This window comes from Oryza sativa, chromosome 4, assembly GCF_034140825.1.
Source record: "Oryza sativa Japonica Group chromosome 4, ASM3414082v1".
NCBI classification, from domain to species: domain Eukaryota; kingdom Viridiplantae; phylum Streptophyta; class Magnoliopsida; order Poales; family Poaceae; genus Oryza; species Oryza sativa.
In genome coordinates this window covers 11,133,482-11,205,570 of record NC_089038.1, presented here as the reverse complement: position 1 = coordinate 11,205,570, position 72,089 = coordinate 11,133,482, and the positions used below count along the sequence as shown (strand labels likewise).

The 72,089-nt window shown below is 44.0% G+C and overlaps 3 protein-coding genes and 2 long non-coding RNA genes across 5 annotated transcripts; 3 read left to right on the top strand and 2 right to left on the bottom strand.

Moving 5' to 3' along the window:
• The first annotated feature begins 5,465 nt into the window (after window positions 1-5,465).
• On the top strand, window positions 5,466-5,774 carry LOC107275795 (E3 ubiquitin-protein ligase WAV3). The gene has a single exon (XM_015779269.1). The coding sequence runs from the start codon at window positions 5,466-5,468 to the stop codon at window positions 5,772-5,774; it is 309 nt and encodes a 102-aa protein (XP_015634755.1).
• A 48-nt stretch (window positions 5,775-5,822) lies between these two features.
• Window positions 5,823-18,253, top strand: LOC4335329 (uncharacterized). Its single transcript, XM_066309754.1, has 11 exons — window positions 5,823-6,003; window positions 6,624-7,035; window positions 8,130-8,352; window positions 8,469-8,594; window positions 8,679-8,756; window positions 10,165-10,290; window positions 10,371-10,469; window positions 10,570-10,703; window positions 11,581-11,689; window positions 14,423-14,623; window positions 17,579-18,253. Exons 1-9 carry the CDS (start codon window positions 5,823-5,825, stop codon window positions 11,594-11,596), a joined length of 1,395 nt encoding a protein of 464 aa, XP_066165851.1. The 3' UTR covers window positions 11,597-11,689; window positions 14,423-14,623; window positions 17,579-18,253.
• Window positions 18,254-22,400: 4,147 nt separating this feature from the next.
• LOC136355943 (uncharacterized) lies at window positions 22,401-27,268 on the bottom strand. The gene is made up of 3 exons (XR_010740531.1): window positions 26,832-27,268; window positions 25,770-25,860; window positions 22,401-24,817 (listed from the first exon to the last, which is right to left on the bottom strand). It is a non-coding gene; the product is annotated as an uncharacterized lncRNA (long non-coding RNA).
• Window positions 27,269-55,754: 28,486 nt separating this feature from the next.
• On the bottom strand, window positions 55,755-56,692 carry LOC107280611 (uncharacterized). The gene is made up of 3 exons (XM_015779268.3): window positions 56,507-56,692; window positions 56,233-56,355; window positions 55,755-56,151 (listed from the first exon to the last, which is right to left on the bottom strand). The coding sequence occupies exons 1-3, from the start codon at window positions 56,678-56,680 to the stop codon at window positions 55,990-55,992; spliced, it is 459 nt and encodes a 152-aa protein (XP_015634754.1). The 5' UTR covers window positions 56,681-56,692; the 3' UTR covers window positions 55,755-55,989.
• A 340-nt stretch (window positions 56,693-57,032) lies between these two features.
• Window positions 57,033-58,210, top strand: LOC136356292 (uncharacterized). Its single transcript, XR_010741006.1, has 3 exons — window positions 57,033-57,240; window positions 57,356-57,457; window positions 57,599-58,210. It is a non-coding gene; the product is annotated as an uncharacterized lncRNA (long non-coding RNA).
• The last annotated feature ends 13,879 nt before the right edge of the window (window positions 58,211-72,089 follow it).

The window sequence follows — 72,089 nt, the reverse complement described above, 5'->3', positions numbered from 1 at the left end:
CGAAGATAATAAAGATGAAGTCGCTCCACCATGATGACAAAGTTGCATCGCCGTGATGAAGTGAACACGAGTCGGCGGCAACAGAAGCAAACTGGTAGCGAAGACGCGCAGTTGTGAAGATAAAAGCACTAGTCGGCGGCGGCATAACCAGTCGGCAACGGAAGACGATGATGTCCATCAGTAGTGGTAGCTGTATAAACCAGACGTAGAGGTGAGGGCACTAGTCAGCAGCAGACGAGACGACCGGCGGTGAAGAAGATAAGGCCAATCAACACTGGCAGAATCATGCAGCCATGGAAGTGAAGAAACCAGTCGGCAGCCATGGCAAACGTAGGCAGCTTGTGTTGACGATACTGATGCCTATTAGTAGTGACAGCGATGTAGCCAGCCGTGAAGAAGGTAGCATCAGTTGGCGTTATAACAGGCCAGCCGTGCAGGCGGTGACACCAGTCAGCGGCGGATGCGGCGGCCGGTCGGTGAAGACGTAGACGCCCAACAACGGCAGCATAATAAGTCTGCCGTGCAGGCGGAAGCACCAATCGGTAGCGGCGAAGGCAAGCCGGTCGGTGAAGACGTAGACGCCCAACAACGGCGGCATAAAGGCCAGCCGTGCAGGCGGAAACACCAGTCGGCGGCGGCGAAGGCAAGCCGGTCGGTGAAGACGTAGGCGCCCAACAACGGCGGCATAATAGGCCAGCCGTGCAGGCGAGGACACCAGTCGGCGGCAGCGAAGGCAAGCCGGTCGGTGAAGACGTAGGCGCACAACAACGGCGGCATAATAGGCCAGCCGTGCAGGCGAGGACACCAGTCGGCGGCGGCGAAGGCAAGCCGGTCGGTGAAGACGTAGGCGCCCAACAACGGCGGCATAATAGGCCAGCCGTGCAGGCGAGGACACCAGTCGGCGGCGGCGAAGGCGAGCCGGTCGGTGAAGACGTAGGCGCCCAACAACGGCGGCATAATAGGCCAGCCGTGCAGGCGAGGACACCAGTCGGCGGCGACGAAGGCGAGCCGGTCGGTGAAGACGTAGGCGCCCAACAACGGCGGCATAATAGGCCAGCCGTGCAGGCGAGGACACCAGTCGGCGGCGGCGAAGGCAAGCCGGTCGGTGAAGACGTAGGCGCCCAACAACGGCGGCATAATAGGCCAGCCGTGCAGGCGAGGACACCAGTCGGCGGCGGCGAAGGCGAGCCGGTCGGTGAAGACGTAGGCGCCCAACAACGGCGGCATAAAGGCCAGCCGTGCAGGCGGAAACACCAGTCGGCGGCGGCGAAGGCGAGCCGGTCGGTGAAGACGTAGGCGCCCAACAGCGGCGGCATAATAGGCCAGCCGTGCAGGCGTGGACACCAGTCGGCGGCGACGAAGGCGAGCCGGTCGGTGAAGACGTAGGCGCCCAACAACGGCGGCATAATAGGCCAGCCGTGCAGGCGAGGACACCAGTCGGCGGCGACGAAGGCGAGCCGGTCGGTGAAGACGTAGGCGCCCAACAACGGCGGCATAATAGGCCAGCCGTGCAGGCGAGGACACCAGTCGGCGGCGGCGAAGGCGAGCCGGTCGGTGAAGACGTAGGCGCCCAACAACGGCGGCATAATAGGCCAGCCGTGCAGGCGAGGACACCAGTCGGCGGCGGCGAAGGCGAGCCGGTCGGTGAAGACGTAGGCGCCCAACAACGGCGGCATAATAGGCCAGCCGTGCAGGCGAGGACACCAGTCGGCGGCGACGAAGGCGAGCCGGTCGGTGAAGACGTAGGCGCCCAACAACGGCGGCATAATAGGCCAGCCGTGCAGGCGAGGACACCAGTCGGCGGCGGCGAAGGCCAGCCGGTCGGTGAAGACGTAGGCGCCCAACAACGGCGGCATAATAGGCCAGCCGTGCAGGCGAGGACACCAGTCGGCGGCGGCGAAGGCGAGCCGGTCGGTGAAGACGTAGGCGCCCAACAACGGCGGCATAATAGGCCAGCCGTGCAGGCGAGGACACCAGTCGGCGGCGGCGAAGGCGAGCCGGTCGGTGAAGACGTAGGCGCCCAACAGCGGCGGCATAATAGGCCAGCCGTGCAGGCGTGGACACCAGTCGGCGGCGACGAAGGCGAGCCGGTCGGTGAAGACGTAGGCGCCCAACAACGGCGGCATAATAGGCCAGCCGTGCAGGCGAGGACACCAGTCGGCGGCGACGAAGGCGAGCCGGTCGGTGAAGACGTAGGCGCCCAACAACGGCGCCATAATAGGCCAGCCGTACAGGCGAGGACACCAGTCGGCGGCGACGAAGGCGAGCCAGTCGGTGAAGACGTAGGCGCCCAACAACGGCGGCATAATAGGCCAGCCGTGCAGGCGAGGACACCAGTCGGCGGCGGACGAGGCGGCCGGTCGGTGAAGACGTAGACGCCCAACAACGGCGGCATAAAGGCCAGCCGTGCAGGCGGAAACACCAGTCGGCAGCGGCGAAGGCAAGCCGGTCGGTGAAGACGTAGACGCCCAACAACGGCGGCATAAAGGCCAGCCGTGCAGGCGGAAACACCAGTCGGCGGCGGCGAAGGCAAGCCGGTCGGTGAAGACGTAGACGCCCAACAACGGCAGCATAATAGGCCAGCCGTGCAGGCGGAAACACCAGTCGGCGGCGGTCGAGGCGAGCCGGTGGTGATGTTCTGACTGATCCATTCCTGGAGCGTAAGAGATAAGCTTAAAGCCATGAATCCCTTTTATGCATATCTGGATCTGGATCCTGCAGAACAAACATATAGGATGAGTAGTATCTGATATAAATATAATACTCGAGAAAAGTTCAAGCAGTTTATAAATACGTATTTCTTCTCTTGTTAATTTTGATTTCCCCGAGCAGATGACTCATTACGTTTAAACACTCTGCCCGACTAGTCATAGCCACCAAGCACTGGGAGTCGGCCTAAGCACTTCCCAAACATGCATATGAGTGACATGAGTTCGTCATTAATGGAACAAAGTTTCACGGATCGGAGTTTACTACTCGGGTACTTTTGCAATTATTAAGAGCAGAAAATAAATTTATCTCATCTCTATGCTTTTGATTTATTCCGAATAATACTTAGCACCTTGCGTTACTCGGTCCATCCAACGAGCCCCCGGGTGCTAGGAATCGGCCCAAAGGCAACCATCCATTGGCAAACCAAACGGAAAGCATAGGAAGATAGAACTCCATAACTCGATAGGTACTTTTGTACTCAGATTATGTCGCAAGCAATCAAGATAAATATTATGAAAAATATGATATAACATCTGTAGCCCCCGACTCACTACTCAATGGAAGACCAATTGGTGTAGTGAGGCAGAGGAAAAGGAAAAATATCATATAAAGAATAAAATAAATGATGACTTAGCTTTGTAATATTCCCCTTGGTGATGGCAGAAGTGGCCAATGTGGGAACAAAGTCGTCCATCAATAACAATGAAGACACCAGTCGGCGGCGACGAAGGCGGTCGACGGTGAAAGCGAAGATGCCCACTAATGGCGGCATGATAGGTCAGCCGTGTAAGCGGAAACACCAGTCGACGGCAACGAAGGTGAGCCAACGGTGAGGATGTAGACATCCAACAACGGCGGCATAATAGGCCAGCCGTGTAGGCGGAGGCACCACTCGGCGGCGACGGAGGCAGGCCGGCGGTGAAGTCGTAGACGCCCAACAGCGGCGGCATAATAGGCCAGCCGTGTAGACGGAGGCACCAATCGGCGGCGACGGAGGCAGGCCGGTGGTGAAGACGTAGACGCCCAACAACGGTGGTGTGACCAACCAACCATATAGGCGAAGACACCAGTCGGCGGCGACGGAGGCAGGCCGGCGGTGAAGATGTAGACGCCCAACAACGGCGGCATAATAGGCCTGCCGTGTAGACGGAGGCACCAATCGGCGGCGACGGAGGCAGGCCGGCGGTGAAGATGTAGACGCCCAACAACGGTGGCATAATAGGCCAGCCGTGTAGGCGGAGGCACCAATCGGCGGCGACGGAGGCAGGCCGGCGGTGAAGATGTAGACGCCCAACAACGGTGGTGTGACCAACCAACCATATAGGCGAAGACACCAGTCGGCGGCGACGGAGGCAGGCCGGCGGTGAAGATGTAGACGCCCAACAACGGCGGCATAATAGGCCAGCCGTGTAGACGGAGGCACCAATCGGCGGCGACGGAGGCAGGCCGGCGGTGAAGATGTAGACGCCCAACAACGGTAGCATAATAGGCCAGCCGTGTAGGCGGAGGCACCAATCGGCGGCGACGGAGGCAGGCCGGCGGTGAAGATGTAGACGCCCAACAACGGTGGTGTGACCAACCAACCATATAGGCGAAGACACCAGTCGGCGGCGACGGAGGCAGGCCGGCGGTGAAGATGTAGACGCCCAACAACGGCGGCATAATAGGCCAGCCGTGTAGACGGAGGCACCAATCGGCGGCGACGGAGGCAGGCCGGCGGTGAAGATGTAGACGCCCAACAACGGTGGCATAATAGGCCAGCCGTGTAGGCGGAGGCACCAATCGGCGGCGACGGAGGCAGGCCGGCGGTGAAGATGTAGACGCCCAACAACGGTGGTGTGACCAACCAACCATATAGGCGAAGACACCAGTCGGCGGCGACGGAGGCAGGCCGGCGGTGAAGTCGTTGTTGTTATCAGCAGTGGCGGTGGCGAAGACAAGCCGGCAGAGTGGACTCGCGGCCGATTGACCGGAAAGCTGAGACGCCTCGAGTCCATGACCAGCATCAATCGCCTCAATAGTGCCGCGTAATTATATGCGAACAACAACAAAAAATAGCAAGAGATTAATCTGAGATTAAAAATCAATATGATAAATAATGATAAAAATCAGATTGAGTTTCCCCCTGACTGATTTGGATCAAGTCAGAGAAGAGGAGCTTGAAGAAGTGGTCGACGGAAAGGAAGTGAAAACTCCCAAAGCGAAAACGAAGTCGGCGACTCATGAAATTGATTCCATCGCGCTCGTTGATAGGAAACTCGACGCAACCCCTACCTGGCGCGCCAACTGTCGAAACATGATTTCGGCAATAATAAAAGGGGGTAGCGTACGAGACCTAAAGTGGATGGATGCAGAGACAAAGGATTTAGACAGGTTCAGGCCCTCTCAATGAGAGGTAATACCCTACTCCTGTTTGGGGATTTGAATCCGCCGAGTGTGTATTGATCTGACGATCAGGTTGTCTCATGCCCCTAGAGGGGCTCCCTGCCCTCCTTATATAGGTTGGGGGGCAGGGTTACAAGATAGAAACCATAACCAATACGGTATCGGTTTCCTAAATCTACTTTACAATCTTATCAAACCAGGACTTTAGGCCGTTCCATAATATACAGGGAAACGTAATACCCAAGTCATGATCTGTTACATATTTCATATATATAAGTTATCCCCTATAACTAGTCGGATAACCATGCCGTGTGGGTATGGGGTACCCATAATCTCCACACTTCGGCACCGACCACGACGCGGCGGCGATGCACACCATCGCGGAGGAAACCGGCGGCACGCTCTCCTTCATCGAGAACCAGGCCGTCGTCCAGGACGCGTTCTCCTGCATCGGCGGGCTCCTCTCGGTCACCGTGCAGGAGGCGCGCCTCGTCATCACCTGCCCTCACCACGGCGTGCGCGTCAGGTCTGTCAACTCCGGCCGCTACGACAGCGTCATTGACGGGGACGGCAGGGCAGCGTCGGTGGACGTCGGCGAGCTCTACGCCGACGAGGAGAGGCGTTTCTTGGTGTTCGTGGACGTGCCAGCAGCCGGCACCGTAGAAGACGCCACATAACTGATCAAGGTCAGCTGCACTTACCGCGACACGGCGAGTCGGCAGTCGATGGTCGTCGACGGTGAGGACGCCGTTGTGCAAAGGCCAGTGGAGGTGAGCACCAGCACGGAGCCGTCCATGGAGGTGGAGCGGGAGCGTTTCCGTGTGGAGGCAACCGAAGACATCGCGGCGGCGCGAGAAGCAGCCGAGCGCGGCGCGTACGCGGCGGAGCGTTTCCGCCGCTTGACCTGTGCCCGCCCACCTCAATTCTCTGCCACGGCCCCGCCTCGCCTGCCTCTCCCGCCCGCCATGCGCGCAAGAGAGAGAAGAGAGAGAGAGGAAGATGGGAATAGGAGTACGACATGTGGTCCCACATTTATTTTAATAAATAAAATACTAACTAGATTATCACGCGTACGTAACGTAGAACAAAACCGTTTTAGATTGGGTTGATGGGGTAATTCGTCCGGTAAAAAAATTTCAGGATGAACAATGTCCGGTTTTTAAGTTAGAGGTACATCGATCGACCACAATAGTTTAAGGGTAATTCGTACTTTTTCATATTTATAACCTTAAAACTAACCGTTGGACCTTTTGTTTTTCTACTATAAAATACAATGGATTTAAGATAACACATAGGTATAATAACATTAAAAATATGTGCACAATTTTTAAATTTTTTTTTATGACATTTGTTAATTGATATTCACGGAATACATACGTGAAGTTTCTTTGCACAGGATATGTGCCCCCCAACAACGGCCCTGGCCCCGTGGCTTATTTATTTATTTTCGTCTGTCTAGGTTTGGTCGACACCTCCTTGACCGGAGTAACTGAGTGAGAGTGATGCCGGGCTCCTTTGCTGTACAGGGTGGACTGCACCATACGAGCGCCGTCCGATGCCAGCTTCGCTCTCCTCATATCAATTCAAGCCGACGGATCGCACTGCCAGCTCTCCAGTACAGGAATCTCGAGAGTCGAGGGCTCCTCCATGTCGTTGTGGTGGGCCCCACCACCAGCGTCCGAGAATTGAGACGCGCACCGATTCCTTCCTGCCTCACACGCTGCTCTCGCTGCCAGTCCGCCACCCACCGCCGCCCACCGCCGAGCGGCCTCCCCGCGCGGCGAGGCCAAACCCTCCCATGTCCACCCCGGCCGGCGTGGCGCCCCGCCGCTCCTCCAGGCTCGCCTCCAGCGCTCCTCCGCTCGGAGCCGGCCAGCCTTCCTCCTCCCCACTTCCTCGGCGCCGCCGCCGCCGCGCTTCGCCGTCTGGCTGCGCCAGGTTCGTCCCTCTTCTCTCCCAGAGAGTGATGCTCTCTGGGTGAACTTGTGATTCTAGTTTGCTATGCGTGAGCTTGACTGATAATCACATGAGCAGTTGTGAAAAGTGGGGAGTCAAACTAGACAGACCCTGTTCTTATGTACTCTATTGGGCGATTCGTGTGAACCATACTCCTATTTTGGTTCTAGGAGCCGATTTCTGGCATTAATATTGATTCTTCTGGTGTAGTGCAACTAGCTCTCTGTCCTGAATGAATTGATTGTGTATTTTGGGATGGATACACGGGAACGAATCTTATGCACACAAGTTTTTTCGTGTACACACCATGGACACCAACTAAAACATATCACCAAAAAAATCTATAAAAAAATATACATATACTTTTAGTAGTATTACATCTATATGTAAAGTCTCATATTCAAATTCATTATATATAGGGAGCAACGAAAAAAACAAATTTCTAACAGTGTCATACTCTTAAAACTGTTAGAATTTTTATCTTTTTTTGTTACAGCTCAAATATAATGAATTTGAGGTTAAGACTTTACACATAAGTGTAATACTATTGAAAGTACTTGTACAATTCTTTCTAGATTGTTTGGTGCAATTTGTTAGTTGGTGTACACGGTGTGCAAACGATAATGCCTGTGTGCACAGGATATGTTCCCTAGATACACTCATATGGTGATTGCAAACAGTTGATTTATACCCAGTAGAGGTAGATTTTTGTAGCTATTTCGGGTTTTTCGTATCTGAGCAGTGTATGATTAGAGGTAATTAGGGTGAAGCCAGCCGAAAATATTGTCAGGGTCAGCTCCATTGCATAGCACAGTAAACGATGATCGAAACAACATTTTACTAAAGGATTTCGAATTTCTTCAGGGTTGGCTAACCCTCATGAACAGGGCTAGCTTCGCCCCTGAGAGGTATACTCCCTGTATTCGATGCGATTTCTCAGTTTCCATTTTCCTACAACTGTGTTTTTGGTCACATTTGGTCAGCATTTCTTTCCTTACTAAGGATGGCGGTTACTGGTTAGTCTCAACATTTCAAAGAAAAGTCATTGCACTAAGGATTTGCTTCTTCTGCTACAGAGAGGTTGACAACTCGCCTCCTCCGGTGGTCATCTTAGATGACAACGAAATGGAGCAGCATGTTGAGGCAGAAGAAATGAAGAAGCAAGGGGAAGAGAGTGTGGAGGCAAATGAAGCAGAGGAGAAGGACAAGGATGCGGAGGTCTTAGAGGAACTACCTGATTGGCTTCCTGATGGTTGGATCATGGAGGTACGTTGTGGCGACAACGGCAACATCTACCGGGTATTCACTCTAACATATGCCCATACCTATATATCTCTGTGTGATATTTGATATTTGTAAGATCATTTGGGTCGAGACGTTACAGGTTTGGTCGCTTCCTGATCATTTATGTGCAGTATTACACTTCCCCGGTGTCAGGATACACATTCTCTACAAAGATGGAGACACTACATTATCTTTTTTCGGAGATGGATGAGCGTGTGCTGGAGTCTCAGGCGTGCGCCGATGACAATGAGCTTCATGTAAGTTGTACTCATGATGATGTGATTTTTTTTGTACTACTGTTGATTCCATTTGTGTTGTGCTTTCCTGCTTTTCACATGCAGAGAATGCACACATGGCTTCCAGATGGGTGGGCAATTGAAGTCAGAGCTGGGGGTAAGAAGATGGAAAAAATGTACAAGGTAATTTTGGACCTTGTCCTTCAATTAACATCAGGTGTATTCTGCTAAAAAAATCGGTTGTGGAAGCTACTGCCCAATTATTTAAGAGTGATGGAAAATCCTACTCCGTGTTACATTAAGAAAAACAGATAACAAAGTTCTCACAAGTACACCACATGCATCTTTCATAGAGTTCAAAGCAAAGTGCTGCATTCGAGAACCGATCTCATCTGGCCACAAACCATAAGATGAAGAAGACATCATGCAATCAAGGTCATACAGACTTTTATTACGTAAACATGATCGATACACCATGCCAACTTTCTTTAACAGGAGGATCATCCAAACAAAGAACATTGTCCACAGTCTTGAGTGACAACACTAATTCCTGCAGTTGTGCTGCTCCAGCCCTCATCTTCTCCTTGCAGTCATCCCTTCAGCGAATCTGTCCAAAATATTCAAAATAATTCTTGAGCCGACAGACATTTTCTTCTTAAAGCAGACTATATCCGGACTTTCATGCAGACCAGCAAAAAGCAGCTAAACCAAAAGAATGTAAATGTCAAGCAACTGGCTATGCCACCTGAATCCATTTAGAATACCGAGTCCTGTTCTTTTGTTTGTCTGAACTATCCAGTTTTAGATGAGAACAAACAACTTATACAAAAATTGTCAAAATTCGAATCAAGCGTTATTACTCATAACACCGCCAATGACTCTCACATGAAACCGAGGGGAGACGCAGAATAACAGTTGTGAAAACAAACCGTAGAAAACACCGAAAAAGTTTGGAGTGAAGAACATCCTGAACAACACCGTTGTGTTCTAGGATAGAAAAAGAATCCCCGAGATCACAGGGGGGTTCGAACAGAACCGTGATCATTTCAGGCACAACGATTCGCGACCTATTTTACATAATGATACAATATTAGCCAGTTGCACTCCACAATTCTACATAGGTCAGGTGAGAGGGCAGCCAAATAGAAGGTGTGTTAAAAAATCCATCAGTTTGAATAGACAAGGCAGGGTTTATCATCCTACCAGTTTATGTGGCCTATTTTGTTTTGCGTAAGAATAGAAATATTGTAAAGTAGCCACAAAAAACATTTGATTGTGACTTGTAAGGAAATCCTTGCCTTCCACAATGATACAATATTAGCCACATTGGAGCAAAAAACAAATTTCCTGTAATAGGTTTTAACTGTAAATAAGAGTCTTTATATCTCCACGATACAATATTAGCCACATTGGAACTTTTCATGATCGTTTGCACCATGCTTTAGATAAAATACATGTGGTGCAACATAGGATGGAATTGCTGGTAGTGCCCTTCAGGGTGGAGGCTGAGAGTTTGACAAATGATTTTTATCTGATATGATTATTTTTCAATTACATGTGACTAAAAATCCATGGAAATATGTTGTTGCAGTTCTATGTTCATCTGCCTACTGGAATGCGGTTCTTGTCGAAAGAAAATGTACTGCTCTATTCTAATGAGGGGAAGATTTCCAGATGTGATGTAAAGGGTTTGTGTGATACAAGCTCTGAAGATAATGTATGGTATTTGCTGTAAATATTTATGTTATTAGGCAAGTAATGCTTTTTTTTAGAGCTAATTGTTACACTTATTTACAGATTCTTGCAATGGTAGAATTTAATCCAGATGGGCTTCCAGAAGGATGGGTGAAGGAAATAATATTTAGAAAGTGCAATGATGGAATTAGGAAAGACCCGGTACATTACAATATAGCATGCGATTCTTTTGATATAATATGCTGGCATATGGGAACACATTGATTAATGTTTTCTGAAGAAACATTATCTTCTTGTGCAGTATTATACTGATCCTGTTAGTCGTCATGTATTCCGCACACTCAAGTCTGTAATCAACTACCTTGAAACTGGACAAATCACTAAACATGCCTATATTCCGAGGAGAAGCGTTACTGATATGTACTCTTTTGACAGGTGCACAGATCTGGTAATTACTTTTTTGTATTGTTTTTTCCTTATCAAAATTATGTTATTATCCTTCAAAACCTCTAACTCTCAAAGAAAAATCTGCATTACTTGCTTTTTAATGTTCTTAGTTCTTACACAGTTGAGCATGCAATTTTGATAAATATACGCAGTTTACTATCTGGTCCAGTTATTTCTCATTTAATTCAAGAGACCATAGAAGCTTTTGAAATGAGCAATACAGTGCTCTTCATGATACTGAAAATTGTTTTTTTGAGGGAAGATGCTGGAAATTCTTGTCAGCTTTCCCAAAGAGTCCACAATAAATCAAGTTAATATTGAGAATTGCTTGTGTCTTAGAGCCTTTGGCCATGCATAACCAATGTTTTGACAGTTTCTCTTTCACTGCCCTTGTACGACTCTTTGTTTTATCCTATGCCATTCTTTTGGATTGTCCATGTATCAGCTATTCCGCTTCAGCCTTCGAGCATAAAAAAGGGTAAAGTTGGGTCTATAAGTTTTGTTGACCTTATCGGCTCATTGTCCATCGAGTTGTAACTCGATTCTACTTCCTATTTTCATGCTTTCTGGCACAAACCAAATGGTTTTCTTTGAGCCTAAGTTTTAGAACTGAAATGTCAATTGATTTCTCATGACATTCCTGCAAATTTACATACATGGAATTTACTACAGAATTGGTTGAAAATATTATTTTAATACTTTACATGCCATTTCCAATCTAACAGTAGTTATCAATAACATTGACTGTAGTGTGAGTTGCTCTTAAATGTTTTTCTTTCATGGCTATTTGTGCTACCTTTATGGCCATTTCTGAGAAGTGTCAGGGCTTCTTTGAATAGAATTTGGTAATTGTTTTCAATTGCAGCCTCAAAGTATGCTGAAAAGACTGAAAATACAAGGAAAAGCAAAGAAAAAGTCTGTAGGAGCATCGGTCAAAGGCAAGAAACTATCTAATGGCCTGGCATCAAATAACTGTAAGTTCATGTAGCTGTTAGTTATGTGTGGTAATCACATTAGTACATTTCCTACAGTTATTGACTTTGCCTTTGGCAGTTATGTTACTTTCTGTTGAACACTAATTTGTAATACAACCTATTTCATAGAATCTGTACTCTGTCAGCGTCAAGTTACACATGCGACAAATGAAATACTTGGTATTAGTAAAAGGGTATTTTAGGTTATAGGTATTAAGTTTTTGTAGATGTGGATAATTATAACTACCACAGAAATTGGCACAAGATCATGGACAAGGGAGCATCATCTATGACAAATAAGTTGTCTAGAGATAATCATAAGCAGAAATAATAAAAAAAAACAACAAACAAGCAAACAATAAAACAGGGGAAATTTGCAGTGTCGAGATCGAAGGTGCTGCTGTGCTGGACATGGCCGCAGATGTGGAGTCCTAAACTTTTGTTTCAGTCATATGTCGAATCAGGTGACATGAGTCCTTGGGTTTGGTTTTAAACTAATAAGGAATTCAAATAATATGCGAGCTGCTTGATGTGCTTATCACAAGTAACATATCCTATATATTTATATAGTTCATTCCCACTAAGTGTAGTTAATGCTATTTCTCTCTTCTCTCATGAAGCCACATCATCCCAATTATTTTTAGCCTTTGGATGATAGATCTATGGTACAAATAGTTTCTTCTTTCTTCTCTCTTAAAACCATACAATCTCAATTGTTTTTTAGTTCAAAATTCATAAGTATCAATTACATAAAATATGTTCACCTTGCATTATATTTGCAATCATGTGTTAATTATATAAAACATAGGAAGCCATTTTATTTTGGTTTACAAAATATAATATAGCTTATTTTTACATACTATACAACTTAATTTACCGCAGCAACGGGGCGGAGTATTCATCTAGTATATAATGTTGTCACGGAAACCATCCACAATTGTCATGGCTTCACAAATAGCACTGCCCGTCATCCAATGTTTCTGTATTCGAATGAGATTACAATTTCCTGCAGTTGTTTTTGTGTGTAGCTTTTCTCTATATTTTCAAAATTGATATCTGAATTATCTTTAGTTTCCGAATGTCAGATTATCACCAGTAAACAGTTCACATAACCTGGAAATGTAGGCGAAAAATCTAGGCTGTAATATGCACACCACATTTTGGTTATGCCTATACCACTAAACATTCTTTAGGCTTATTTTATTTCTAATGGCCAAGGCATTGCTCCTGCCAGCTGATTTATAAATATATACATATATTGTTTTTATTTCCCTTGGAAACTGATATAATGACACTCAACACTTGATGCTGTAGTTATTGTTTTTTTCTGTTCTCAGTGAACTGGCTACTATACTAATCGATATGTTCTGGGCAAAATTCCTGGTTGTAAATGTTTAATAATTTGGGTGAAAGTTTGACTGCGATAGTTCCATACTTCTAGAGCACTTTACAACCATTAAATGAAGGAAATATTTGCTTTTGTACCAATAAAATTCACCTCGTTTTGTTTTATACCACCAAAGTCTTGCTGTTAAATGTATACCTCCAAATTTTTATTCTGTTTAGTTCTATACGACTTCAGCCAGTATGGGCCTTTATATTTTTGAATTTTTATATCTTTTTGGCAAGAAAAACATGTGGAATACCAGATCTAGCCTGTCGTGGCTCTGTCTGGATCAACGTGATGCGTGCAGAATACACCATTGTGGACAACTCGACTCCCTGGCACATCACCCTATGTGTGCTCAGCAAACTATGTTGCGTCCTCTGCCTCGTTACGCTTCACCACCTTTCCTGCTAGTCGGTTAAGGCATATGAACACCGTTCATCCACAAGATCTAAAGCTCTGCCTGGTTCATGCTGTGCTCAATTCATTCATTAGAGATGGGAGGAAAAGGAGAGATCCTGGACGAGCTCACTGTAGAAGTGCTGACTGGACCGTTTCGTGATGCGGTGCTGCTTGGCTGCCTGAGTCAGATAGCAATGACACACAGGTTCTGTTATGAAAATAGATGCACAACGGAGACACGAATTTTACGTGGAAAACTCTTGCGGGAAAAAACCACAGGCACCGACCGGCAATGATCACTATTGAGAAGTTGATTACAAACGTAGGGGAATAACAATGGGAACGTCACCACCCCTTCCAGTACGGCTTAGAAGAGTATATATAGGAGATAAAAGAAAGACACCTAATAGGAAAATACATGGAGTCCTACTAGGAAACTAATCCGAATATATTGTAGGTCTAAAATTCGGATCACATATTTAACAGGTTCTGAGTGGCATCACTTGTAGCAATGGGCCAATGGCTGAGGTATGGCCATACGGGGGAGTGTAGAGAAGAGGAGAAGAGGGTGGGGGTGGACAGCACCGGTGGTGGGCTTGCCAATGGTTCACCGGCGAGAGGTAGGCGTGATGGCATACCACAACTCAGCATAAGGACAAGGATGAATGAGTAGGATGAGGAAGGTAAAGGTGTCAGGGCTATCTGTAGAATACACAATGTGGATGGCAGTGGTATAAAAATTAATGGAGAACAATTTTGATGGTATAAAAAGTAAAAGAGATATTTTGGTGGTATAAAATTAAACCTCCCAAATTTTGGTGTTCTAAAACCAACATTTCCTTAAATAAAACACAAGTCGTTTTCACAATTTAGATTGCTTTATATAATTTGTATTGTTTTGTCCTCCATCTACCTGATTTCTAATTGCCACATCATATCTGAAGGTATGTCTTCTGGGTTGGATCCTGAAATCGGGCCAGAAGAAAGGAAACTTGGAACTGTTAAATCCATAACCAAAGAAGCAGTTAACTCAGATACTATCAAGCGATCAAGAGGAAGGCCACCGAAAATCTTGATGCCAACTATTGAAAGCACCAAACCTGAGATTGCATTAGTCACGTCAGAGGCTATCAAGAGATCAAGAGGTAGGCCATGGGAAACCATGATACAACTTATGAAAGCATTAAAAGTATGAAGGTTATTGGTAAAACAACAATGAACTCAGGTCATAGCATGGCTAAACAGGGCTGTAAAATTTGTATAGCAAAGATAAGGACTAAAAGCAGTGAACAGCGAAGTCAAGCAAAGAAATGCCCTATACTAGAGGTAGTTAACAGGAAAAAAGTGGAGCGAATTAAATTAAGAAATATTAGATGCAAATAATAAAATGTCACTTGGTGCCTGTCCCAATGCACTTTTTATGACCAATAGAAAGTTTAAAAGCACTAAGAAAATCAGAAATGTTGTGGTTTTGAAGCACATGTACATCGAGGATGCTTTATTACAACAACTATTCTGTTTGAAAGCTGACAAGTGAAATGAACATCTCTAACCAATCCCTCATTAACTAGTTATTTTTTGTCATGCTAGTGTTTCTCTGTTGTTATAATCGCCATAACATCTTTGTCTTGTGCTATTAAATATAAGCTGATTGCTGCTCTGGTCACCATGTGTGCTGCATGTGACTTGGAGATTCATATGTAGTCCTGATTATTCCATCATACATTCCTGAACTTTAGTTAGTTTCTTGCAGTACGTATCATGTTGTTGTGGAGATCACACAGAATGGTGGGATGTCGCCATTTGTTGTGTGATCTGCCAATGAATGTTTTCCTGCTTTTCTGGTTTTATTTCCCTGTAGCTGAACTGAAATGTTTCTAGTAATGGATAGGGGATGAGCTTTGCTCTTCTGTTTCCAAAAAAAAAAAAAAATGTTGTTGTGACTTTCCCTTTCCTGATCAATGATGAGATGTGTAGTGGTGTTACACTCCAATAAGCTTTTATCTTTTCTGATCTACTTCATTTACTTGCCAAGGAGAATGACTACATCACAATACTGAGAAGTAAGTTATTTCCATTTTCCTTTTGAATGGGATAAGGTGTGTGTTCTGAACAAAATTGTATATTTGATTGTTTACATGGAAGATTTGTAATAATGAATGCACTAATGTGATTGAAAATTAAAGAAGGGACTGAATTCCCTAGTATTTTGTGGGAAATGTTTTCAAACGTCAGTTTAAACTTCCCACTTATGAAGATAAGATAATGAGCCCTCAAACTTATTTAATTTAGGTTTGTCAATATTACACCAACTTAATAATATGTACCATGCTTTATGATTCTGAAGTATTTTTGTTTAGGTCCCGATGCAAATCCTATTTTTTTCTTTGAAAGGAACAAATCCTTTTGATTTAATAACATGTATTGAAAGAAAAGAGGTGAGGTGTATTTAATGTTGACTAAATGTATCGATGTAGCTTGCATAGTAATGCTACCACCTACTAGGCTTGGCTATAATTGCCAAAATATGAAATTAGTTAATCTCAGTCAATAGTAATATCAAAGCATACAAAAAGTCAATTTAATCATTCTGTTGAGCAATATTTGACTATTCTTTATGCTTGATTATTTCCATTCGGGAAACTATGTCCTCAACATTTTTTTTGTTGTTTTTGAATAATGTGAAGAATGTGAATTATTTTCTGTTATAACAAGTGGTATAAATATTCTAGTCATCCTATGATAATGTTTTGACATAAATAGCTCTACAAAGCATATTAATTGAATATGCAATTATGCATGCTACATTGTTTGCATTCTCTAGGGAAGTCTATATAATATATTACGCATTTCCCTTCCATTATGCCTAATGATTAGTTCGCCGGGCTGCATTTGATGATATTAATCTGTGGTCTTTTATGTAAAACAAATATTATTTAGAGCACTAAAGACTACAGGTCAAGTAGAAAAGACTGCCAAGTAACAACAAGGCCACAGTTCACTGGAAAGCAAACTAAAGGAAAAGAAACAAAAATGATGCTAACACTTGCCGTCACATTTTCCCATTTCTCAACAAGTTGTTCTTTCATTATTGGCAGCATATTAGTACTTTGTAAAAAAAATTGAAAGCATAGAAATATAGAATGTTGAAGTTTTCTTGAGCAAGAGAGTGTGTAAGGTGATAGCTGGACACGATCTGCTCTGCTATATTAGTAACAACATGAACTTACTGTCATGTTCTGCAGATATGGGGTAAGATCCTATAGCTTTCTATTGTTCATGATACTGTAGCATTACTATAGTACGCAATAAGTTTCCTTTGTTAAATGTTAGTTTGATTGCTTAGTTTTTTTTATCAAGTTTGATTGCTTAGTCAATAATATTTGATTAGTTTTCTAGGATAACAGTTCTTTCAGCTATTGATATATCTCAATTGCAAGTTTCTAAAGATATTTAGTTTTCTGTAGCCATCCTTGTTTATCTTCTATATAATGTTGAGTATTATGAGAGTGATAGTCAAGCAGAAAAAAAAGGGAATAATAGCCCCATCTAGTCTATCTCCTTTGAAAGAGCCACACTGTTCAGACTCTTCCTTTAAGGTAGTTATCCCATAATCCTGTTATGTAGAATGGACCCGGAAGAATCACTGATTAAATTTAGACATCTTTTATTGCTGAAGATTAAATTTAGACATCCATAAAGTAAGTCTAACAAGGTCAAAGATCTAAAGTAACATGAAAACAAAAATGCAACATTATGTCCATAAAAATCTTTCTTGTTTTGAATCTTCTATGGAAACAGGAAGTGCTTCTGTATTGAAATATCAGACTGCAGTGACACCAAAATTTTACAGATGCACGGCACAATTTTTTTGGTGGAAGCCAAAGGGCTTCATTTGCTGTTTAGTGGGACGCTGATGCAATATAAAAGAATGGTTCATAGTTGGTCGACAGACACAAAATCCCTTAAACTTTACTGAATTTTGCCCCAAGTAGTTTAATTATAACAATATTTATTTAGCTATTGTTCAATGTAATGGATCATATTTTGTCTTTTTAGATTTAGTCCAGTCTAATGATTTAACTTTTGCACATTTGCAGCTGAAGGTGTCAATTCTTGCTTAATTCATCTCTCTGAACCAAATGAAAAGATGGTCAAAGCCACCAGTGCAGTAGAACCTGCCAGTTCAAATAATGCCAAACGACATGGAGGGAGCCCGCAAAAAAAATTTAAGCACATTACTGACATCACTTTAGATTGTGCCAAGAGTTCAAATAAGGAGTCAGAGCATATTGTTACAGCAAAGAAATTGGGTATTGGAGGTGGAGAACAAGTGGCAAACGAAAATACATTGGAGCACACTAACATGAAAGAGCACCTTGGGGTAATCCAGGACTACACAAGCAACAGGAAGAAAGATAAATTGAACTTGATTACTGATCCAGATCTGCATGAGCATAAAAACGGCAAGTTTACTGAAAAACTAGCGTGCACTGCAGTTCATAAATTTTATATGAGGAGAAGTAGCAATCATACAGTGGCATTGAAAAAAGGATAATGAAAACAAGATACTCTTACCGAGTTTAGAGCCCTTCTCCAAACATAATTGGAGCAGAATAAAGAACACTTCAATTCCCTCGTAAGTAATGAAATAGCTGAATGCGATTGTACCTTGGGCAATATGAAGCAAGTGTAGTTTCCATTGAAAATGTGCCCTTTATTTGGTACATTCTTGAGAGAATAATGCGATATCAAACGACTAATTTGATTGTCTATTTGGATGTTTCCCATTTTTCTGCTAGGGTCAATTTGGAAGACTGATCTACTACCTCCGTTTCAGGTTATAAGATTTTTTAGCATTGCCCACATTCATATAGATGTTAATGAATCTAGCCATGCCCACATTCATATAGATATTAATGAATCTGTGGCTAGATTCATTAACATTTATATGAATTTAGGCAATGCTAAAAAATTTTATAATATGTAACGGAGGAAGTAGCATCTATGGGCCTCTGGAAAACGATCTTTCAACTTGCGCAAGAAGCAAGAGGTCGTTTTTGCCTTGGACATTACAAGTGGCTCCTACTACTTTTGCCAATACAATTAGGAATTAGGAATTAAAATTAAATCAGAGAAATAGTCGTCCTGTACAGGAAAGATTGTTTTTAATACGAAAGATTGCAGTTTAACTTGCTTTAGACCTTTAGTTGTGCACTGGCACCTCTAATGTACTGTTTAGAACTTTAGTAAAAATAGCTGAATATTAGTCGAAAACCAATTAAGTTCTTCGCTGTCATCCTCTTGAAACACTTAGCTATATCTACCCTTTTAAAGAAAAGGTTCGTGCGAACATGTTAACATTCCTTTTGTTCCTAGTCCATATCTGAATCAGGCCAACTTTTCCTTTGTTTCATGCACGTAGATTCTTGGGTCAAATCTAAACGGTTGAATATGGGCCATGTGGCATAAAGTAGGCCTTTTATTTATCCTTTTTGTTTTTTTTATTTGAATATTTCTATTATAAACTTCCTACACTCTTGTATTCTTGTATTGGTATGGATAGAGTTCATATACTTTTATGTTTCAACTAGCAAAGTGTCCGTGCGTTGCACCCGGAACACTAAAATTTCATGAGATGATTAATTTTTGTGAATTGAACACTTTAAAAGAATGATATTTCTAAGAAAATACACAATTAGAACTCATCACTAACAAATAAATCAATCCAAAAATAGATGTCGGATATACCTTTTATGACAAATCAGTAAAGCTAGGAAAGAAAATTAGAATAACCAATTCCATTGAAAGTAGGATGTTCTAAATGAATTGTTTCGTGTAATAGCACACAATCTGTAAAAGCCATGTAGCAAAATAATCAAGTTAACTCAAACAGCTCAATTAGCTCAAATCCTTAGACAAATACTTAAAAAATGAAATGAAAAAAAATGCAACTCGATTAGAAAAGAGAAAGTTGCCGTCTCGTCGTCATCGTCACTGTGTCGTTCATACCTGAAGGGAAGTTCCTCGGGCCGGCGAAGTACTCCTCCGCCGGGTGCATCGTTGGCTTCATGCGTGTCTCTTGGGATACGCGTAGGCTACGATAGCATAAATCAAAATTTTCTATCGCGTAAACCAGGAACCATGCAAGTATTAGATCATATATCGTTACCACTCGACGCGCTGTGCAACGTAAGAAGACGCTGAGAAGTCGAAGGAACTCTCGCGAAGTAGCGCGCATCGATGTAGAGGAAGTAGTCGATCGCACCAGCTCGACCTTCTCCTCCTCGTGCGTTCTCCTCGCCGTACTCCCATGCCGATCAGCACCGCAAACCAGCGGCGCCTCTACCGGTATCCATACGTACAGGGATGGAACGCCATGTGCAGATGTGCTAGCACCCGCGCGCGGCTAGGGTTTTGCTCGAGGAGGGAAGTGATGGCTAGGGTTTCTCACGTGATGCAATGCCTCCGCCGGTCACACCCCTTACGAATATATAGGATCCATCACTCGGGCCTCCAAGGCCCGTAGGACTCCTATTCGGATCCCTATTCGAATTAAGCTCATGTTGGATCTCTATCCAATCCCCTTATTCTGGCCCATTAAGCGTGCGACCCTGTAGGTTCATATATACTCGGCTGTAACCCGAAAACTCCTTTTCGGTCCATGCGTCAACAGCGGCCCCTAGCAGAACGTATTTATCCACCGGGCATACATAAAGATCATATCGGCTAAACCTCTAGTGTATACTTGTATGAACCCCTTTGCCTCACGATATCGATTAAGCTCAAGGCTAGATATGTGCCATTCTCTAATAGCTCAATCATTCACTCGAACCTGTTGATAGATTATATAACTTGTGATTGACTCCTCAATCACCTTTGGCATGGCCATGCACTTCCATAATCTACAACATCGAGGGGCCCAGAGATATCTCTCCATAGAAGGGGCAAATCCCATCTTGATTATTCATATCCCACTACATGTTTCATAGTATACCCGAAAACTACTTTTATAACTACCCAATTACGGAGTAGCGTTTAGCAGTCCCTAATTAAGCTACTACACATGTTGAGAACCATGATAATCTCAGGTCTAAGAATTCAACACCAACACTCAATGAGATCACTGATGACACAACACATATGGCTCTTGCAGTGTCGCATGTTGGGTCTATCCAACAACATGTTCACCAACATGTGTCCACATTATTAATTTGGTATCTCTATACCATGATCCATGAGACATGATCATCAATTAATACATGTGCTGATCATATAAACATATTTGTTCTACATATGATATTTGATCAGGGATCCTTTAGAAATAGTAACAAACAACATAAAGAGTCTCATGAAAGAATCACATATTCATTAACCAATAAGGAGTTATCTGTTTCAAGGAACAATGTCGGATAAATATGTAAACATTGTATGTGATACAATCATCTCTATGATTGCCTTTAGGGCATATCACTAACAGTGTCACCGTTGTCGAGGGGGACGACCCGACCGCCGGCGGCGACCAGGAGATCGTGGTGCTCTTCCGCTACACACGCTACTCGAGGACATGGAACAGGCGCAAGGGCATTGCGATTCGATGAGGACCAAGCTGAACTGTCTCCGGTACATCGTCTCGCCCGCCATCGACCTAGCGAGCTTGTTGGCATGGGACAACTCATTGTTGGCGCTGCTGATATACCCTTACTCCCCCTGACGTTCACGCTTACTTATCCCCAACGGTGGCCCGACATGGAGCGGATGGGGGAAGATGGGGCCACACCGATCGATCTGATGAAATGAAAAGGGAAGGAAACGAAGAAATATAAGGGTCACTAACGGGTGAGCCCTACAGGATGCCTCAACAGGTTATAGCAAGTCGAAGCGCTACGTCAGCGAAACCGCCCACCAAAATCGTTGAGGGAGTCACATCGGTTTTAATAGTTGGGGTGCCAAGATATCCGGTATTGCGGATCATGGATATGAATTAGATTGGAGCTATATTTGAGGGAGTCAAAGTGGACTTATACCTTAAAAAAAAAGACCAAACAGACCGAATTTGACCCAATCGGCCCAACAAGCTAAAGCAACTCAATTGACCAACCCTAACTCCGGCTCTCTCCCACTCCACATCGCACGCCGCTTCTCTCCCACTCTGCATCACGCGTCGCCATTTTTCCTCCACATTGCTCCTCCTCTTCCACTCTGCATAGTGCGTTGTGTGTCGCCGCCGTTCATACATCGTCTCCTCATGGCCTCCTCCTCTCCGTCCTCACGTAGCACCGCCGTTGCTATCGCCGATGGTCCTTATCGAGCCACCAAGGCCACATTGCCCTGTCGCTTCGGTCAAGCCTCGTGGCACGCAGTGAGGGGGTGGTTCTATGCACTGGGCTACGTCCGAGCCACCGATGGTCGCCTCCTCCTCCCCGTTGCCCCGCTGCGTCGGCCAATGCTCGGTGGTTCAAGGTGAGGGCATAGACTATGAGCAGCAGTACCGTTGATGATTTTTGCCGTAATTTTTATTTTTCTTCTTTTTTCTTTTTTGAGATTATCAGTCGGTTTTCGATGTTGTGATTTGTCCTCCATACACAATTAGGATTTTGTATCATCTCAATTTATTTATTTTTGGTTTGGCCGCCGTACACGATTATGCTCATGAGATGGAGGGCGCCGCTCAGTTTGACTTTACAGACGAAAAATTTGTGACGCACCTATAGCCCATTATAAGTGGTGACACCAATAATATTTTATACCCATTTTTTAAAAACTGGTACATATATATCTGGGATATATGTGTCCGTTTTATATAAAAAATAATACACTCGTGTAGCTAAACATAGCCGCATGGAGCGAGGAAAAAATATAGCAGCGGCTGGCGCTCTCCCCCTCCCCTGTGCAGCGGCCGACGCCTCTTTGTCCCTCTCTCCTGTGCGGCGAGGCCTCTCCTCTCTCGTGCCCGTCTTGTCTCCATCGCCCCCTCCTCCTCTCCCTCTCGCCTCCCTCCTGCGGTGGCAGCGGGTTGGTGGCGGTCGTGGGTGGATCTGGCGGTGGTGGCGGCGTCGTCGTTGGCAGCTCCCTCCACCCCCTCTCACCTCCCTCCAGCGGCAGATCCGGCGGTGGTGGCAGCTTCGGTGGCAGCCACGGGTGGATCCGGCGGTGGTGGTGTTTGCTAAGGGTGGATCCGGCAGCGGCGGCTCCCTCTGCCGCCTCTCTTCTCCCTCCGGCGGCGGTGGTGGCATCGGCGGCGGTTGCGAGTGGATCCGGCGGTGGTGGCGGCGGCCGAGGGTGGACCCGACGGCAGGGGCGCGAAGGTGATGCCCTCCAGGCAAGCAACTCTGGTGCTGCTCCATCTCTCCCATGTCTTTCTTTCTTCGCCGACCGTGTGTTCTGTGCTGTTGTCCGCTCCTCAGCCTCATGCTGATGGCAGCAGCTTTTGGTCTTTCCTGTGAATCTTTGCGAGTATTTTGGAATTATTTGTTTGAGTCCGATTTAGTTTGTTGGGCTGTGGTGTGGATAGTTTGTTTTGGAATCACTTGTTTGATGACTGCCAAATCGGACTGGAAAAATATTGGAAAGTTGTGTGGGCGAAGAAAAATCGTGCAGACGGACGAAATCGGACTGGCACAACCACTCTTTTTAGATGTTTCATAATATAAGGCATGCATGCATGTAGGCAATTAACTATGACCACTTCTCTATTAAATTATTATTTTTTTTAAAATCCTCCACTCTTATGTTTTCTAATTCTATTGGATGCATGCATTGTATTTATTAGGATGATCCAAACTATAAGATGATAATAATTATTTTCTTGGTCATTGGGTTAGGGGTGGTTATGCCTTATATTTTGGAATGGAGGGAGTATGAATTTTATATACCAAATGTTATATTTTCTATAAAGTTTATACGAATATACATAAAAAGTTTCTATACTTTGTATAAATTTTCTATAATTTATATTTCTATGTATAAAATTTATACCGGATATTTTCTATTTTTCTATGTATAAAGATTAATATACTGTATACATAAGCTTGGGTTATAAATGGACTTACATATACTTGCGGCCCAAAACCGAAATAGGCCAACCAGCATGTGGGCCGAAAGAGGAAGTCATGAGATGGGCGAAATAAGGAGGTGGGCCGACTAGCACGTGGGCTGGCTTGTTGGAATCTGTCGTGGTCACACGTGCATGTTAGACTCGCCCACCTTTCGATAGGGTTTATAGAGTAATTTTAGGCATATTAAATCTACTATAGGATTGGAGAAATAGTGGTTTTTGGACCAGATGTAATCTGTGAGGCCAAAGAGAGTTGCTCTAATAAGGGATAGATTAAAGGTAGGCCTTATTAACATTTCGATAGGGTTTATTTCGATAGGGTTTATTTAATCGCCGAAGGGATTTAACCTTTAAAAAGGAAGATTATGTGTATCTGAAGGTGACTCCAGTGAGAGGAACCAAGAGGTTTCAGGTGAAAGGAAAGCTAGCCCCCAGATATATTGGACCATTCCGGATCATTGCTCATCGAGGAGAAGTTGCATATCAGTTGGAACTGCTGCCTTCGATGTCTGGTATTCATGATGTGTTCTACCTATCTTAGTTGAAGAAATGTCTTCGCGTGCGAAAAGAGGAAACACCGTTGCAGTTAGTGGAGTTACAACCAGATTTGACATATCGTGAGGTTTCAATCAAGATTCTAGAGATTGTAGAGGGAACTACGAGGAGTAAGAGCATTTGTTTCTACAAAGTTCAGTGAAATCATACTGAAGCTGAAGCCATATGGGAGCGTGAGGATGATTTGAAGGCAGAGTTTCCGAAGTTGTTCCCAAGCTAGTCCGAATCTCGGAGTCGAGATTCTATTTAAGGGAGGAAGGTTTGTCACATCCTGATTTTTTCACTTTCCTTTCTTTTCGCCTATTTGCGAAAATTCACCTTTGGTTTGCTTGCCTAAAATTAGCTTAATAAAACTTTCATTAAATCAAAACAATTCAAAGTGATGAATTATGCTGTTGGGTTTGTGTTGGGTCCCAGAACTAATGATTCGGAAACCGACATGTTTAACTGTATCAAGCCCTAAATCAGTAGATTGATATAGGTTAAACAATCTGGATCTTTATCGCATACATTTGATCAAGGCTCCAAAGGAGATTTCTTTATATAAAATAATAGGGTATTTACAAGGTTGTGGCTAACTATTACAGCAAAAGCTATAGAATGACTTAACTCCAATGTTTGGCTATAGACTTAAACCATCTGTCTAATCTATATTTGCGAATTAAGTTAGAATGAAACTAACTTATGTGATTGAATTCCCAGCTTCGGCAAAAACTCCAAATAGACTCTGAAAAAGAGGGGTTGAAGCAAGGGTGAGTACAACGTACTCAGCAAGCTATTATATTAATCAACAATGAATGCATGAAATGGTAACATCTGTGTAGAGCTAGGTTTACTTGCAGAAAGGCTGAGAATGTAGAAGTATAAAGTCTATGATGTTTGTAATGCAATAGTATTTAATAAAATATGGAATTATGTTTCTAACCAAGATGCCATTGTGAGTCCCAATGCCCGATACCCGTGAGCACGACTATTCGAATAGTTTTTAAGAATATTCATACTGCAGTAGATGTACGCTTTACCCGCAATCCATGACGTGCCAAACACATTAGCCTTGTCATGGCAAAGCTTTTCGGTTACTAACATCAGTGGTAATTGTTCCATGAACTCTAGTCCCCATACGCTCTGAACGTAACGTTATTAGCAGCGAGAGGAGTTCTGGCGTTCCCGAGGTCTTTAAAGAGAACTGATTGTATGACACCATGTCATCGCAATCAGGGTTCACAAACAAGTTGACGTCAATAAATCTCATATATTTACCTGTGCCTCGGTAAATATCACAATTGCCCTTCGCGGCATAAATTTGCCTCCTGCGCGAGGACTTAAGAAGAACCACTATACAGAGGTACCACCTTTGCTAGATAACTTAATCAGCTAGGTCTATGCCCATACGAGAATTGCGGTCGTACTCATATGTTCTTCACATGTACTTGGCTGTCTTATATCGGTTGGAACAGTACTAGCCACCCGGAAATCAACCATTTCTACCGTACTGTTCCAATCTAAGTTCATTATATTTTTATGCAGTCTAACTAGGCATGGCTAAGCAAAAGCTAGCATATATCTGGTTTGCTATATGTTCAGGTTATGCATTCAAAATCATGAATGACTAATGCATGAGATATTCGAGATATAGAATATAGGATAATAATGCTCAAAGGAGAGGAATAATAACTTGCCTTGCTCCAACGCAAATAAATTCAAGATAGGCAACCTGATTATCCAATGCTCGAAATACCACAGGTTACCATCCAAATATAATAGACTCTACTGAAGAAGAGGAAGAACCAAATTCAATAAAAGCCATAAAATAGCAAGAAAGCAAGAAACGGTTAGAAGGGCTAGGGTTTAGGGTATAGCCTATCTTTTTTATAGGGTCTTGGGATTATTGGGCTAGTATTGGCTGAAGTTGGGCTTTGGTAGAAGAATGGCCAGGATTTACTTGTTCTCGAGTCGATGCTGAAATAGGATAGCATATCGGCTCGTATTTCATGTATAGGTTATAGGTAGTTGGAGGGTAAATGGTTGTGATGATATTCTAGCTGGCGTGGGGTCTGGATAGCAAGCTGATTGAGGTAGGATAAATATCAGCTAGGGTTTAGGTGTTTGCTGGTCGTTGCTAGAGTTGGGCAGTATAATGACTAGAATTGGTATCTTCTCTAGCCGGTGTCAACATAGAGTATAACGGCTAGAGGGATAGGAGGTTTGTGTGGGTTTAGTGGGGAGGAAGTGTTACTCCGACAACCGTGAGTGGCGGCGGAGCGGCTAGGATCACACAGAGCCCAAGAGCTAACTGTGTGGTGTGCTGTGGAGGTCGAGGGAATAGTGAAGCTCCGACCACTATACGCATCGAGGCGTGGGGTGCCAGGAGCAGCACTTCGACCTTGGGTTTGGGTTTTGCCTGGCTTTACAACCAACGGTCCGATGTCGGGGATAGTAAACCGAGAACGTCGCTATGGAAGGCGTAAAGTTCCAACCGGCGGCTTTTTAGTGGCTAAAGGGTATTTTGGATTAAAAAGAAATATTTGAAAAGGCAAACATAAATTCAAACAGTATTTGAATAAATTCAAATAAAATATTAAAAGAGCAAATTTGGGGTCAAAAGATTGGGTTTGAATTTAGATAAATTTAGGTCCAAGTTTCACTGGAATCGGATCTACGGTTTAGGAGATATGGGCTTCTAAATAATAGGATTTGAATTAAATAGGGAAAATACAAAATGTTACTGTGCAGGGGCCCACATGTCAGTCTTTCTTTTTCTTTTTCTCTTCTTTCTTCTTCTTCTTCCTCCCGTCATCTTCCTCCTCTCCTTCTTCCCGTGTAACAACAGAGAGAGAGAAGGGGCGCTGGGGCTCCAGTGGCCGGGGATCAGCGACGTCGGCGGCAACTTGTGTTCCCGGACGACGCGCATCTGGGGAGGATGGTTTCCGGCAGAGGGAGATGAGGAGTTGGCCGGAACGGCAAGTAGAAGAGCTTCTCTTCGGCTGCAAAGGAGGTGGTTGTGGTGGTTGCTATGGGGTGGGGGAGAAGGGAAAAACGGGAAAAATGGGTTCGCCGGAGGGAGGGGGAGTCAGTGGTGCAAGGATTTAGCTAGGGGAACTATAGAGGAGGAGATCGACCGATGGCGGCGTCGGCCGGACTTAGGAGAGAGAGAAGAAGAAGAGCTCAAGGCTCGGATGGGGAAAAGAGCAGGGGTTTGCCGGCTATTTATAGGCGGTGGACGTCGGTTCATGAAGGTCGGTTCGCCGGTGGAGGACGAGGAAGGCACGGCGACGGCTGCGTAGGGGAAAAGAAAACGGCGCCGGCCTCGTCTCCTGATTGGTCGGCAACGGCGGCGCGTGCACGTGGCGGCCGCAGAGGAATTGGCGGCGGAGAAGGAGGAGCACGGCACGGCGACTGACGTCATGGATGATTCCTTGGCGACGACGGCAAGGTGGCGGCGGCGCGCACGCGCTCCGATGGCGCACGGCGGCGCCCACAGAAGGAAGGGAGGAGAGAGGAGGCGGCTCAGCTGAGGCTGGGCCGACTTGGGCCGCATGAAAGAGAGGAGGGAAAAGGGGAATTCGGCCCAATGTCAAAAAGGAAGAAGTCTAATTTTTATAGAGGTTTGGATGGCTGCAAATAATTTGAACAGGAAGTTTTGGAAGGAAATTTAGCAAAGGAGGGATTTTCCAATTTATTTGAGTGCAATGTTTTTGGAGATAGAATATAATGGACTAAATATCAAAGCACTCAAATGAGAGGGGAATTAACAATATAATTCCTCAATATATATATTCGGAGGAAAATGGTTGGAGGTAAAGATAAAAAGGGTTTGAATCCTAGATTTGATAGCAGAAATATTTGAAGAATTATTTTTGGCTAATAGGGAATCAATTTGGAAGAGGAGGATAAAATAAAAATCTATTCTTCTTAGCACAAGAGCAATCATTCACAATATTTGCAATATTGCTATTCTTGTGCCGAATAGGAAATCAAGCCATAGAGATTAATGATGGCTAGATCAAAGGGAGGAATTTAGATATTTGAAATTTGGAAAGGGAACTAAGGATATGCTTGGAATCGAAGGATAGGTTTAAGATCAAAGGATGGGTTTAACAATTAATTCCAATAAAATTGGAATTGCTTCGGTTTAAATTCTAGCACAAAATGGGAAGGTTGCTTGGACCATAATTCATAAAGGTAAAAAGGGTTTTCAAACTAAATTTAAATAAAGGAAGTTTTAGCGAAAGAAAGTTTTAAATCGAAATCGAATCAAGAAATACCTCAAGATAGGTTTTAAATAAAAGTCATAAAAGAGATTAAATAAAATAAGTGGTTTTATGCAAGTTAGTTTTAGGAGGTGTCACGCCCGGAATTTCTATCCAAAATTCCAAACGCTTACATGTGTGTGAACCCTCGTCCAGGAATCAGCCGAGGCACACAATAACAAATTGATAATAGAGTACAATTATTACTCTAATTAAGAAGCGAATAAAAAGTCATTACAGAGGTAGATAGTTCCTCTCAATCAATAAAGATCTAAGCAGCGGAAAATAAAATAAACGGCGCAGACGGCTCCACTCCACAAGCAGCTTGACCAAGGCTACACCTAATCCTCCACACCATCAGCATCATTGTAGAACTCTTCCTCTGATGAATGATTGCAAGGTGAGTATATGACATACTCAGCAAGCCACGCAGCAAATATGCAAGTGCTCAAGATAACAAAGGATGGCATAATAGGTTTTCATTTGCAAAAGCAGCATTTAGCAAACATTTGAGAATTTAATAAAACCGTTGAGTAATAATTAAACAATATTAATCCAACACTATACAACGTACCCTGTTGTATAGGCCCAACCATTCTGAACAACCAAACCCAGCTGTACAGATCTATCTCCAAACCAGGAATATACCATTCCAAACCAGGAGCTAATCAAATTATTACCAGTTATAGCATCTTCTAATATGGTGAGAAGGGTGAGACTAATCACGAAAGACATTGTTAGACCCGCCCATAACCGCGGGCACGGCTATTCGAATAGTTTTACTCTGATCAGAGGTGTACCACTGTACCCACAAGACACAACCCCACATCATGTCACCATGTGCCTCAATACCACCACGGTACCTCGGAAAAGAGTTGTGACATTACCTCTCGTACAACACAATCCACCACAGTGCACCACTCCCGGATCATAATCACCCCCTTATAAACAAGGTATGGACTCCCCAGCGAACCCCCGTGGGCTTATCTCCGCCACTTCTCAGTCTGGTGCTCCGCAATGAACCATGCTATACAAAAGGTAAAGCCGTTGCCCACGCTGGCTTGTGGTTGGCACGGTAAATGATTCACAACCGAAACTCGTGAACCGGTCCTTAATTGTCATGAGCACGACCATCAAAACCATGTGCTCACAACCCACCATTATCAGGTTTTAGTTGGCACATTAATTAATTAACCAATCACGATTGACCATCGTGAGCTATCAGTAAGCCATCATGAAATAATAGTGAGTCATAAGTTATCCCAATAGTGTGCTAATGTTTCTAAGCATGGCTAAGCAATCACATGTAATATCTAGCTCTACCAATATATAAAGCTCAACTAGATCAAGTTATAATAACCCAAAGTATCAAGGAATAAAGTAATCAAGAACAAAAGGGCTATAACAAAGAATAGGTTAATTCCACCCAATGACATTCAAAAATAAATGCAATAGTTGAATAGAAACAATAGCTTTAAATAGGATCAACATGCTCAAAGGGTTATTTGGGATCTGTGTGACTTGCCTTGTTGGCCTTGGAACTCTTCAAACTCTTCTCCGGCGAAAACGGACTCTCCGGAAACGACGGAATCTGAAACAGAAAGAAGCGAAATCACCAAAACAACACATAAGCAAGCATGAACAGTACATGTGGATATTTTTAACATGTAGATCTCAATTTTAGAAAAATTTAGAGACTTGAACCAACTAAATCGGAGCTAAGATGAATTAGTTATGAATTTTTGAAGATTTAATCGGATTAAAACACTTATATAGATTTTAATTGAATTATGACGCAATAATGAATTATTTTTGAAAAGGAAAAGAAGGTTTATTGCGTCAGCGGCTAGGGTTTCGGTGGACCGGGCGCACGGGCGACGGTTCACGCGAACGGACGGCCGAGATCGACTTGATCCAAAACGGACGGCCGAGATCGAACGGTCCACGACCGGCTCACGGCAGACGGCCACGATGACGTCAGCGGTGACGTCACCACCGGCGGCGGCTCGGCGGCTCGGGCGCGCAAACTCGCCGGCGAACGGCGGCGCTTCGGCACGAACGAAGGGCACCAACGGGTAGCGGACGGCACGGCGAACCCACCGGTGACCAAAGAAACGGCGGAGGAGCAACGGACGGCGACGGCGACGAGGAAGAAGCGGCGGCGACCTTCGGCTTGACGACGGCGGCGGTGCTCCGGCGGTCTTCGGCGGCGGCGAAGGAGCGGACGAGGACGGCGACGACTTGGCGACCACGATGGCGATCTTCCCGAGCGACGACGACGACCGGAACGGCGGCGGCGCACGGCTGGAGCGACGGCGGCGACGGCGGCTCGAGGTTACACGGCGCTAGGGCGCTACGGACGACGAGAGGCGAAGGCGAGGGTGGCGACGGGTAGAGGAGACACCGGGGAACCTTTTAAAGGGGCTAGGAGACGGCGGCAAAGGCCCACGGCGGCCGGCGACGAGATGGAAAGATCGGGGTTCGAAGGAAAGAGGCCGATCCGAATCGAACTCGATTCCACGAACTTCCAAAACGAATTAGCCGATGTTTCCAAAGGGGAAAAGGTAGAGGAGATCCCGAGGATCATTTCCCCTCTATCAATTTCACCGGAAACGGAAAGGAACGGCCGGATTTGGAAAGGAACGTCGGCGGCGCGAAACTAGGGTTTCGGGCGGCGGCGGCCGGAGGTAGACGACAGGCCTGACAGGTGGGCCCCACCTGTCAGCGAGCGCGGGCGGCTACGGACTGGGCCGGACTGGGCCGAAGAGAGAGAGAAGGGTTTTGGGCCGACTTTCGGCCCAAAGCCAAAAGAGACTTTTAAAAACCTTTTTCAATTTAAATTATTCATGAAATGCAATTCCATTTATTAAAAATACTTCCTTAGCTCAAATAAATCCCAGAAAAATCTAGGAATTATAGAATTAAGCAAAGTATTTAATGAAATTTTATCTGGCCCCATTTTATATTGGAATTTATTAATTAAAAAAATAGATCTTCTCTTCTAGGCTTTTAAAATAAATTCTAAAAATTCCATTTAAACAACAATTTATATATTTTAAATTTTCAGGGTGTGACAAACCTACCCCCCTTAAACAGAATCTCGTCCTCGAGATTCGGAAGAACTGGCGAACAGATGCGGATGAGCTGACTTCAATTCCTCTTCTCGTTCCCAAGTTGATTCTTCTTCAGAGTGATTACTCCATTGGACTTTGCAAAAACGGATAACTCGATTCCTGGTTCTTCTCTCATCTATTTCCAAGATACGGATTGGTTTCTCAACATAGGTCAGATCCTCTTGGACTTCTATCTGTTCAAGATTAGCTTCTTCGGTAGGTACCCTTAAACACTTCTTCAGTTGCGACACATGGAACACATTATGAACTCCTGCCAAAGATTGAGGTAACTCCAACTGATAAGCAACCTCTCCTCTTCTACTGACGATCTTATAAGGTCCCACAAAACGCGGTGCCAATTTTCCTTTGGTGTGAAAACGATGAACCCCTCGAAGAGGCGTGACACGAAGATACACATAATCTCCTTCTTCAAAACTCAAATCTCTGCGGCAATTGTAGGCATAACTCTTATGTCGAGACTGAGCTACACGCAATCTTTCTTGAATGATCTTTACCTTTTCTTCTGCTTCCCTTAGGATATCCGTCCCGAAAACCTGACGTTCTCCCGTTTGATCCCACAAAAGCGGAGTGCGGCACTTCCGACCATACAGTGCTTCGTAAGGAGCCATCTGAAGACTAGCTTGATAACTGTTGTTATACGAAAATTCTGCATAAGGTAGATTCTTATCCCAACTTCCACCGAAGTCTAAAGCACAAGCTCTCAACATGTCTTCCAAAATCTGATTCACCTTTTCGGTTTGTCCGTCTGTCTGCGGATGATAAGCAGTACTAAAGTTCAGCTTAGAACCCATCTCTTCCTGAAGCTTCTTCCAAAAATTTGAAGTAAATTGACTGCCTCGATCGGACACTATTTTCTTAGGGACACCATGCAAACACACAATCCTTGCCATATACAATTCCGCTAACCGACTTCCGGAATAGGTTGTCTTTACTGGGATGAAATGAGCCACTTTGGTAAGTCTGTCGACTATCACCCAAATAGAATCATGGCCTGATGACGTTCTGGGTAAACCAGTGATAAAATCCATACCGATTTCTTCCCATTTCCATTCAGGAATCTTCAAAGGCTGCAACAAACCGGCGGGTTTCTGATGTTCTGCCTTAACTCGCTGACAAACATCACATACTGCTACGTACTCTGCGATTTCACGCTTCATACTTGCCCACCAAAATCTTTCCTTGAGATCCTTGTACATCTTAGTACTACCAGGGTGAATGGAGTATAAAGTATCATGAGCTTCTTTCAGAATTGCATCATTTAAATCTTTGTTGTCTGGGACACAGATTCTCTCACCCAACCATACAGTTCCTTGCTCATCCTCCAAGAAACCGATAGCTTTTCCTCTTCTCATATTCTTCTTGATTTCTTGAATATCAGGGTCATTAATTTGGGCCTCTCTAACTTGATCAATTAGAGTGGGCTTTGCTTCTAAGGCTGCGACGAAACCTCTACTGACAATTCCTAAATTCAACCTTTCAAATTCCTTGCATAACTCCAATGGCAACTGTCGTCCTTCCGTAGTATTGCAATAGCCTTTCCTGCTAAGAGCGTCTGCTACAACATTAGCCTTTCCTGGGTGATAATGAATTCCCATGTCATAATCCTTAATTAATTCCAACCATCTCCGTTGTCTCATGTTCAGATCTGGCTGAGTAAAGATATACTTTAAACTCTTATGATCGGTATATACCTCTGTACGAGTACCGAAAAGATAATGACGCCAAATCTTCAACGCATGAACTACTGCAGCTAACTCCAAATCATGAGTAGGGTAGTTCTTCTCATGCGGACGTAACTGACGAGATGCATAGGCAACCACCTTCCCATCTTGCATCAGGACACAACCTAACCCAAGTTTGGATGCATCGCAATAGACTTGGAAACCCTTCTTTGGATCAGGCAAAATCAAAATAGGAGCTGATATCAAGCGATTCTTCAACTCTTGAAAACTCTGCTTACATTCTTCCGACCACTTGTACTTCACATCTTTCTGAAGCAGCTGTGTCATGGGCTTAGCAATCTTGGAAAAATTCTCTATAAACCTCCGATAATATCCTGCGAGGCCTAGGAAACTGCGAATCTCTGAAACTGTCTTTGGTTGTTTCCAGTTGGTTACGGATTCCACATTACTAGGATCGACGGCAACTCCTCCTGCTGAGATGACGTGACCAAGGAACTTCACTTCAGACAACCAAAATTCACACTTGCTAAACTTAGCATACAGTTGATGTTCTCGTAGCTTCTCCAATGCAAGGCGAAGATGTTCTTCATGCTCTTCTTTGGTTCGGGAGTAGATAAGAATATCATCAATAAAGACTACCACGAACTTGTCTAGGTATTCCATAAACACCTTATTCATCAAGTTCATGAAGAAAGCGGGGGCATTGGTAAGTCCAAAAGACATAACAGTACATTCGAACAACCCATACCTAGTGGTAAAAGCTGTCTTAGGTATATCTTCCTCTTTGATTCTCAACTGGTGATACCCTGATCGAAGATCTATCTTGGAGAAAACGGTGGCACCTTTAAGCTGATCAAACAAATCATCAATTCTGGGTAACGGATACTTATTCTTGATAGTCACATCATTTAGTGCACGATAGTCCACACACATCCTCTGGGTATGATCTTTCTTTTCCACAAAAATAACCGGAGCTCCCCATGGTGACGAAATCGGTCTGATGTATCCCTTCTGAAGCAAATCGTCTACTTGCCTCTTGACTTCTGCCAACTCATTGGCTGCCATTCTATAAGGTCTCTTATGTATCGGAGTTGTTCCTGGTACCAAATCTATTCTGAACTCTATATCCCTTTTAGGCGGCATACCAGGTAAATCATCTGGGAACACATCGGGATACTCCCGGACTATAGGAATCTCTTCCAAAGTTATTTGGTTCAGCCTTGACCTTAATGACTCAGAAGATAATGCATGAACAGTTACAACTCGTCCATCATTGCTGGTGAGAGTTACTTTTCTGTTAGCACAGTCTATCACACCTTTATGTCTGGCTAACCAGTCCATCCCTAGGATGACATCAAGATCTTTGGATTCTAACAAGATAAGATTGGCCAGAAATGGTACTCCTTGAATTTCTATTCTGACAGAAGGGCTACGTTGCAAAGAGAGTGCTTGATTACTTGGGGTACTAACCATCAAAGGACGTCTAAGATCCTCTACTTCCATCCCATGATTTCCCGCAAAACTCATAGATAAGAATGAATGTGTAGCACCAGAATCGAAAAGCACTGTTGCAGGAACTGAGTTAACAAGGAACGTACCCAAAATCACATCTTGAGCATCTTGAGCTTCTGCAGCAGCAACATGATTGACACGGGCCTTTGATGCTGGTGCGATAGAGTTGCTCTGGGTAGGGACAACCTTCGCGCGTCGGGGCTTCGGACACTTGTCAGCATAATGTCCTGGGTCTCCATAGTTGAAGCACACTACGGGCTTGCTGCCTTGCTCCCTCTTGGCAGGTTGTTGCTGTGTTGGAGCTGCAACAGGACGTGGAGCTTGATTGCGGATGTTGTTGCCAGCATTGTTGTTGAAGAACTGGCGCTGCGGACGAACAACAGACGAAGAACCTCCCTGTGGCATGGACTGGGGTCCTAAAGTAAGACACGGCTTCTGATTATTCCCCTGTTGTACCTTGAATTGAGCAATCCGGCGTTTCTTCTGCTCCATGCGATTGTATTTGTCCTCCTGACGAATAGCCTTATCCACTAATTTCTGGAAATCAGAATAATCTCCAGTCATGAGTGGGTAAGAAAGCTCATCATTAAGTCCTTCCAAGAACTTCTCTTGGCGCTCTTCATCATTGCGCACATCTTCCGGAGCATAACGAGCCAGACGATTGAACTCATGCAAATACTCCGTAACAGAGCGAGATCCCTGAGTGAGCGACCTGAACTCCTTCTTCTTGAGAGACACCACTCCCGATGGTATATGCGTCTTCCGGAAAGCAGCGGTGAATTCAAGCCATGTGATAGGTTCAGCAGTAATCCTATTCAGGCGGAAGTGATCCCACCATTCAGAAGCAGGGCCATGCAACTGATGTGATGCAAATGAAACCTTCTCCTGATCAGTGCACTGAAGTAAATCCAACTTCTTCTCTATGGCATGCAACCAATCACCAGCTTCAACAGGATTAGTGGTACTAGAGAAAATAGGCGGCCTCACACGAAGAAATTCTGCTAACTTGTTCTGGGGAGGTGTATGGTTATTTCCTTGGTTCTGCTGGTTCTGGAGTTGCTGCATCATCATGTTCATTAACTGAGTCTGTTGAGCAAGAACTTGAGCAAGAGTTGGGTTCCCTTCATTGTTATTGTTATTGTTGTTGTTGGGGCCATTCCCGTTGCTGCGAGTGTTCACCATCTGGCATGGACAGGGCACAAGAAGAGAAACCGGGGGAAACTACTTAGGACAGAAAATTACTTTAACTTTTATTGATCTTAACTGAGTTTCATTATTACAAAACTGAAGACTCTCACACCACTAAACTCACCAACTTCCTAACACTCAAAAGCAAACAAACGCATGCACTTACATCCCACCACTGATGTAAATTACATGCGAAACACACACAACCAAACTTAAAACAAGCAAACTAACACAACGATCTAAGACAACGGTTAGACATGTCACTCTAGTTCTTCCGGGCATCGGAGTTGATTGAAGGCTCGTTCGGCTCGTCTTCATCATCTTGAGTTGCTCCCCACTCGACCTTGGAATGGGTGCGCTTGGATTCTTCTTCTTCATCATCACTTATGATGATGACCGGAGGATCCGCTAGGGCTAGGGTAACTTCTTTCTCCACCACACGGACCTTTGGCGCCAATTGGTAGCGAGGGACAAAAAGAGCTCTCTTCCTTGCTGTAAGACGAATCCTGGCCTTCTGCGGTGGTGCTTCTCCCTTTAACGCGGCTAGTTCCTTCTCCAAACGATCCACCTTGTCCTCTAATTTGCAAATCTTACCACGATTCCAGTCTTCACGATCTTGAGCTGCTAACACAGTCTCCGCACGACTTTCATCCATAGCCCACAGCATCTCCACCAAATGCTTTGTGGTAGCATCATTCTCAATTCCTTCAGTCTCAAGGTAGCTGCCACGATCACTTCCCTGTGGTTGACGAGGATGGTAGCGATACTCAGTGTCGGCCAACTGATCACTGTAGCGATCGCGGAGTTCTCCTATGGCGATCCTTGCCACTTCCTGACATGCATGGATGTAGTTTCTTCCTCCAGCTTCGAACATCACTGAGGAAATACCTTCACTATTACTGTTCAAGGTGACTTTGACTCGGCACTTCTCTTCATGACGATCATGAGGAATCTGGGCATAAAAAGGGGCAGTCCCAAATCCTATGACAAAGGACATCGTACGCAACTCCTGGACAAATCCCTCAACACCAAACAAGTACTCAGGCTTGAAGCGCGGCATCTAAAGACAAGTGAAAGGAGGGAGTTAAGACATTTATCCAATTAATAGCACAAGTTTTTGGATCAAATTGGAATAAAGTTTAGAAAATCAAAGTAAGAAGGTAAGTAAATAAAGTAAACCAAGCTTGCAAGGTAAGTTGAAACAGTTGAAAACAAGGTCACAAGTTTTGTACTTTTGAACAGCGGGTTTCTAAAGAAATAAAATAAAAGAAAGTTATAAAATCAACATGCTAAATTTATTTTATTGCAGCAAGAATAAATAAAACAATATTGTAAAACTTTTGCTGGTAAAATGAGCCATTAGTACAGTAATAGATGTACAGTACTAATAACACTGGAATAAATTTTTGAATGAGAACCATTAAAAGAGATTATGAAGTGCATGTGCCATTAGTTTGGTTTAATTAAAAGAGAAGGGGAGGAGAACAGTTCTACTTTTCCAATATTTTTAGAGGGCTTCTATAGGTAACCATTTGGCATAACCTAGGGTAAACCTGGCTCTGATACCAACTTGTCATGCCAGGAATTTCTATCCAAAATTCCAAACGCTTACATGTGTGTGAACCCTCGTCCAGGAATCAGCCGAGGCACACAATAACAAATTGATAATAGAGTACAATTATTACTCTAATTAAGAAGCGAATAAAAAGTCATTACAGAGGTAGATAGTTCCTCTCAATCAATAAAGATCTAAGCAGCGGAAAATAAAATAAACGGCGCAGACGGCTCCACTCCACAAGCAGCTTGACCAAGGCTACACCTAATCCTCCACACCATCAGCATCATTGTAGAACTCTTCCTCTGATGAATGATTGCAAGGTGAGTATATGACATACTCAGCAAGCCACGCAGCAAATATGCAAGTGCTCAAGATAACAAAGGATGGCATAATAGGTTTTCATTTGCAAAAGTAGCATTTAGCAAACATTTGAGAATTTAATAAAACCGTTGAGTAATAATTAAACAATATTAATCCAACACTATACAACGTACCCTGTTGTATAGGCCCAACCATTCTGAACAACCAAACCCAGCTGTACAGATCTATCTCCAAACCAGGAATATATCATTCCAAACCAGGAGCTAATCAAATTATTACCAGTTATAGCATCTTCTAATATGGTGAGAAGGGTGAGACTAATCACGAAAGACATTGTTAGACCCGCCCATAACCGCGGGCACGGCTATTCGAATAGTTTTACTCTGATCAGAGGTGTACCACTGTACCCACAAGACACAACCCCACATCATGTCACCATGTGCCTCAATACCACCACGGTACCTCGGAAAAGAGTTCTGACATTACCTCTCGTACAACACAATCCACCACAGTGCACCACTCCCGGATCATAGTCACCCCCTTATAAACAAGGTATGGACTCCCCAGCGAACCCCCGTGGGCTTATCTCTGCCACTTCTCAGTCTGGTGCTCCGCAATGAACCATGCTATACAAAAGGTAAAGCCGTTGCCCACGCTGGCTTGTGGTTGGCACGGTAAATGTTTCACAACCGAAACTCGTGAACCGGTCCTTAATTGTCATGAGCACGACCATCAAAACCATGTGCTCACAACCCACCATTATCAGGTTTTAGTTGGCACATTAATTAATTAACCAATCACGATTGACCATCGTGAGCTATCAGTAAGCCATCATGAAATAATAGTGAGTCATAAGTTATCCCAATAGTGTGCTAATGTTTCTAAGCATGGCTAAGCAATCACATCTAATATCTAGCTGAACCAATATATAAAGCTCAACTAGATCAAGTTATAATAACCCAAGGTATCAAGGAATAAAGTAATCAAGAACAAAAAGGCTATAACAAAGAATAGGTTAATTCCACCCAATGACATTCGAAAATAAATGCAATAGTTGAATAGAAACAATAGCTTTAAATAGGATCAACATGCTCAAAGGGTTATTTGGGATCTGTGTGACTTGCCTTGTTGGCCTTGGAACTCTTCAAACTCTTCTCCGGCGAAAACGGACTCTCCGGAAACGACGGAATCTAAACAGAAAGAAGCAAAATCACCAAAACAATACATAAGCAAGCATGAACAGTACATGTGGATATTTTTAACATGTAGATCTCAATTTTAGAAAAATTTAGAGACTTGAACCAACTAAATCGGAGCTAAGATGAATTAGTTATGAATTTTTGAAGATTTAATCGGATTAAAACACTTATATAGATTTTAATTGAATTATGACGCAATAATGAATTATTTTTGAAAAGGAAAAGAAGGTTTATTGCGTCAGCGGCTAGGGTTTCGGTGGACCGGGCGCACGGGCGACGGTTCACGCGAACGGACGGCCGAGATCGACTTGATCCAAAACGGACGGCCGAGATCGAACGGTCCACGACCGGCTCACGGCAGACGGCCACGATGACGTCAGCGGTGACGTCACCACCGGCGGCGGCTCGGCGGCTCGGGCGCGCAAACTCGCCGGCGAACGGCGGCGCTTCGGCACGAACGAAGGGCACCAACGGGTAGCGGACGGCACGGCGAACCCACCGGTGACCAAAGAAACGGCGGAGGAGCAACGGACGGCGACGGCGACGAGGAAGAAGCGGCGGCGACCTTCGGCTTGACGACGGCGGCGGTGCTCCGGCGGTCTTCGGCGGCGGCGAAGGAGCGAACGAGGACGGCGACGACTTGGCGACCACGATGGCGATCTTCCCGAGCGACGACGACGACCGGAACGGCGGCGGCGCACGGCTGGAGCGACGGCGGCTCGAGGTTACACGGCGCTAGGGCGCTACGGACGACGAGAGGCGAAGGCGAGGGTGGCGACGGGTAGAGGAGACACCGGGGAACCTTTTAAAGGGGCTAGGAGGCGGCGGCAAAGGCCCACGGCGGCCGGCGACGAGATGGAAAGATCGGGGTTCGAAGGAAAGAGGCCGATCCGAATCGAACTCGATTCCACGAACTTCCAAAACGAATTAGCCGATGTTTCCAAAGGGGAAAAGGTAGAGGAGATCCCGAGGATCATTTCCCCTCTATCAATTTCACCGGAAACGGAAAGGAACGGCCGAATTTGGAAAGGAACGGCGGCGGCGCGAAACTAGGGTTTCGGGCGGCGGCGGCCGGAGGTAGACGACAGGCCTGACAGGTGGGCCCCACCTGTCAGCGAGCGCGGGCGGCTACAGACTGGGCCGGACTGGGCCGAAGAGAGAGAGAAGGGTTTTGGGCCGACTTTCGGCCCAAAGCCAAAAGAGACTTTTAAAAACCTTTTTCAATTTAAATTATTCATGAAATGCAATTCCATTTATTAAAAATACTTCCTTAGCTCAAATAAATCCCAGAAAAATCTAGGAATTATAGAATTAAGCAAAGTATTTAATGAAATTTTATCTGGCCCCATTTTATATTGGAATTTATTAATTAAAAAAATAGATCTTCTCTTCTAGGCTTTTAAAATAAATTCTAAAAATTCCATTTAAACAACAATTTATATATTTTAAATTTTCAGGGTGTGACAGGAGGTCTCTCTAATTATATTTTCCTAGGTTTAAAAAGTTATTAAGAACATAAGAATCAGCATGATGCAAGATTAGAAAATTGTAAATTTTCGGGATGTTACAGTTTGTTGTTCTTAGTTGGAGTTATTTGGATTTAATTTGTATTTCAGAAGTGGAGCTAAAATTCCTAATCAAATTCTGCCCAAATCCAATATATTCCTATTCAATTCCTTAATTCATAAATCTCCTGAAAATTCCAAATATTTCACATTTGGAATTTTCCAGAAATGTCACTATCCATTTCCCTTTTTCCTTCCTTTCATTTCTCTAATTGCCCATTTTCCTTGTAGCCCCCTCCTTGTTCTTTCTTTTTCCTTTTTTCCCTTCTTCTTCTACATCCGGTCGGCCACCTCCTCTCTAGCTACAGGCCCAGGGAGGCCAAGCCCGAGCCCTCATCATCGCCCTCAGCCCGACCTTCCTCCCCTCCACGTCGCCCCTGGCCTACACCGCCATCGACCCGAGCCCAACTAACGCCGCCGCCGCCTCCCATAAGAACCGGCACCACCTTCAAAAATTCATGTCATGCACCGCCCTAATCTTAGCTCTCCCCTCCTCTGTAAATAGCCGCCGGCCGCCACCCCTTTTCCCTCCTTTCCCGAAGCCGCCGCCACCATCGCCGCTGCGAGTAGCTGCCATTGTCGTTGCTTCGTTATGCCGTCGGGAGACGTCCCGTCGCTACCGCTGCCACCGTCCCTTTCTCTTCCCCAGCTCCAGCGTCCGCTATCCCTCGCCGAGCACCGCCTTCACGTCGCCTTGAAGTCTTGTGCTACGCCACCTGGTCCGCCTCCACCTCTTCTTGTCGACGTTGCTGTAGGATCGAGATGTCTACTAGAGGGGGGGGTGAATAGGCGATTTAAAACTAAATGACACCTAATCAATACTAACATAAGTTGCTAGGCTTGGTGAGGTACAAAGTTAACTAAGAAACTAAGTTATGTTTTACAAACCTAGGGTGATATGGGCTCAAATATGTCTCTATGAAATTAAATTGCATACCTAAGTTAAGTTTTGCAATCCTAGGGTGATATGGGCTCAAATATGTCTCTTTGAAAGTAAATTGCACAAATGTAAATGCTATAAGTAAATGAGACAAGAGACAAGGAGTTTTTTACCTGAGGTTCGGAAACTCGCCAGTTTCCTACTCCCCGTTGTGGCAAGCCCAACTTCTCTGCTCAAAACCACGAAGCCACCACAAGCCCCTTTCGTCAAGGGGTGGGCAAGGTGGGAGCCGGCCCACGAAGTGGACTACACAAGAATCGTTCACCAGGGGTAGTTCTTCCTTCACTCTGAAGGTCGTGAACTCCAAACCACTTACAAACGGTGCCGGGCCTTCTCCACAATCTCCTTGGAGAGGTCACTGGGCAACACCTCCACAAGCCATCTAGGAGGCGGCAACCTTCAAGAGTAACAAGCGATGACCCGGCTCAGAGATAATCAAGTACCATACTAGCTCTACAAAGAAACAAATGCACTTGACTCTTGGCTAATCATCCCTCAATCACTCCAAATGGATGAACACAAGCACTCGAGTGTGTGAGAGAGTGTGCAAGGGGTGTATGCAAGTGAAGCAAGTGCCAAGAGAGTCCCCTTGCTACTGGTGGGGGAGTATTTATACTCCCACCCACAAAAAGTAGCCGTTGGGGGTCAAAATCCCCAACTCAGTGCACTGCCGATCAAATTGCCATAGTGTGGGCATTCAGACAAAACTACTTTGTATTCGCTAGAGAACTAGCCATTAAAGGGAAATCATTGAGCTAACCCCAGGGGGCTTGTCAGACCGCAATATAGCGGCCGGTCAGACCGGCCTAGGCTTGCTCAGACCGCCACCGGCTCGGAATGACTGGCTGCGGCTCTAGCGGCTCGGATTTTTCACCCTAGAGTGCAACCACCAGCACACAGCCAGCTTCCAGGGGGCCGGTCAGACCGGCACCGATCCATCGGTCAGACCGGCTGATACACTCCGGCCTGACCGGTATAGCAGCCTCGGTCAGACCGACCCTGGTCAGAATAATGCAAACGAATATAGAAGCAAACCAAGTCTAAATGCAAATGACCTAATGTGGCATTTTGATCATCTCTTTGTTTATGTCATTACCCCTCTTGATAGTATGGCAAAGCTACAAATAAAAGGAAAAAGTACGAATTACCCCCTCCCTAGAACTATCACGGTCATCCGAATTACCCCCCTGAACCACAAAACTGGACATTCTTCACCCCGAACTATGCAAACCGGATGAATTATCTTTCTCACACACTCTCTCTCCTCCCGGCGACGTCGGAGGAGGCAGCGGCAAGGTGAGACGGCGGCGAGGCGAGATGGCGGCGGAGGCAGCGAGTGTGGGGAGGCGAGCACGGCGACGAGGCGAGCGGCAGGGCAGGGCAGTGGAGGAGGCGAGCGGTGGTGGGAGCTCACGCTGCTCGAGGTGAGGCGAGGCAGCGGCGGCGGAGGAGGCGAGCAGCGGCGGGGTGCGGCGGAGGAGGCAAGCGTGGTGGCAGAGGAGGCGAGCGCGGAGGCGGAAGAGGCGACACGGCGTGGGGTGACGGCGCGCCGACGGGGCTCGAGGCGACGACAGCGACGGGCGACAGACGACGGCGCGCGGCACTGGCGGGGCTCGAGGGGAGATGGCAACGGCGCGCAGCGCGTGCGACGATGACAGGCGACGGCGCGCGCGCATGGCGTTGGCCGCCGCGCTCGCTTCCTCCGCCGCACCCTGCCGCCGCTCGCCTCCTCTGCCGCTGCACTCTCCTCCTCCGCCGTACCCCGCCGCCGCTCGCCTCCTCCACTGCCTTGCCCCACCGCTCGCCTCGCCGCCGTGCTCGCCTCCCCGCGCTCGCTGCCTCCGCCGCCCCCTCGCCTCGTCGCCGCCGCCGCCTTCTCCGCCGCGCTCGCTGCCTCCGCCGTCGCCGGGAGGAGAGAGATAGATTGTGAGAGAAAAGAGAGAGTAGTGTATGACATATGGGTCCCACATTTTTTTTATAAATAGAATGCTGACTGGACTGCCACGTGTACGCCACGTAGTCCAAAATCACCGCAGATTGGGTCGAGGGGGGGTAATTCGTCCGGTTTGCATAGTTGGGGGTTGAAGAATGTCCGGTTTTGTGGTTCAGGGGGGTAATTCGGACGACCGCGATAGTTCGCGGGGGGGGGGGGTAATTCGTACTTTTTCCTAAATAAAACTAGCAAATTTTTGATCGCCCAACTCCTCGATCAATTAAAAATAAACCTCTAGTTTTACCGTCTTCCTTCTTTTTACTTTGCGCCATCGAATTTAGTCCTCGGTGATCCTCTATGCATACACATTACGTGGTCCTAAATCAAAATGTATAACTCAAGGAAATAGTTAGTCCACAATTAGCGCTTGTCATTAATTACCAAAATCAATGACGGGGGCCTAGATGCTTCAGCTGCCGAATGCCACCGCACTGCCGACGACCATGCCGCGCTGGAGCATGCCATGGCGTGGTGGGTCAAGCAGTTAAAAAAACCGCAAGCAATCTCAGCTGCTCGATCCCCTAGATCCAATCTCCACCGTTGGATTTCCAAAATCCTTTTCCTTGCCACGTCAGCTCGGCCTAGATCCATCCGCATCATCTCCCTATCATCCATAGATGCCACATGTCGACATGTGTCGCCACGTGTTTTTCCACGTTTCTATCCGCATCATCGCCCTGTCATCCATAGACGCAACGTGTAGATATGTGTCGCCACGTGTTTGTCCACGTTAGCCGATTCCTCATATACCCAATCCACCGTACTCCGAGCCACTGTCCACTGGGCCCCACAAATATTTCTTGTTAAAAGTAATTTAATTCCCAAAATTAAATATTCCTTTTCTTTTATCCTAGGATTTTTTCTGAATTTCCAACTCCAAAGGTTATAACTTTTCTGTTTGAACTCCGATTTGACCTGTTCTTCTTCCTAAATTCATCTAAAACATGCTGTACCTTCTGGTTCAGTTTGATATTTCATTTGATGTTATTTAGTTAGTATTTTATTTTGTTTATTTGTTTCTCGTTTGTGATCGTCTAGATGTTGGAGCAAAGGAGCAGTTCGCTACAGAAGATGCAGTGCATTCTTTGAACATATATTCTTTGAACATATTGAACCCAATTTATAAAATGTTTTTAATACATATATTATTTTTGTTTATAAACTATCAATGGGTAGCGTGTCCAAATTGTTATCCTGCATTTGATAATTATTGATTACCTACGATACTTTGTCACCTTAGTCTTTATGAGTTGAATATTGGGCTCAACTCAAAGTAAAGTAGTTATGCTTAGCCTTTCTGAAGGTTGTTTTACAAGCAAAATATAATTTGTATTAATCATATACTTATAATTACTTTTATATGAATTGTGTGGCTGTGTGCTATCTTTTTGTAAACAACAGGTGGACAAACGTATTGGATTGGGGTGATGGGTGGTTCTGTGTGAACCTGGTTAGGTAGTAATGTATGTGTGTGATTGTTACCTGGTATGGTCTCTGTGTGAGTCTACTGTCAAGCTGTGTGTTATTTAGTTGCTCAAAGGGCCAACTAAGTGTCCTTAAGCTGCTACCCTATGCTATTGTAGTTTTGGCATGTTGTCCTGATCAATTAAAGACTTTATTTCATAAGCGATTGATCTGAGCGTAACGTGCAACCACATGTTCTCATGGGAAGAACCTGGCCTAATAGGATTCCAAGTCTTGGCATTGTTGGCCCAGGTGGCTAGATGATAGGTGTTAAGGTTAGCGAAAAGTACTTTCTTGTTTGTGTGAGAGAAATGTATCTTATGGCGAAAGGAAATGTTGAGGCGAAGTTTCTAAAGAGCCTTGTTACAGACTCCTTGGCCGCACATAACCTGAAGTGTGACACTTGCGCATGACCGTTAAAAGAACGATGTATCGTTTGGGTTAAGCTGTACAACCTCTGTATGGTTAAATTAATCTATTCAAATAGCCACATCCGCGGTCATGGATGTACTTGGTGATTTCTCATGAGGGGTAGTTTGTGAAAACTGGGAATGAGCTTTGTGCAGGTTAATGAATATAGCTATGTGGTCCGATGTGGACATGTCTTGTGTGGATGGATGGTTGGTTACACACTATTTATAAATGTTGTTTTAAACATTTGTTTATAAATTGTTTATAAAATAGTCATTGCCTTCTTTGTCAGCCATGCATATGCATATTTCCATGTACTTTTTTTATTCCATATACTCACCTTGCAATTCCCCTAATTCCAGAAGAAATGTTTCCGCTGTTTCCCAAGGAGTTTGTTGCTGAAGATGAGTAGGACATGTGTCCCAGTTGGCCGCCTGTGGCAAGTTGAATAGAACCTCTATTCGTTTATCTTATTTCTACTGCTACTTTATTATTTTCTTAGGCCCTTCGTAGCAAAATAAATGTATACACTACTAGAAAAATCATTTGTTGCCACGAAAAAAATCATGGCATCAATACTAAAATTGTGGCAATAGATACATGTTGCCACAATTGTAAAATCGTTGCTAGCCGTGGTAATAAACAGCATGGTAATAGGTTATTGCAACGATTTTTATTTTGTGGTAATAAATTTAAATGTTGCCACGGAATGGATGTGGCAAAAATTCATATTGCAACACTTCACATTGTTGCAATAAAAATTATTGCCACCACTCCATATGTGGCATTAGTTTTACGTACCAAATTAAAAGTTCAAATATTAATCTATCATCCTATCTATTTATCTACTTATTTTTTTTGATTTTGTGTCTTGGCTAGGATTCGAACTCAAGACCTATCCTTCACGCATGCTCTCCTTTACCAACTCACCTACGCATCAATTCTGTTGGAAAATGCATATCGTTCCATTTGAGCCTAGCTAACTGAGATTTGAATATCTAAAAGATTTCAAATGAAAAATTTATCACCTATAAAATTGTAGATATCGTCGAGAGCTATAATTTCCATATTAAATTTGTCTTAATCCGTGTCCATATGAAAAAATTAAGTTAAATTATGAGACGATAAATTTTTTATTGCAACGAATTTGTTGATCGTGGCAACAAAAAATAGTGAAAAGTACCATGTACTATATAAATTGCCACAAAAATTAAAATTGTGGCGATATCTCATTTTCTATTGCAACAAAAGTACTAAATAAAACAACGATTGTAGATCGTTGCAATAAAAAATAATTATTTGCCATAGAAAAATTATCATTGCAATAGTGTAATATATTGCTACAAATTATTTTTTGTTGTAATAATTTGGTGGCAATAGCTTAATTATCTTGTAGTGGTAAAATCTATCCATAAGGCTTATCGTAGTCACTTTATTAATAAATATTAGGTTTCCTTCGTTATGTTGGCTGTGATATTATCTTTGTGTCTGTGTGTGCTAGCTTGATCCTAGATTAACACTTATACACGGGAGGTCCTATTTTGGGTCCTCACACCTTTTCTTTTCTTAACATGTTTCGACTAGAACATAGGCCTAAAGGTGGCACCTCATATCCTGCCAGGTGTCGAACACGGTCTCGGTTGAGGCACCATAATCACCGTTGCCTGTGAGGGGCTTGTTGGAGGCATGTCATGAGGACATTCGACTGAACCAACATCCACTGAATAGCAAAGCAGAACACGGAATAATGAAGCCGGATCGCAGTTGGCGTAGCTCAGCCAGTAGAAAGCGAAGCCGATCCACTGAGTGGCGAAGCCGGTTCGGCGACATGTGACCCCTGCTCAAGGAAGCCCAATAAGCAGCCTAGGAGTGGGCCTTCAGGGCCCACGGGTCGGTAGGTCAGGCCAAAAGATTTCTGTTGTCCTTGTAAATGTCCCTACCACAAGGGCAGTGTAAATTCATTAGTATAGAAGAACCCTAGGGTTGTAAACCCAAGGCTGTAAATAAGTAGATCCCAAGGATATGTAATAGGGGATCCAATTTTTGAGAGATTAATACATTTTCCCATTTACATTTTCCACCTGCTTGAGTGAAGCCTGCCCTTCGGCAGATGTTTTTGTCATATGACAACAAAAGTCGAAGTCCCCCCCTCTATAAATAAGTTCGAAAAAGCCTTCGCCCTCCTATTCAACGGGGTTATTAGAGAAGCTGCTTCGTTCCTTGACTTCTTTGCTTTTTATTTTGGAAGGGCTTCGTTTCTGATACCGGCTTTCTTAGTTACGAGCTCACTTTCGCTGACTTCTTCCTTAGTGTAGTCTCGGTAAATACTTTAAGACTCCGTTCCTTAGCCTAGTCTATATCCACAGCTGACGTACCGACGCCTTTCCCTTTCTAGACGGATATGTGAGTGTATAGCCTTCACTTTTCTGTTTTTCTGAATAGTTTTTCCAGTCTAAGGTGGTATTGAATTCACAACAGGGAATCTTCTATGGAAACCTTCACGAGCAATCGTTGTTGTTTGATGGTTTTTGTGTATATCACAGCTGGTCTTTCCACACAACCGGATATCTGGTGCCAAATCGTCGCCACTTTCCTTATATATTCGACAATCGAGTTTGCTATCTTCGTGGCATTGATTGTACAAATTTATGAAGAGGGCTGGACGAGTAGAATGAGGAGCTCGATTGATAAAAAAGAGGAGTACACTAGCCCCCCTAGAACTGAAAAAAAATCACTATCAATGAATTCCCGAGCAATTCTAAATCAACTTATGTGATTCATTCCCGTAATGATCATAAGAAACTTCAGACTCCTTGCCTTATTTTCAGGATGAGTGATACATCTAGCAAGCCCCAGTGAAGAATGCAAGCAAAGCAGGAGCTCAAGCATTGAACTATTCCATCAAGCAAGAGAAAGGAGGCGTCGGGAAAGAATAGTGGGTATGTGGTCGATAAGTTCCCGCCGGACTTAGCCACTTTAATGAGTGGGTGGTTAACCGGGGAAAAAAAGGAAGGACGCTTGGGATGGAAGGGTGTGCTCGGGACTCCCTTCACCGGTTTGATTCTGAGTTCTTTCTATCAACCGGATGAAAAGAAAATACACGCAAACACACACACACACTCTCACACTCTCCAATTTTCAATTTTGGGCATTGGGAATTTGGGAGATATATGTCAATGGTGAATGTATTGTGTATATGGATATGGATGCGGATGTTGCTACCGATATGGGCGATGTGTCCTATGCACCCACCAACCCTGGTGCACTCATGCACTCAGGCGATGTACGCCCTTCTATCTTAATCGGACGGTTATAATGTAAGATGGACGTTTTCATATAAAACTACAAACACATACACCGGTAAATTGGCAAATAACACCTTAATTCCTTTTCTCTCCTACTGTCTAGTCCTCTCCATGATTTTTCCCCAAAATCACTCCGTGCAGCGTCGATGGCAACTAATCTCTTTGGAAATTACGCCTCTACAAGACTAATCAAGATTCCTGTATGGAGTCATCAAATCCTTGCTGATATCCATGATTCTCACTGCAGGATCTCTGGGTTTGTGGTACGGGATGTCATGCAAATCCCAGTCAAACAAAAAGTTCTAGTCGGATGCCATCGCTGCATAGTTCTGCGATTCTCCCAGCAAACACTCATCCATTTCATCCCTATGGTTAAAGATCTCCATGCTCTATAGGGTCATCGATGTTATGAAAATGGACACACAACGAAGACACGAATTTTACGTGAAAAACCCTCGTGGGAAAAAACCACGAACACCGATTGACAATGATCAGTATAGAGGAGTTGGATACAAACGCAGGGGATATATTGGGCTGTCGCACTCTCCCCTTTCGGCTTACAAGGGATATATACTAGAAAATAAGCGCGCCGTTTGGCACGTTTTATTTATAACCTGTGTATTTCTGGATATGTTTATATTGTACATTTAACTATATTTTTTATGTTTGCGTTTAAATCTACATTTGATCGTTAATCTTGTTTAAAAAATATATGGTTATCATTTGTTTTGTTTTGATTAATATTGTTACTAATGTTATTTTGAATATGACTATATTTTTACATATTTGCATAAAAATCTTAAATAAGATGAATGGTCAGACATATATTTAAATATCAACGTTATCTAACTAAATGAATAAAATAATTAATTTATGCTAATCATGTTGATGACAATTTATTGTACTTTCAATAACTTTATTAAAATTGATGGTTTCAAAAGTAATACTACAAAATAAGCATATTTTTATTGCTTATATATATATATATATATTAAAGAGAGAAATTTGTGTATATGAGTTCGAAAGACGTGTCACACCCTAAAAATCCCAAATATATAAATTGTTGTCTAAATTGGAATTATTAGAATTTATTTTAAAAGCCTAGAAGAGAAGATCTGGTTTTAATTAATAAATTCCAATATAAAATGGGGCCAGATAAAATTTCATTAAATACTTTGCTTAATTCTATAATTCCTAGATTTTTCTGGGATTTATTTGAGCTAAGGAAGTATTTTTAATAAATGGAATTGCATTTCATGAATAATTTAAATTGGAAAATGTTTTAATAGTCTCTTTTGGCTTTGGGCCGAAAGTCGGCCGAAAACCTTCTCTCTCTCTCCCCGGCCCAAGCCGGCCCGCAGCCGCCCGCCCGCGCGCGCGTTCGCCGCTGACAGGAGGGGCCCGCCTGTCAGGGTCATCGTCTTCCTCCCGACGAAACCCTAGCCGCGCCGCACCGCCGCCGCCATTCCAAATCCGGCCGCCCCTTTCCATTTCCGGTGAAATTGATTGAGGGGAAAGGATCCCTGTGATCCACTCTACCTTTTCCCTTTTGGAAACATCGTCTAAATCGCTTTGGAAATTCGCGGATTCGATCTCGAATCGGATTCGTCTCTCTCTCCCGAACCCTAATCTTTCCTTCGCGTCGCCGGTCGCCGTGGGCCTTCGCCGCCGTGCCTAGCCCCTTTTTAAGCACCCCCAGGTCCTCCGCTACCCGTCGCCACCCTCGCCTTCGTCTCTCTTCGCCCGTAGAGCCCTAGACCCGTGGGACCTCGTGCCGCCGTCGTCGCCGCCGCTCCAGCCGTGCGTCGCCGTCGCTCCAGTCGTCGCCGTCGCTCGGGAAGGCCGCCGTCGTGGTCGCCGTCACGTCGCCGTCCTCGTCCGCCCCTCCATCGTTGCTGTAGACCGCCGGAGCACCGCCGTCGTCGTCAAGCCGAAGGTTGCCGCCGCTTCTTCCTCGACGCCGTCGCCGTCCGTTGATCTTCCGCCGCCGTTTTGGTCACCGGTAGTTCGCCGCGTCGCTCTCTACGTGCTGGTGCCCTCCGTTCGTGCCGTCGCGCCGTCGTTCGCCGGTGAGCTTGCACGCCCGAGCCGCCGCCGGTGGTGACGTCACCGCTGACGTCATCGTCGTCGTCCCCCGTGGCCCGGTCGTGGACCGATGGATCTTGGCCGTCAGTTTTGGATGGATGGATCTCGGCCGTTCGTTTCTGTGAGCCGCCGCCGTGCACCCGGTCCACCGCAAACCCTAGCCGCTGACACAATAAACCCCTTTTCCCTTTTCAAAAATAATTCATTATTGCGTCATAATTCAATTAAAACCCATATAAGTGATTTAATCCGATTTAATCTTTGAAAATTCATAACTAATTCATCTTAGCTCGGATTTAGTTGGTTCAAGTCTCTAAATTTTTCTAAAATTGGGATCTACATGTTAAAAATATCCACATGTACTGTTCATGCTTGTTTATGTGCTGTTTGGTGATTTTGATCCTTTCTGTTTAGATTCCGACGTTTCCGGAGAGTCCGTTTTTGCAGGAGAAGAATTTGAAGAGTTCCAAGGCCAGCAAGGCAAGTCACACAGATCCCAAACATCCCTTTGAGCATGTTGATCCCGTTTAAAGCTATTGTTTCTATTCAACTATTGCATTTATTTTCGAATGTCATTGGGTGGAATTAACCTATTGTTTGTTATAGCCCTTTTGTTCTTGATTACTTTATTCCTTGATACCTTGGGTTATTATAACTTGACTAGTTGGGCTTTATATATTGGTTCAGCTAGATATTAGATACGATTGCTTAGCCATGCTTAGAAACATTAGCACACTATTGGGATAACTTATGACTCACTATTGTTTAATGATGGCTTAATGATAGCTCATGATAGTTAATCGTGATTGGTTAATTAATTAATTTGTCAACTAAAACTTGATAATGGTGGGTTGTGAGCACATGGTTTTGATGGTCGTGCTCATGACAATTAAGGACTGGTTCACGAGTTTCGGTTGTGAAACATTAACCGTGCCAACCACAAGCCAGCGTGGGCAACGGCTTTACCTTTTGTATAACATGGTTCATTGCGGGGCACCAGACTGAGAAGTGGCAGAGATAAGCCCACGGGGGTCGCTGGGGAGTCCATGCCTTGTTTATAAGGGGGTGATTATGATCCAGGAATGGTGCGCTGTGGTGGATTGTGTTGTGCGAGGGGTACTGTCACAGCCCCTTTCTGAGGTACCGTGGTGGTATTGAGGCGCATGGTGACATGTTGTGGGGCTGTATCTTGTGGGTACAGTGGTATACCTCTGGCCAGAGTAAAACTATTCGAATAGCCATGCCCGCAGTTATGAACGGGTCTAACAATGTCTTTCGTGATTAGTTTCACACTTCTCACCATAATAAAAGATGCTATAACTGGTAATAATTTGATTAGCTCCTGGTTTGGAATGGTATATTCCTGGTTTGGAGATAGAACTGTGCAGCCGGGATGGTTGTTCAGAATGGTTGGGCCTATGCAACAGGGTATGTTGTATAGCGTTGGATTAATATTGTTTAATTACTACTTAACTATTTTATTAAATTCTGAAATGTTTATTAAATGTTGTTTATGCAAATGAAACCCTACTATGCCATCCTTTGTTATCCTGTGCACTTGCATATTTGCTGCGTGGCTTGCTGAGTATGTCATATACTCACCTTGCAATCATTCATCAGAGGAGGAGTTCTACAGTGATGCTGATGGTGTGGAGGATTAGGTGTAGCCCTGGTCAAGCTGCCTGTGGAGTGGAGTCGTCTGCGCCGTTTATCTTATTTTTCCGCTGCTTAGATCTTTATTGATTGAGAGGAACTATCTACCTCTGTAATGACATTTTATTCGCTTATTAATTAGAGTAATGATTGTACTCTATTATCAATTTGTTATTGTGTACCTCGGCTGATTCCTGGACGAGGGTTTACACACATGTAAGTGTTTGGAATTTTGGATAGAAATTCCGGACGTGACAAGACGACTGTGTTCGTTCTAGCTCCAGCTCCCCCGCCTCGTTTTTTGCTCGCACGCTTACTAAACTGCTAAAAGATGTGTTTTTATAAAAAGTTTCTATACGAGAGTTGCTTAAAAAAATCATATTGATCTATTTTTGAAAAAAATAATAGCTAATACTAGGTCCCATTCTTTTCTCCAACAAGAGTTGGATGAAGATTAAGATTTTCGTGGCACGGTTTTCAAATTGCTAAATGATACGTTTCATGCAAAAACTTTCTATATAAAAGATACTCTAAAATATCATATTAATCTAATTTTTAAGTTTGTAATAATTAAAACACAATCTAGTATCACCTCGTTTTACGTAAAAAACTTAATATTCATCTTCATGAGAAAAGAACACCACCTTAATTAATCACGTGCTAATAGATCGCTCCGTTTTCTGTGCACACTGTTCTAGATAGAACCTCCAGCAACAAACAGATCGTTAAGTGGCTAAAAAGGGAAAAAAATCTGGTGCAGACCGGATGCAAACAGCAGTCCGTGCAGCCCCGACGCGGATGCATGACGCGTGGATGGGGCGCTCATCCGACGGCCGGCCCGCACAAGCGAGTCCGCATCGCACCTCAATCTCAGCTCAGCTCAAGAGCGATCTCAACACACCACAACTCGGCTCGCGCTCGCTCCGATCGGCTCGATCTAGTCCGAGATGCAGTCATCGTTCCCCTCCGCCTGTTTCTTATCCCGTCGCCCCTTTCTCATCCGCTGTTGGGCGCGTGGAGACGGAATGCGGCGGCGGCTCCCTCGGACAGCTAGGGCAGTGGTGGCGCCCTCCCGTGCCTAGAGCAGGGCAGTGGCGGTGCCCTCCCATGCCTGGAGCAGGGTAGCGACGGTGGAAGGGCCAGGCGGCACCCTCCCGTGCATTGGGAGTTTCATAGTTTGATTGCTCGGTTTTGGTTTTCATTGCGGTAGTTAATCATGGTCACTAGATTCTGGTTTGATTGCTCAGTTTTGGTTTTCATGTGATTAGGTAGTAAGCCTAGCATCTATCATTGCAGCTTGATAGTGTTAATTAGTACTAGTTTGAGACAATCGGTTTTTGTTTTGCATAAACAAAACATACATTCTGTCTTGGCAACTCGCTCGGTGCCTGGCCGACCAATCATCATATCAGTAAAATTGTTGGACATTTTGCAAAGTGGGGTAGTAGGCTCACATCAAAATTGACTAGGAATAGGTCACCAGAAAACAGGCAAAAATCTGAAACTTGAGTATCACACTGAATAAATTGCATAGTGGAGGAGTAAGATATGTTGCATGTTGTATATTCAGCTGTGACACTTCCACTGAAAATAGTTGAAACAACTAGAGAAACATAAGGCTTTGGCTTCCCCCTGACAAATCTGAACTGAACCACCTGGTGGCTTCTCTTTTTCTGTCACTACAAGACAGAGCCAAATCTGAACTGAACCACATTTGGTTTCTCTCTTTTTTCTTTTATATGCACTACATGGCAGCACAATCAGTTGCAAAAATCAGATATTTGTTCTTGGCACACTTGGCAGCTGGCAACTTGAGGCCAATGCAGAATTGCAGGTGAGATATATGGGGTGCGGCATGAATGGCAATTGAAGATTGGAAGAGCATGAACGAGAGGATGCTGAAGAAGTGACATAGAACAATCAATGACAAGATAATGAATGTAGCCTTTCTTTGTAATTCCTACTATGTAGTATATACACTATTAGGAGTTTGTAAAGATTCAGAACACCTTGTATCCTGAGAACTAGTTTTGCCAGATGTCAAGTTATCCTGAGAACTATTGTAACCTTGTGCAAAATACAAAAGAGGAAAATTGATTGCCTAAAAGGATTGTAAATGCAGCAGGCAGAAGTGGATGGTGCTAAAAGGATTGTAGTTTGATGAATGTAGCCTTCGCTGTTAATCCATACAATGTAGTCTGTACACTCTTAGGAGTATGCAAGGATTGTAGTCCAGATGCTGTAAGTTTGGACCGCATTTTTGGTCAAATTGCAAGGAAACTCAGATCGCTATGTAATCTGTACAATGTATTTCTTTTATTTGAAATACATATGGCATGTTGGATGTTCTGAAATCTGCAATGTGATTGATGCATTGAAAATTTTGATTATTCATCTGATTCCTTTCAAAAATAAAATGAAATATTGTGTGATCTGAAATCCTGAAGTTCAAATCTAGAATGTGATGTCTAGAAGCTGGTCTTTCAGAAACAATGTAGATAATTCATATCTCATACATAGCTACCAAATTCATGGATAGAACTGACAGCGTCAATGATAGTTTAGTGTAACACGATGCAAAATGAAAATCTATTCAAAAAAAGCCTACTCATTGTAGGTTGAGCCAAATGCTATTAATTGAAATGTAACTTTCTAGCAGCCATGGCCGAATCTTGCTGAACTCCAAATAAAAGACTTGTAAATCCGCCTTGGATTAAAGGAGCATCCATGGTCGAGGATTGCCCAAACCCATCATATGCAGCCATTGTCGAGGATTGCCCATACACATCATATGCAGCCATGGTCGAGGATTGCCCACACACATCATTTGCATCCATGGTCGAAGATTGCCCACACACATCACCAACATCTTCATCTTCATCTTCTGATGCATTATTTAGATCTTCTCCTATATAGTTCAAACATACAAAATATCTGAGTATAAAAAAATTAATTATACAAGCATACAATGGGAATAAACATGCCGGAATGGGTAGGATCAGCACCTTTATTCTTAGCAGTTTTTGTTTTCTTCCGTTTCTTCTTTTCAACTGCATCTTTTGATCATCTACTCTTTGGGCCTTTGACCAATCGAGGAACTCTAATTGATATTGCACCATTTAATGTGTCCATAACACAGTCATTTGAATTTAGAGGAACCTCACATGTTTTTTCTTTCATCTTGCTTAGAGAACTATCTGCCTCCAAGTCCAAATTATTTATGGCTTTCTCCAAATCATCAAGAAGTTCTTTCGAAACTGAACATTTCAAAGCGATGGATGTTGCCTTTCGAGAGATACGTGCAGCATGTGTTTTCAAAGTTTCCTTCTCACTTCCTTGTTTATCAATATTAAATCCTTTTTTCGCATATTTTGTCCACCTGTTGAGTAGATATTGAGATGGCATAGTGAAAACTTCATTCATATTGAAGACTCTAAGGGCATGCTTGCACAATATACCTATAAGATGTGGATGCCATTTTTTCAGATGTTTGTATAAAAAAATTATAATGCGATTTAAAGTGTGCATACATACCAATGGACTCGTACTAAACTGAACACAAGCATCACAACTCGTCCTAGTAGTGTCTAGTGATGACTTAGTCTATCGTTGTCCTTGGTTACTACAAACTATATATTTCTAGTATATAGTTCCATCGACTCGGTGCTTTGCTTGGCTCTTTCTAATACTGAACCCAATCTTCCCGGCATAGGTGTTGTACATATCATACGCTTTCTGCTTTGAATCAAAAGCCATTCCAACTTGAGGCAAGATCAAAGTTTGTGCAACTTTATCATTGGCCTGTTGTACGATAAATGAGTTATATTACCACAGTATGAGATATTCTGTTTTCCATCGAATTTGCTATTAAATTATCGTTACCTGATTTGGTGCTTTATCTGCCATCTCTTCAGGTACTATGCGACAGAGTGTGTTGTCATCACCATTAGCGTTGGCATCGATAGCGCCGGCAACATCTTCTTCCATGGTCATAAACTCGGAGATCTGTGCAAGATGATCATGCACGATATGATCACACATCGGTACGTATAAGCCACACATCAGTATTTGCGATGAGGGCATGTAAGACGATCACTCACGATCATGCATGCATGTACTGATGAAAAAGCATGAGTCAATTAGCTAGGCAATGTACCTGCGTTCTCTGCTTGCCATCGGCTCCACGATCCCCAACGATTACATCGTGTTCATGTGAAGATTGTCCTGCCATGTCGTGCGCTACGGCAGGCAAAGGCTGCACCAGATCAGACGACGGCACCAGAAGCCCGGCGGCGCCTGTGCTCTTCTGCTGGACTCCTCGTCCTGCCATGTAGCGAATCTGTTTTGCTCTAATCGTCCGCCTCTAATCACGCCCTACCCAATGTAATCCTGAGCCGCGCAAGTCGAGCTGAGGGAGAACGACCTGAGTCGAGCCGTGCAGGATGCGGACTCGCTTGTGTGGGCCGGCCGTCGGATGAGCGCCTCATCCACGCGTCATGCATCCGCATCGGGGCTGCACGGACTGCTGTTTGCATCTGGTTTGCACCAGATTTTTTTTTCCAAAAAAAGAGTGCTAACTCAGTGCGATGGATCCTGCATGCATTCCACGTTTCATTACGTACTCTCTTTCTATTGTTATCCTCTCTACCCAAGTCACCAACTCACCACCATTGCTTTCTACATCGCCTCTCGTTTGGGAAGACAACTTCCACACTCCCAGCCATAGCGGCATACACGGATGCATCTAGCGCACCCACCGCAGCACCGCTACGGCGCTCCCTCATCTCGATCCCCCGACGGAGACCTGGACCGAGGAGGTGACCGTCGCCGGCGCATCCCCGGCTTCCCCGCACGAGTGCCGACTGCGCCCGTGCATCTCCCGACTCGGCTGTATTCTCTTGTCCCTCCACAGATCCACTCCCGAAGATGCTTGCCTTCTGTTGCTGAAGATACGTGCTGGTTGGTGCTGCTAATGCATTCTTGATGTTCTTGTGTACCTGTATAGTGTGTCCGTGGATCCGGCCGCGTAGATCGAGCAGCCATCGCCCCCTCCTTCTCCTCATCGCCCAAAACAGGTGACACCGTGCCGGCGGCAGCCTGCGGCACTGTGAGTAGGGAGATGGAGATATTAATCTATTTTTTCTTGCAATTGTTTTCTGGGATTTTTTTCTCCAATACTTCGAACTTTTCTAGATGAGATCGCACGTTTGTACAAAAACCCCTCTCATAACTTGTAATTTACATTTAGGTCCACAGGACGGTTTTTCACCATCGATACGTCATCTAACGGCTGTGGATAGGTGCGTATACGTGGCACTTTCTACAACCAAGAATCAGGAGGAGAGCTCCACAAGAGATGCCATGTGGCCCAATTAGAAGCCTGGGATCTGACCCTGAAATCGGTTTATAAGATAGGAGAAATCTAGGGGGACAGCTAACGCGCTGTTAACAGTGAAATTTGGTAAGCCCGGAGTAGTCATCGGCTTAGAGTCAGCATCGGCTTTGAAGTCCTGAAATTAGCCGATGAGATTTGTCAAGTCGTCAGTTGTCGGATTCTTGCTATATTCGGTTAAGGAAATTGATCTACTAAAGGAATCTTATCCAGAAGAGACCGAGTTCAAAGAGAATGCGGCATGGCAAGTTATCCATTAATTAGGAATAGTTTGTTAGTTTCCTTTTATCTTTAGGAAAGTGTGTTTAGTGTCCGATAAGGACTTTATCTTTTCCTTTTATCTTTAGGAAAGTTTCTTTCTTGTCTGATAAGGACTTGTATCAACCCATGGGTATAAATATGTACACCCAGGGTCTATGTAATCTATCTTCACGATCAATATAATTCGGCGCATCGCCACCTTTTACCTTTTTTACTTTATTTTATCGTCCAGCGTGACTTGGCACCTGACGCGGGGCTGCATCGGTGTTCGATCTCCGGCTAAGGGGTAAGTCCAATGTTCCGCCGGCCCAGACAATTGTATCGTTTACGTCGGCGTTGTTCAAGGCTGCATCAGTACATTCGACCTCTTCGATTGCTCTGGTTTGGATCCTATATTTGCCTAACTATTTATCATATGTCTCTGTTAATCTAGTCTTAGCATATCAGTTTAGCTCTATCAACTGCTTCTCATTTTAGGGTTTCTGCCGGTATCGGCTAAATTGCGTTGCTAGATTAGATTAGCTTAGACATCTACCACCCTGAAAACTCAGTCAACGGCTTGATTGTCTAGATATTATGTTTCTTTTCATACTTAGTGCTGCATCAGTTAAGTTTGATCTACTAAGTCGTGCTTAGAACCATAATCTCTAGCCTGCTTCTTGATTGCCAATAAGGGTTTCATCGGAGTTTCAGCCGGTGAGTTATCTGGACGTTGCATCGGCTCATGAGGATTGCATATACATATAAGTTGGATTTAGCCGATGACAACAAATGTTTCACTGTTTAATCTAATCTTGTGGATTTCATGACATTGGACCTTCAGCCGATGTGTGCTTTAACCTTCGGATCGATGCTTATTTATCATATCACTATTTACCGATTGGTTTATACTGGATTATATTGTTATTTTATTACATCATCATCAACCGATTGCCTTTATATCATCATCTACATTGGATATATAGCCGATTGCTTAAACTCTATTGCTATCGGCTGGTATCGGCATCGGAGAGAGATAGGTGGAACTGAGGAAGAGAAGAGGGAGGAGAGAGATGACGTGGCATCCTGACATGTGGGGCCCACGTGGGTCCCACACTGATTCAGCCACCACGTAGGACAAAACCGGGGTCAAAACCACCGAAGGATCTATTGTAACCGGTTTTGATTAGTTAAGGGACGCCGGTTATCTGGTTTTGCGGTTGGGGGACGATTTTGTAACTCGATGACAAGTTGAGGGACCTTCGGTGTACTTTTTGCTTCAATTGCTGCATGGATTGGGACACCAGGGCCCAAGGATTAATGGGCTGAAATTAATTTTCCCTCAAGGTAATAGTAATATGGGCCAAATAGGGTGGCCTGGTCGAAACCTTGGCCCAAGCTTGAGTCAATCCCCTATAAACAACACATTCTAGCAACTCTAAAATCTCGTTTAATTAATGGGTTTTATGGGATCCTTGGAATTCCTTGTCAGAAAGCTCAAACAACATAAATTAACCACTTCAGAAATATAGGCATCTCTTACCATAGATAGATGCCAGGCTATAACTCATGCACGACGAATTATTAGTCTTATATATAAAAAATAAACATGATACATAATGTAACTAATCCAGATTCATATCCTGTAGTTGTTAGATTTGTTTGTTATCGGACGGATGAGAAGTACTAAAGTTGGTGGGTACATATACATACAAATTCATTATCTTTCCCGCCGCTCTTATAGTACGCATCAGAATCGTTTCCTTTTCCCGTTCACTTTGGAAATTAACTAATGTAACCACCAAATTAAGCTTTAAGTAATCAAGTGTCCTACACATATGCAGGGGACAGAGCATAAAATATAACTATATGTTGATCTCATGCATGCAAATTAAGAAAGTAAGAAACGATAACTATACGAGTAGCTATAGCTACCTTGTGCGCTGAACTAACATCATGCAAAGAAAAGCAGCGAAAGCAACATGCTTTTCAAGGTCAATAAAGTGGAGCAAAAGTGCCACCGGCCAAGTAGTTTCTAGCTAGTTTTGTTTCAAAGCTATTAGTCGTGTCCGTACCGGTTTGAGGCGCCGCTAATGGGATCTCCATAGCTATTACATGCATGTATGGTGGGGTTACGTTTTCGCCTTTTCGTGACGTAGGAGATGAATATTGAACGTCGACGTAGTAGTTGGTATAAGGAAAAGTGGATCGATATCTCGTTGGATCCGGCCAGTTGCTTGTGCCCATACTTTAGGTGTTGGGTGGCTAGGTGATCTTGGTGTGCACGTCGCAGCTAGGTAGAGCGCAGCTGCTAATTACACGTTAGAGATGGAGAGTGTTCTATATTATCGTTATTGATGTAGTTCATCGATCATGCCTATCTGTCCTTGTACTTCCAATTAATGCAGGTGATGAAGTGATCCTAGTGTTATTAAAATTGCACCATGAGACAAATGAAACACTGAGCTACCTCAGTAAGAAGTTTTATTTATAGTAGAGATAATTGTTGCCTCTAATTTTATCCATATCATCTACTGTAACATATACAATACACTACCGCTACATATAATATACAACTCCAATTCACAATATAGTTTTTTTTAATTATGCATTTGTACCCAATACAATTGCATACACAATAGTTATTTAATTATCTAATACACAAGAACTACTCTATTCATTTTCAGTTTTTGATTTTGTGTAGAGCGTGCCTCTTACATGAGAGGTGACTCTATTTCTCCCACTCCTCTCTGCTACCCTTCACCTCACCATTTAATTCTATGTGTCATGTAGGGATATGTAATTAGATGTCCACAGTACTTGCTATAAGTTTTGAGATACCAAAAGTTATTTAAAGACAAAAAAATTGTTTTGACTTTTTAAAATATATATTTTTATCTCATTTTACCTCCAACACTACTTAAAAGTACCCCTAAACTGGGACATATATTTTTCTCCTTGATATGTTTTAAGTTGAAATTTTATAGATCCTATATGACCAAGTATATCCTACATTAGAACAATATTTTTTAAAGTTGTCATGGCAGCTTGGTGTTGTTTTAGAAACCCCCGCTCCCCTTGATTTAAATAAGTCTCCTTCTAGCATGTGAAAAAAATGATTAAAAATCTCAAGATAAAGTTTATCCTAAAGAGAAAATTCAACTTAAAGTACAACTGAGGCAAAAAATAGTAGTTTATGAGGATATGGAAGAATATAATAGTTTGGGAGAGTACAATAAAATTTTCGGTTTTGCTAGCTAACTGTGACAGTTTTCAGGACTAAAAACTGTCATTTTTTTTTTGCCGTTGATTTCACGCTAAGATTTGTGCTGAGATATTTTGCTATCGGATCTAAATCCTCTTTTCACAAGCTAGTCCCATCATCACATGTTTATGGTAGATCTGTTCAAGTTACATCTAAGTTACATTCTAGTAACATGCTTGTTGCATTGCAGTTACACTGTAGTTACATTGTAGTTACATTGTAATTACATTGTAACTATAGTGTAACTACACTATAACTACATACTACATTGTTATCTCTATATAAATTAGATATAAAGTTGCATATATTATTTTAATATATATATAAGTTATTATTATTATAGTATAGTTGTAGTGAAATTATATACTATAGCTAGATTTGAAAGTTTCCCCCTTAAAAAGCACTCGACAGTTTTTTAGCTAATCTCTAAAATTTTTCCTTATACATCATATTAAACTGGAAAGTGTAATAATAAAAGATCTTAAAAGAATTAGGCAAGCTGATGCATAATTTTTTTTAGATGTGCTGAAAATAATTGAGATAAGGACATGTTCTAAGTGAAAATCAATCTATGCACTTAAGTTTATTTTGGTGATTAATGACAATACAATTGAGACGATAAAAGACTAAAAATTAATGCACTAAAACATTTTTTATTATATTTTTTCTTTTCTCCGATCCATCGGCATGGAACAACGTTTTCTTTTATAAACACTAAGAGTCTATGTTAACCGTAACATCGATATTTCTCTCTTTTTCGCTCTCTCTCATATTAGCAAATATACATTGTTAACAACTCTAAAAGCCTAGTATTAATTGCCGTTGTGCGTGCCCTAATAGAAATCAAGTTGAAAGGGGACTTAAGTACTTACACTATGCCAGATCACGCTACCTGTGACGGGCCTAAACCATCACCTCTGACGGATTCGGCCCCTCGTCAGAGATTAGTGGTCAGTGATGACTCTGCTCACCTTTGACGGGTGAATGCCCGTTAGTGGTGACCAGCCCCTGTGACGGGCCATGTATAGAACCCGTCACAGGTAACTATTATCTCAAATAGCCCATTATTTGTGAGCCGTCAGTGATGTCTATAACCCAGCCAAAAAAAAAGAAAAATAGATTGCAGCCCGTCACAGGTATGAAAACCCTAGCAAGAAAATTGGAGCACACTGCTATGGTGGTTTGCTCATCGCAGTCACAGTCGTCACCATCACAAAAACTTCAAACTGATATATCTCATCACAGTCACATTCATCACCATCAAAAAACTTCAAACTGATAGATCTCATATAGCAATCATTCACAAAAGGGGATGGCAAGAACTTATCATACAACAATATCATCTCATTCATAGAAGGGGCACACTGGCCGACGGAGGATCTCGAAGAGGCACTCCTCTGCTGCAAGAAACAACCATTAGAGCCTACATCCTCAAACCAAACACCTCAAATGAACAACAACAACAAGAAGAAGATTTAAGTAAAAAAACAACGAGAAGAAGAAACCTCACCGAGGTGGACGGTGGGTGGGGATGGAGGAGGCGGTACTTGGTGTACAGATCTGCGTGCCCCCGGCCTCGTGGAGGCCGGATCCTGTGGCTAGCGTGGTCGGTGACGGAGGTGAGGGAGGCGTCGATGGCGTTGGCGGCCGGGAGGCGGGGGGAGGTGCCGCCGGTGCCGCCTTCGCCTTCGACCCGCGCCCCCGCCGGTGCCGCCTCCCCCTCCGGCCCGCGCACGCCGGTGCCGCCTCTCCCTCCGACCCGCGTGCCCGCGTGCACCTGCTGGTGCCACCTCCCCCTCCGGCCCGCACGCCCGCTCAGAGAAGAAGGGTTGAGGGGAGAGAGAGAGAGAAGAGGATAAGATCGTGATGAGCAGGGAGGAGAGGGGGGGGGGGTTAATGAGAGCGAATTTTTTTATCATCTTTGACGGGTACTCACATCACATGTGAACCTCATATGTACAGATAAGCAGTCACCTATGACGGGTCAAAAATATTTTTATTTGGCCCGTCATAGGTGACTTTACCTCACCTTTGACGGGTTCCATTTTTGACCCGTCTCAGGTGACTGCTTACCTGTGACGAGTCGCCGCATGATGGCTCACCGATGACGGCATCCCATAGGACCCGTCAAAGGTGACCCTCATCACTGACCAACACTCATGCCCGTCACATATATGCCGTCACAGGTGTGAGAATCTGGTGTAGTGTTGTTTCCAATATTACAGATTCAGCACTCGTAAATAGTTATGTGTAAAGGATTTATTAAATTTTAATAATAAAAGTTTGTCTCAGTACTGGTCCTACTTGTTTTTTGAATACTTTTCTTAAATTTATGTGTTTCTATAATTTTAGAGATTATTTTTGCAGGGTTTATTATTTACGGTAAGGTATAGCAACAAGCGCATAACTTGGGACGGATCATGCTCACTATATATCAAGCTTGTATTTTGAGATGTGCAGAACGTTATATAGATCAGATGTGAATTGTTATCCCGCTTATAATAAATTAATTAGGTTTGCCTAAAAAACATTTATATGCTTCGTCGGTAAGCTTGGATCAACATCAGCCGTCACTTCGTTATATAGTTGTTTTATTTGTGGTTGTTGAATGGATTTGTTCAGGAAGGCGCCTAAAGTCGAGATTCGATCTCAACTTGGTAATCATTTGATGGGCCCATCTGCTCCATTCCAAACCTATATCCCCGGGAATCTTTAAGAGACTGAAAAACCATTATTAGTCCCACATTATCTTATAATTAACTGCATCTTCTTATAATGTATATTATATTCAACCTCATCACTAACAACATCTCGTTAGATTCTACAACATTTTCTTATTGTATTCCTTGTGAAAAGGGACAGTGGCGACATATACAAAATCAGTTGAAGAAATGTAAGTTTAATTAGTTGCTACTATATACTCGTACATTGACACTAGTAAGACGGTTTGAATGGTCAAAAGAGGCTAGACCTAATTAACAACGGCCGGTGCAGTTAACAATTGTTAATTAATTAGCTAGTACTGATAACCTGTTAACCACCACATCAACCACAAGATACCAAAGAATATGTCGATCATAGCACCCTCTTAGACAGTTCACCTAATGTTATTCTTCAGGGCACATTTATAATTAACTGACTCCCTTGATCACAAAATATTTATTTATTGGCTTTATTATATGTGTTTTCCATGAGGTGGTGACTTTATTGTGTTTTTAATCGGCGATCAGACGCGAGGACATTGCGCCGTGGGTGTTGTATTACGCTAATGGTGCTAATGATTGCCAAATTGGTCGGCGCGGACATGACGTTAAAAAGAGATCGAAATTAGTATTGCAATTGCAGAGAGAGGTTCATCTTCTCTCTCTCTCTCTCTCCATGAAAGAAATTGGGACAGATAGATTCTTCTCGATCGGTAGGATAATGGGCCCTATTTTGTGCACAGCTTAATTATTTATCAGGCCCAAGCTACCTCCCTCTTAATTTTAGTGTCAGAAAAGAAACAGTTGGTTGTATATAACTTAATTCAATTCACTTGTGGTTCAATATGACTTCTGCAACCAATTATTTCTGTTCTTATTTGTTTGGTACATAAAACTGCATGCATACATAATTTTTGGTGTATTTTGCTGGAAAAATTCAACTTCAGGCAACCGTGACTGTTTAAACAATACCTGATCTACATTTGCATAAATACACATGACAGAGTAACAGACTGAGCTGCAAAACAATTACTCCATAAAAACCATTTCATATTCGTACTACAAATTTAATCCATATTTGTTTACGTCAGCTAAAAATATATATTTTGCATTGTTATAGATGGTGATATAAATATGTACATTATTTAATTTATTTTTTTTGTCCCTTATCATTATTCACTACCTTTACCATATTTTGTTATTAATTTCTAGTTATTCATTGCCTTAGTTGCAATGCACCAAACATGTCTTCCAAATTCGTCTAGTATGCTTTGAAGAAAATATTTTAAAATGAATAAACAGATGGCACCATCAAAAGATCTGAAATGAGATCTATATTTTTTGAAAATTCGTTAACAATAGCAGAAGGAAAAAGGGGGAACTTGTAGTAGTTAATTAATTGGAAAAAGTCCAAATAACCCTCTAAATTTTGGATGGAAGTCCGTTTAACACTCTCAACTCTGAAACCAAACATTTAACTCGCTGAACTTTACAATACCGTTTATATAACCTCCTAAGGTGGTTTTACATAGTGGATTTTATCTAATTTATATATAAGTTAGATGAGTTTGATCATATGTTATACACTTTGGACATATATATTAAAATTTTGACTTAAATCATTCTTTCCACTTCTTATTAGCTCTCACTTACAAACAAATACCAACATAATAATAGCAGGATATCACTATATCAGGATAAATTGATGACTTATAACTGATGATATGCAAATATGTTATATTAGTTATTCAAAATTGTTCGTTTAAGCTTTCAAAATATGCAAAACCATCATTCAAAACCACCTTATGGTGTAATATGGATGGTATGCCAAAGTTCAGAGGTTGGATATCCAGTTTTAAAGTTGGGGGTGCTAGATGGACTTCCATGGGAATTTAGGGGGGGGGGGGTGTTTGGACTTTTTTCCTAATTAATTTAGTCATCCAAAACATGTTGTGTTTTAGATTCAACACCCCTTTCATTAACCAGGAATACGATCCGACACTAGAAGAGATAACCACTTTCATTAGTTATCCTTAATGAACGAGGGTAGTAACTTGATTTTAATGACGCGTTTCATTTGCTGGAGGCATTTTTATATAAGCTAAAGGCATATGCTCATGAAATCGGTGAAAAAAAACCCTAAATTAAATTCGAAAATTTAAAATTAGAGCCCAAGCTGTAACTAGTAGGCATATTGAATCTTTTTTGTCTCAATTGGCAACGTACAGGTATGTTTTGAATTGCCACATTATTGAATATACTGCCATTTTATACAGGAGTAAAATAGAATCCAAGTTTTCCAAAACGTATTTAAAAAAATCCTGTTGAATGAGGAGGAAGAAGAGTGTGTAGGTGGGGTGTGTCTTAGTTAATCTCCTTGTCCCTTTTCTTTCTTTCTTTCTTTCTTTTTCTGCTTTTGGTGAGTGAGTGGAGTGCTTACTGCTTATACTGCTGCATTTCTTACCTTACCACCACTGTCCCTGCAACAAGGACATGGCATCCTCTTGGTTGTTAGCTACTCCTACTACTAGAGTAGCAGCATTCCCCCCCTCTCTCTCTCATGTTCTTTCTTTCACCTCCCATTAACTAACTAGTCATTCAACAGCATTTTTTTAAATACGTTTTGGAAAACTTAATAATAATATACCCCAACATCCGACTACAGCCAAACACTTGATAATAATATGGCCGTGCTTTATAACGGGTCATGCCCATATAATTAAAGATTTGTTAAGGGGCTGGGTTGAGAGGAAGTACGTGATCTTATGGTGGTTACACACGAGATGAAGCGCACCACATCAAAGTTGATTGTGAGAAGGGGAGGAAAGGAGGAGGTATTTAAGATCCATTACCTTGTTAAATTTGGGTTTGAAATCGCGATCATTATTCAAAACATTTTCCTGCAGTGGAGGTATTTAAGACAACCAAACTTCTTGGTGTATATATACTAATTCTAAACTCACATTCCTGTGGGGCAGTTTAATTGAGCATATAAATATATAAAATTCATTCCTCTTTGGTGATAGGGACACAAGTAGCATTCCTTTCAAAGCTAAGATGGTACACTATTTCTCAAATATATCCACATGGTGTCTAAGCACAAATAAGATATGTCGACGATGTGACCAATTAGCTGTAAGCAATCCCAGCTTCAGTCTGAACCCGACAAAACAACAGTATATATTATTCGTAAAAAAAATACTCAAGCAAAGCTATTGGCGGCTTCTGATTAGCTTGCCGACGAGGGTGACATCTCTTATTAGTCGTCCATGGCAGTATATAACACTGTATGGAAAGGCACTTTACGGCAGATTAGTGTTGTTAAGTAAGCTTGGAAACTATTGGTAGCCACTTCTAGATACTCCTTTATAGTTGGTACTGTAGCCCCACTACTACCACCCACTCTCGCCCCCACTTCATTTTTCCTTTTTTTTTCCAGATCTGAATCAATCCACCATCCCAGCCCATAAATCGGTGACGCACCATGGAGAAGGACGACGGCACTTTAGCGGTCGATGACGGTGGCCGGTGGCGGTTGAGGCAAAGGCGCTGCTTCGGGCCTTGCTGCCGGACGTCGGGCAATAACTTAACCAGTAAGGAGGTGTTCACCTGGGCCTAGAGCAACAACCGGTAGCTACTCCACGTCGGCAACTTTGGCAGAACAAGCAAGTAAGGAAATGATACTCCAATTTGCATATGCATACTCTCCTTTACCTTCATGCATGAAGCCCCAATTTCTTTTTGCAAATCAAATTAACGTGCAATCTCCAATATTACTTCCAATATTACTTGATCTGAATTGATGGGCTGCAAAGGTCCTATATTTGCACATCGTGCTCCATGTGGCTGGCTGCAGAGGATAGGGTGAAGTCCGCCGGTGATGGAGGTTGTTTGCTATTTTTCTTTTACTCGTCATATCTATGACATGAACGAGAATGTTTTTGTATTTTTTTCGTGCTTGCTAGATGATGGATGTCTGCTACTGCACAACATTGCGCCCATCTCTATACCATGCCGCTACACCCTTCCATGATTCCATCGTCGACTACCACTTGCCATCCGGTTGCCCTCTTCACTACCTGTCACAAGACACGGACCAGCCTCTCCATCCTTATAGCAAGATCCAGCAAAGCCATCCGGATCCTAGTTTCATGATGGATTTTTGGCTAAGTCATTTTTTCTTTTCTAGTTTGATTCACCTGTGACTATTTTTTATCACTTGTGTGTGATTGAGCCTGTAATTTTTTCATTCATACGACCATTTTGTGATACAGATTAATAATACTATTAGTATCAGTTTTTACTCTTATAGTATGTACTGAATACATCAGCAGGGACGGATTTACCATACAAGGTGTGGGGGCCCTAGACCCCACTCATAAAATACTGGCAGGTATATCACTAATTGTATGACATATGGGCCCCCAGTTCAACAGATAAGAGGACCCCACTCTCCTAGTTTTTGTTCCTTGCATCGAATCCACGCGGGTGTTGAGGACTTGAGGCGTCGAACATCCACTACCATCCTCTCGTTAATCCCGCAAATTAGCTCGGCAAATTAGGAATCAGGCGTTAATCCCGCAAATTAGCTCGGCAAATTAGGAATCAGGGAACGGAAAGCGAGCCCACTGTCATCTCGTCGCCCTATGGGCAGGTCGCAGTTCACCGTTGATCGCTTCTCGGTGGTGGCGGCTCATCGCGCACGGTACACTCCACCTCGTCTCGCAGCTTGCTCCCCTCTGCCTCCCTTGGTACTACTGCAAATCAGTTTTCCTTCCTCCTTCCTCTTGAAAGTAGATGAATACCTAAACTCTCTCTTTTTCATGATTTGGCAAGGGTAGATAATTGTTGATGGTCGTTATAGACAAATTTTGACCATAAATATAACTAAAATAATAGAGAATTAGCTATGATTATTGTTGTCGAATGGACAACTGCGTCACGTCGAAAGGCGTGGTTATCTCAACAGTGGTTGGAAAAGAAAGACAATTGCATTACTTAGTAAAATTTTTTGGATCCCGTATTACATGGCCTTAGGGGGCTATTTATAATCCTATTACAGGCTCCCCCTTTAGGGTTTAGGTTTTACAGGGAAATTTACATGGTTACCCTTATGATAGGGACATTATTGGGGGCACACAATGTTTTTTACATGTATGGGCCCCTATTGGGCTTAAATGGCTTGGCCCATCTATTTGTCGAAATTCCCCGAAGGCGTAGCGGCCTGCTGGGCCTCCTGACGGCGAGGTTCGGTACTTGGCGAAACCCGTGCCTTCATGCTAAGGCTTTCGCCTCACCATCTTCGCCTGTGCGGCCCTTTGACGAGGTCTTCGCTTGGCGAAGTCAGCATTTTCCGAGCCATGGCTTTCGCCCATATGGTTGCCTTCTCGACCTGCGCCGTTTGCCTCCGGTCTAAGCCTGTCGCCTAAGTTGTGGGTTTCGGTAGGTCCGACCGAATGTCCCCGTGGTGTACCTCCAACAAGCCCCTCATAGGCAAGGGTGAGTAGGGAGCTTCGGCCGAGACCATGCAAAACGTATGGTATACCACGAGGCGCCCCTTTCGGCCGATGGTCTTGCCGAAACCTATGTTATGCGCCTGCAAAGCAAATAACTTGTTCTCGTGTTAAAAAAATCCTTGAGGAAAAAATTTCTTCCTGCGTTCACCAATTAGTGGCGAAGGGGCTAGGCTGCTCTTTAAACTACTCTGAATAGTAATGGGCTCCATGGGCCTTGCTGTTCTTGCGTTCGGCCTTTTACTGTTTGGCCTTGGCCCGGTGGGAATTTACCGTTTTGTCTACCCCCGGACATGTGTCGGGTCCTGATTGGCTGGTAGTTGAACCGTCGCGCGATGTGGTTATATAACCCCCCCGGGTTACCGCTTCTCCCCCCCCCCCGCTTTTCACTTTCACTGCAGTTGTGCTCCGTGCACCTTGCCTTTGCTTGCGTTCTAGCTTTTTGCCACCGCTACGCTCCTGCGCTTGCTTCCTCGACTTTCTCGCTCCCTTTCGCCCTTAGGCTCTTCTTTCGCCACGGATTCAATGGCCCCTCGCAAACCCACTAAGGCCGGGTCAACCGGTGAAGACCCCTGCAACCTCGGTGAAGGGTGGTCGTGCTACCTTGGCAAGTCCCTTGTCAAGGAGTCTAACTTGGCCGAATTCGTCCTCTCCGGCGCTCTTGTAGAGGGCCAGGTGACTTGTGGGGGTGAAGCCATTATCCCTTCGCCCGGCGACAGGCGAACGGTTATTTTCGCCGCCTTCCTCACCGCTGGACTTCGCCTTCCGTGCGATGATTTCCTCCCCTCTGTACTGGAGATGTACGAGGCAAAGCGTCCCCAGCTCAGTCCGTCAGCGTTCCCGAAGCTGGTCGTCTTCGCATGGATGTGCTGTACGTGCGGTTTCGACCCTACCGCCGAATTGTTCGCTGTCTTGTTTACGACGTGTGCCACAACCAAGGACTTGAACACACCAGCTTGGACAAAGAAAACGGTTTTCGGCTGCGTCAACTTCATGCTTCGGCCGGAGCGCTCGGATGCATGGCCGGTGCCTGTGTCGATGGCGAAGTGGGACCGCAACTGGTTGCAGAAGTGGTTCTACATCGACAATCCTTACTCCATCGAGGATGGTAAGGTGAACTGGCTTAGGTTTCGGCGTCTTGCTATCTCTATCATCGCTAAGCCGAACATGGAGGTCGATGGCACACTCGAGTCCCGGCTCATTCTTCTTTGCAAGGTTGCATGACGGCTAAGTACCCACGACCTTTGTGAAGAGTTTTGCCTACTTCGGATCTCTCCGCTCGCCCTCGAATGGGGGGTGTGTGTTAGTGAGGATGAAGAGGTTCTTGGGCTTCCCCCACCTCATTCTTCCCCCTGGCGCCGAACGTGAGTTCTTTTACCTTCCCACACCGTTTTTCTGGGTGTGTAGATATGTTTCGACTTACTCCCTTTTTGTCCAGTCCGGATATTGGAACATGCTGAGGCGGAGGCGACGAAGATGGTCGGAAGTCTGACCACCGCCGAATTCGGCCGCTTGCTCCAACATCAAGCCGATGGGAGGGTGAACCAAGTTTATGTCGGCGAGTTGGCTAGCCGATCGATCACCTCCAAGGTCACCGATGACGAAGAAGCGCAAGCGGCCCATTGCGAAGTGTGGCCAGGGGCGAACCCGTCGCTCCACCAAGGACGCGGCCGACACCGACGCGGACGATGAGGACGAGGACGAAAAAGAGGCCGCGTCCGATGAAGACGGTGGGTCGCACGGCTATACCCCCAGCCCAATTCGGGTGAAAGCTGGAGTGAGCTCTCATGTTTCGCTCGTACATGCGCAAGATGTTGCTGGCGCGAACACGCTTTTGGCGATTTCCAGCTTCGCGGCGAAACAAAAGGCGATCGCTAGAAAGAAGAATGGAGGGGTGGTGCAAATCACGGTGGCTTTACCGACAGCGAAGGTTCTTCTGATGGTACACCCACTTCGCCTGCGCCGCGGCGCATTGTGCCCCGAAGGAGGCACCTTTCGCCACCGCCTGCTAGCGATGCCGAAGCGCCGACAGGGGGAAGTGCTTCGGCACAAGCCGTGGCCCTCGCCAGGAGAATCGAGTCGGTGGAGGCACAAACCTCTAGGACCGAAAGGGTTGAGGCGGTGTTGGTATTTCTTAATGACATTACTAGAAATATAATTCCCTGCAATGGCGCAGAAATACTCCTGGTATATTATGGTTACAGAGTTCATCCGCAAGCGCACGGATATACCATTGTAGCATTTCACCCGAGAGTATTCCAAGGGTATCGTATTTATTTTATCCCGTGGGAAGATCATGTAGAGAGAACTTGACTAATAATTTATATATTACTTGTAATAATCATATCCTAAGCAGGGGTTAAGATAATCCAAGGGTAGGGTGACACACAAACATTAAGCTACTCATTCTCATACTAAATTATCTAAGCTAAGTGGAAAGAAAAGAGAAAAAAAATCTATTCCTATACTTCTAGTATACATAGTATACATACATTCTAGTTAACTGATATACTAGCTAATACTCTCTATCCGATGCCCTCCTGGTACTTCGAGAAGCCACCCCTAACTGCCGAGTTCCTTACGACAGCCCGTCATGACCATACAACCGGGGTTAAATACGGAGGAAT

Excerpts from the sequence above, each read along its gene's own strand:
- LOC4335329 (XM_066309754.1), top strand. The coding sequence starts at position 5,823 with ATGGTCGTCGACGGTGAGGACGCCGTTGTGCAAAGGCCAGTGGAGGTG. Across the intron at positions 6,004-6,623 it reads GCGTTTCCGCCGCTTGACCT|GGTGGACTGCACCATACGAG; the intron begins GTGCCCGCCCAC and ends TTTGCTGTACAG. Across the intron at positions 7,036-8,129 it reads TCGCCGTCTGGCTGCGCCAG|AGAGGTTGACAACTCGCCTC; the intron begins GTTCGTCCCTCT and ends CTTCTGCTACAG.
- LOC107280611 (XM_015779268.3), bottom strand. The coding sequence starts at position 56,680 with ATGGCAGGACGAGGAGTCCAGCAGAAGAGCACAGGCGCCGCCGGGCTT. Across the intron at positions 56,356-56,506 it reads ATGGCAAGCAGAGAACGCAG|ATCTCCGAGTTTATGACCAT; the intron begins GTACATTGCCTA and ends CATCTTGCACAG. Across the intron at positions 56,152-56,232 it reads CAGATAAAGCACCAAATCAG|GCCAATGATAAAGTTGCACA; the intron begins GTAACGATAATT and ends ATCGTACAACAG.
- LOC107275795 (XM_015779269.1), top strand. The coding sequence starts at position 5,466 with ATGCACACCATCGCGGAGGAAACCGGCGGCACGCTCTCCTTCATCGAG.